This window comes from Triticum urartu, chromosome 6A (genome assembly GCF_056163025.1).
Source record: "Triticum urartu cultivar PI428250 chromosome 6A, HENAU_Tu73, whole genome shotgun sequence".
Taxonomy (NCBI): domain Eukaryota; kingdom Viridiplantae; phylum Streptophyta; class Magnoliopsida; order Poales; family Poaceae; genus Triticum; species Triticum urartu.
This window is the reverse complement of record NC_141878.1, coordinates 558,960,295-559,032,383: the sequence shown is the minus strand read 5'-3', so window position 1 is coordinate 559,032,383 and position 72,089 is coordinate 558,960,295. Positions and strand designations below refer to the sequence as shown.

General features: G+C 48.3%; 1 protein-coding gene and 2 pseudogenes across 1 annotated transcript; all 3 read right to left on the bottom strand.

Annotated features, from left to right (window-relative positions):
- Positions 1-23,340: 23,340 nt before the first annotated feature.
- Positions 23,341-24,501, bottom strand: LOC125512730 (senescence-specific cysteine protease SAG39-like; annotated as a pseudogene).
- A 4,507-nt stretch (positions 24,502-29,008) lies between these two features.
- Positions 29,009-30,112, bottom strand: LOC125516931 (senescence-specific cysteine protease SAG39-like; annotated as a pseudogene).
- Positions 30,113-36,026: 5,914 nt separating this feature from the next.
- LOC125512728 (pathogenesis-related protein PRMS) lies at positions 36,027-36,904 on the bottom strand. The gene has a single exon (XM_048677820.2). It carries the CDS (start codon positions 36,823-36,825, stop codon positions 36,286-36,288), a length of 540 nt encoding a protein of 179 aa, XP_048533777.1. The 5' UTR covers positions 36,826-36,904; the 3' UTR covers positions 36,027-36,285.
- Positions 36,905-72,089: the final 35,185 nt, after the last annotated feature.

Here is a 72,089-nt window from a genome sequence, read left to right as displayed (position 1 = left end):
TCTTACACCAATATAAATAAATAATGAGTTCACAAAAGTACCAAAAGTGGTGATTTTACTTCCTTATACTAACTGAGCTTACGAGTTTTCTGTTGAGTTTTGTGTTGTGAAGTTTTCAAGTTTTGGGTAAAGATTCGATGGACTATGGAATAAGGAGTGGCAAGAGCCTAAGCTTGGGGATGCCCAAGGCACCCCAAGGTAATATTCAAGGACAACCAAGATCCTAAGCATGGGGATGCCCCGGAAGGCATCCCCTCTTTCGTCTTTGTTCATCGGTAACCTTACTTGGAGCTATATTTTTATTCACCACATGATATGTGTTTTTCTTGGAGCATCAATTTATTTTATTCTGTTTTGCTTGCTGTTTGAATAATATCCCAAGATCTGAAATTCTTAAATGTTAGAGAGTCTTCATATAGTTACATAATTATTCAACTACTCATTGAGCTTCACTTATATCTTTTGAGCTAGATAATTTTGCTCTAGTGCTTCACTTATATCTTTTTAGAGCACGACGGTGGTTTTATTTTGAATAAATAGATGAAATCTCATGCTTCACTTATATTATTTTGAGAGTCTTTAGAACAGCATGGTAATTTACTTTGGTTATGAATTTAGTCCTAATATGATAGGCACCCAAGAGGGATATAATAAAAACTTTCATATAAAGTGCATTGAGTACTATGAGAAGTTTGATTCCTTATGATTGTTTTGAGATATGAAGATGGTGATATTAGAGTCATGCTAGTTGAGTAGTTGTGAATTTGAGAAATACTTGTGTTGAAGTTTGCAAGTCCTGCAACATGCACGTATGGTAACCGTTGTGTAACAAATTTGAAGCATGAGTTGTTTCTTTGATTATCTTCCTTATGAGTGGCGGTCGGGGACGAGCGATGGTCTTTTCCTACCAATCTATCCCCTAGGAGCATGCACGTAGTGCTTGGTTTTGATGACTTGTAGATTTTTGCAATAAGTATGTGAGTTCTTTATGACTACTGTTGAGTCCATGGATTATACGCACTCTCACCCTTCCACCATTGCTAGCCTCTCTAGTACCGCGCAACTTTTGCCGGTACCATAAACCCACATTTTACCTTCCTCAAAATAGCCACCATACCTACCTATTATGCCATTTCCATAGCCATTCCGAGATATATTGCCATGCAACTTTCCACCATTCTATTTATTATGACACGCTCCATCATTATCATATTGCTTTGCATGATCATGTAGTTGACATCGTATTTGTGGCAAAGCCACCATTCATAATATTTTCATACATGTCACTCTTGATTCATTGCACATCCCGGTACACCGCCGGAGGCATTCATATAGAGTCATATTTTGTTCTAAGTATTGAGTTGTAAGTAAATGAAAGTGTGATGATCTTCATTAGAGCATTGTCCCATGTGAGGAAATAAAAAAATAAAAAAAGAGAGAAAGGCCCAAAAAACAAAAAAAATGAGAGAAAAAGAGAGAAGGGGCAATGCTACTATCCTTTTGCCACACTTGTGCTTTAAAGTAGCACCCTGATCTTCATGATAGAGAGTCTCCTATGTTGTCACTTTCATATACTAGTGGGAATTTTTCATTATAGAACTTGGCTTGTATATTCCAATGATGGGCTTCCTCAAAGTGCCCTAGGTCTTCATGAGCAAGCAAGTTGGATGTACACCCACTTAGTTTCCTTTTGAGCTTTCATACACTTATAGCTCTAGTGCATCTGTTGCATGGCAATCCCTACTCACTCACGTTGATATCTATTGATGGGCATCTCCATAGCCCATTAATACGCCTAGTTGATGTGAGACCATCTTCCTCCTTTTTGTCTTCTCCACAGTCACCACTCTGTTCCACCTATAGTGCTATGTCCATGGCTCAGGCTCATGTATTGTGTGAAAGTTGAAAAGTTTGAGAATACTAAAGTATGGAACAATTGCTTGGCTTGTCATCGTGGTTGTCCATGATCTGAATATTTTGTGTGACAAAGATGGAGCATAGCCAAACTATATGATTTTTTAGGGATGAACTTTCTTTGGCCATGTTATTTTGAGAAGACATGATTACTTTGTTAGTATGCTTGAAGTATTATTATTTTTATGTCAATATTAAACGTTTGTCTTGAATCTTTCGGATCTGAATATTCTTGCCACAATAGAGAAGATTACATGGATAAATATGTTAGGTAGCATTCCACATCAAAAAATCTGTTTTTATCATTTACCTACTTGAGGACTAGCAGGAATTAAGCTTGGGGATGCTTGATATGTCTCCAACGTATCTATAATTTTTTATTGTTACATGCTATTATATTATCCATCTTGGATGTTTTATATGCATTTATATGCTATTTTATATGATTTTTGGGACTAACCTATTAACCTAGAGCTTAGTGCCAGTTTCTGCTTTTTCCTTGTTTTTGAGTTTTACAGAAAAGGAATACCAAACGGAGTCCAATTAACGTGCCAATTTTGGATGTGTTTTTATGGACCAAAAGAAGCCCCCGAAGTAAAAGAGTTGGGCTAGAAGTGTCCCGACGCATCCACGAGGGTGGAGGGCGCGCCCTACCCCCTGGGCTCGCCCCCAATCTCGTGGATGACTCGGAGACCCCCTGATTTGAGACCGACGCCAAAAATTCCTATAAATACAGAAACCCCCGAAAAGAAAACTAGATCGGGAGTTCCGCCACCGCAAGCCTCTGTAGCCACCAAAAACCAATTGGAACCCTATTTCGGCACCCTGTCGGAGGGGGGGATCCATCACCGGTGGCCATCTTCATCATCCTGGCGCTCTCCATGACGAGGAGGGAGTAGTTCTCCCTCGGGGCTGAGGGTATGTACCAGTAGCTATGTGTTTGATCTCTCTCTCTCTCTCTCGTGTTCTTGATTCGACACGATCTTGATGTATCGAGAGCTTTGCGATTATAGTTGGATCTTATGATGTTTCTCCCCCTCTACTCTCTTGTAATGGATTGAGTTTTCCCTTTGAAATTATCTTATCGGATTGAGTCTTCAAGGATTTGAGAACACTTGATGTATGTCTTGCATGTGCTTATCTGTGGTGACAATGGGATATTCACGTGATCCACTTGAAGTATGTTTTGGTGATCAACTTGCGAGTTCCGTGACCTTGTGAACTTATGCATAGGGGTTGGCACACCTTTTCGTCTTGACTCTCCGGTAGAAACTTTGGGGCACTCTTTGAAGTTCTTTGTGTTGGTTGAATAGATGAATCTGAGATTGTGTGGTGCATATCGTATAATCATACCCCACGGATACTTGAGGTGACATTGGAGTATCTAGATGACATTAAGGTTTTGGTTAATTTGTTTCTTAAGGTGTTATTCTAGTACGAACTCTAGGATAGATCAAACGGAAAGAATAGCTTTGCGTTATTTTACTATGGACTCTTGAATAGATCGATCAGAAAGGATAACTTTGAGGTGGTTTCGTACACTACAATAATCTCTTCGTTTGTTCTCCGCTATTAGTGACTTTGGAGTGACTCTTTGTTGCATGTTGAGGTATTGTTATATGATCTAATTATGTTATTATTGTTGAGAGAACTTGCACTAGTGAAAGTATGAACCCTAGGCCTTGTTACCTAGCATTGCAATACCGTTTGTGCTCACTTTTATCATTAGTTACCTTGCTGTTTTATATTTTTTAGATTACAAAAACCTATATCTACCATCCATATTGCACTTGTATCACCATCTCTTCGCCGAACTAGTGCACCTATACAATTTACCATTGTATTGGGTGTGTTGGGGACACAAGAGACTCATTGTTATTTGGTTGCAGGGTTGTTTGAGAGAGACCATCTTCATCCTACGCCTCCCACAGATTGATAAACCTTAGGTCATCCACTTGAGGGAAATTTGCTAGTGTCCTACAAACCTCTGCACTTGGAGGCCCAACAACATCTACAAGAAGAAGGTTGTGTAGTAGACATCACTTGGTGCCAGGGTATGATCGGACAGCTGACGTTCGGAGCTAGGGTTAGGCGAAACTCCGTGGGGTTTTGAGGGGTTTTGAGCTGGTCAACGGGGTTTCGAAGGCTTTGACTGAGCATAACTAATTGAAAAAATCAAAAAAAATATGAAAGCTTCGCCGTTCATCGTTTTATAAGACACAATAACGAGGAAAAATACTAAACTTGGTCTATGGTCATTTTCATGAAAAAACCCTAGCTGGCACGGTCGAGGTCAAATGAGCACCATTAATTTTAAAAAATCAAAAAATATATAAACATGCGCACAATGTTGTCTTATGTGACATGTTACCAACCAAAAATCATAAACTTGGTCTATGGTCATTTTCATGAGAAAACCTTCACACATATGATCTATCACGTACAAGATTTCATAGAGTTCAAGGAGAGGAGGTAGGGTTACCTTCTGTTTTTGAAAATTAAAAAAAAATCACCAAAGCTTTATTTCAAACTGAATAAGAAGGATCAGAACTTAGTTTTCCATTTTCATATTTTAAATGTGTTTTTAATAGTTTTTATATTGAATCATATTTTTTCAAAATAAAATGTAAAAATATGAAGATTAATTCAAAAAATAGTGAGACTTTGAATCTACACTATATAGATTGAATAGGTGTTAATAAAAAACATTTGGCTCATTTAGAGTAGGTTCGAAAAAACTTGATTACAAATGGGTTGTTTACCCTAGCCTGGGAGCTCATTTGGAGCACATTTCTCAAATTCAAATTTATTTGACCTCCTTTAAATCAGCTCAAATTTTGCACACTGATCTCCTACACAAACATAGATAGTTTGCCAAGGTTTTTTTTTGCATTTTCTTGAATTTATACTGCCGTGTCGAATGTCTGTTCAAAACATCAGATAATTGCAGCACCTAACATAGATAGTTTGCCAAGTTGTGATTATTGTATCACCTAAACTGGTGAGAAAAAGCAGCATCTCGATCATTGCGGCACCTAAACTTATAGTTCACAACATCTAAACATAACTAACCACACACCACAGGCAAATTTAAGGACGGACAAATATAGATAGCATAATACATTACTAGCATCACCATAGATTCAGTTCAACACACCATAAACAGCTAGATTCAGTTTACCAAAAGTAACCCAAAAGATAAAGATAAAGATTTAGTTCATCACAGCATCACATCATCACATCACGCCGGAGTCAGGGCCTTCGTGAGGGCAGCATGTTGCCCCTGATCATGTAGTCCTCAGCGCGAATCTCTACATCTTCGACATGAGAAAGAAGGTGATCGAAGCGACCATCCTTTGGCTTTGGCTTGGTGGTGCAGTAGGGGCAGTGCCACATCTTGATCTTACGGTTGCAAAAAGAAGCAACTCCCTTAGCCTTGATCTTCTCCACCTCCTTCGATGTGAAGGACACGGTGTTACCCTTGTACACATCATCTCCAGAATCATACTGCACACATGAATGAATTACATTAATACATTATAGATTCATGTACACCATGTCAAATGAACTAAATGAACAATCTAAATTTCAAGTAGGCTTACCTCATATTCTGAGTCGTCACTAAACTCTGGATCGTATGGGTCGTACTAGGCAAGCTTCCACTTTTTCCCCAACCGTCATCCTCCTGAATATACAATTACATCCATCACTAGTAAATACAGAAGCCAATTGAAAATTTAGATATGCACACATTGTCGGCGTTCCGGGAATGGGGGTCCCCAGACTTGCCTGCCTACGGCGTGGCTCAAGGAGGGGCCCAGCGCGACCCATCTTCATCAGCCCAAGCTCAAGACCCTCGCGAGGAGCCAAGCCTCGCGGGGCGGACGACGGGAAGCTTCCTCACAGCGGCCTCATCAGGCAGGCTCGCAAGGAGGCGGAGAGATCAATGCAAGGGTACCTCGCGGGGATCCCATGACACAAGCCATGACGATCAAGGCCAGGCGGGCGCCGGCCTGCGCAGGGTCCTTGTTTCCCCTTTCGTGCAAAGGGAGCAAGCACAGGCCAAGGTATCAGGCAAAGGTTGCCATTCCGGTGCAACAAGACCAAGACCAGCCGGACGGCCGTACGGAGGTCACCGTGGAGCCCAAGACGGCGTCATCACCAGTGCTTTTGGCAGCTGAAGACCACCTTTGGTCAGGATAACTTGTACTAGATGTTCCCCTTCAAAATGGCCAATTATTGGCGCCCTTCCCGCTCAATCATTCGAGGAGAGGCCCACGGCCTCTATAAATAGAGCTAGCCTCCACAAAGTAGAGGGGCAGGAAGGAGAGAAGGGGGAGAGACCTGGGAGAACCCTAGGAGAGCGAGAGAGAAAGAGGCGACGGAACTCACCCTAGCAGTTCATCGCACCAGCTGAAGAACACCTCTCGCGAGGCTGTTCTTCCCTTATACTGTTCATCATCAGCCCTAGAGGCAATCCACCACATCACACTGGAGTAGGGTATTACACCACAACGGTGGCCCGAACCAGTATAAACCTTGTGTCTCTTGTGTTGTTCATCATTTTCATCTTAGTTCGCACGAGAGGATCAGACGTAGATCGGTAGGGGAAAGATCTCCACGCGCACCCAAGTGTTCAAACCTCAAGGGTCTGGCGGAACCCGAAATCCGACATTTGGCGCGCCAGGTAGGGGTGCGCCGGAGTCCTCCCTCCTGACGACCCGCTCTCCCCCGACATCACATCCCGCCCTCATGGCGGACAACACGCCGCCCGCTCCAGCAACGGATGCTGACACTGGGGCAAGGGGGCTCCGGGCCTTGGCCCCCGCCTTGCGGCAAGTGCAGTGGCCGCGCAGGTTCAGGCCCAAGATGCCGCCGCGCTACGACGGCACGACGGACCTGATGATTTTCCTGCCGGCGTACGAGGAGGCCGTCCTCGGAGCCGGGGGCGACGATCGGGTGATGGCCAACTGGTTACCCATGGCCCTCACCGGCATCCCACGCGCGTGGCTCCTCCACCTGCCGACAGCCTCTGTCACCTCCTGGGAGGAGGTGCGCAACCTCTTCCTCGCCCGTTTCGCTGCGCCAGCGCCGCCCGTCGTCGCAGCTCTCCTGGGTGGCTCCCAGGCACCACCCTCGAGTCATCATGTCAAGCCATTCGCCTGCCAGATCAGCACCGCCTCCAAGCACCAAGAAGCCCCCCCCGGGCTGGGTGGCGCCCGAGGCCGATCTAACCTTCGACTCAGAGGACCACCCCTTCAACCCCATTGGTTCGGGCGTGCTCCCGATGCTCTGCACGCCCACCATCTGCCAGGTGGCCATCACCAGGACCCTCATCGACGGTGGTGCCGGCCTCAACGTGCTCTCGGTGGAGGCCTTCAGCCTACTCCATGTGCCGCTGGAGCGGCTCCAACCCAGCAGGCCTTTCTCGGGCGTCGGAGCCGGTTCCACCGCCTCCTTGGGACAGATCCGCCTCCCAGTGACCTTTGGCACCTGCGACAACTTCCGCACGGAGCTGATCGACTTCGACATCGCCCCCATCGGCCTCCCCTACAACGCCATCCTCGGCTATCCGGCCTTGGCTCGGTTTATGGCAGCAACTCACCCGGCGTACAACCTCATGAAGATGCCCGGGAGCAGCGGCGTCCTCACCGTGTCAGGAAACACAAGGGAGGCGCTGCAGGTGCTCCGGCTTGTTTTCAGGGCGGCCGCAGTGGCGCAGCCCACTGGCACCAACGCCCTTGAGCCCAAGGGGGCTGCGCCGGCTAAAAAAAGCAGTTGTTCACCCAATATAAGGCGGAAACCAAGCAGGTACCAGTGGACGAGGACGGGTCCACTGGCACCACCTTCACCATAGGGGCCAACCTTGAGCCCGAGCAGGAGAAGGCCCTGATCAGGTTCCTGCGTGCGAACAAGAAGGTGTTCGTGTGGGAACCAGATCAGTTAGCGGGGGTCCCAAGGGAAGTGATAGAGCATCACCTCAACGTGTGCCCCAATGTACGCCCCGTGAAGCAGAAGGCAAGGCGGCAGTCTACTGAGAAACAGGCTTTCATTGTTCAAGAGACCCAGAAGCTAGAGGCGGCAGGGGTTATCCGCGAGGTCCGCTACCCCGATTGGCTGGCTAATCCTGTTGTCGTGCCAAAGAAGGGGGAAAGAGCGCATGTGCATCGACTTCACCAACCTCAACAAGGCCTGCCCGCAGGATCCATTTCCGCTCCCCTGCATCGACCAGATAGTCGACTCTACCGCGGAGTGTGACCTATTGTGCTTCCTGGATGCCTTCTCGGGCTATCACCAGATCAAGATGGCGGTAGAAGACGTGGAGAAGACGGCTTTCCTGACCCCGTGTGGAGTGTACTGCTATACGTGCATGTCGTTTGGGCTGCGCAACGCGGGCGCGACCTTTCAGCAGCTGATGCACATCGCCTTAGGCCGGCAGCTCGGGAGGAACACTGAAGCTTACGTCGATGACATTGTGGTGAAGTCTCATGAGGCAAGAACCCTGATACAGGACCTGGGAGAAACCTTTGCCAGCCTCAACGAAGTGGACCTACGGCTCAACCCGGAGAAGTGCATATTTGGAGTCCCCTCGGGCAAGCTCCTGGGTTTCCTCGTATCCCACAGGGGCATCGAGGCGAACCCGGAGAAGGTCAAGGCAGTCGAACATATGAGCCCGCCGAGGACCCTCAAAGAAATGCAGAAACTCACTGGGCGTGTGACTGCGTTGGGGCGCTTCATCTCCAAGCTGGGGGAACGAGCCCTGCCCTTCTTCAAGCTAATGAAGAAAAAGGGCCCCTTCAATTGGACTGAAGAGGCCGACAAGGCATTCCAAGACCACAAGAGGTACCTTACCAGTCCGCCAGTGATGGTATCTCTGTGTCCTCGGGAGCCCCTGGTGCTCTACCTTGAGGCCACCCCCTACTCCGCCAGCGCAGCCCTGGTGGCGGTCAGGGAGGAGCGTTGTGCCAAGGCCGCATCGACCATCCGAACTGAAGCAAAGCAGAGCCAGGAGGGCCTCGCAAAGGCTGCAACCGCAGCCGGGAAGGAACAGCCGCAGCAGGAGAACACACCCGGAGAAGGAGAGGCCCCTTCAGGCGACCAAGCACTGGAAGCTCCGTCGTCTCAAGAGACGCCTCGACCTCTGGAGGACGCAAGCAGTGCCAGCACCCTCAACCTTGTCGAGCACCCCGTATATTTCGTCAGCACAGTGCTACGGGACGCGAGGGCGCGGTACCCCATGCCTCAAAAGCTCCTCCTACGCTACTAGTGGCCTCGCGCAAGCTGCACCACTACTTCCAAGGACATCTCATCAAGGTCGTCTCAGCATACCCCTTGGAAAGAGTGCTCAGGAGCCCCAACTCAGCTGGAAGGGTCGCCGAATGGAACATTAAGCTACAGGCATTTCAGCTAGAATTCAGCACGACCAGAGTTATCAAGGGAGCCGCACTTGCAGATTTCGTGGCAGAATGGGCAGAAGCGTCGGGTCTCGAGGCAGGCGAAGACCGATCACTTTTCCCGGGAAGTGAAGCACCGGATGGCTGGGTCATGTACTTCGATGGGGCGTTCTCCCGACACAGTGCAGGAGCTGGCGCAGTGTTGGAAATATGCCCTAGAGGCAATAATAAAAGCATTATTATTATATTTCCTTATTCATGATAATTGTCTTTATTCATGCTATAATTGTGTTATCCGGAAATCGTAATACATGTGTGAATAACAGACACCAACATGTCCCTAGTAAGCCTCTAGTTGACTAGCTCGTTGATCAACAGATAGTCATGGTTTCCTAACTATGGACATTGGATGTCATTGATAACGAGATCACATCATTAGGAGAATGATGTGATGGACAAGACCCAATCCTAAACATAGCACAAGATCGTATAGTTCGTTTGCTAGAGTTTTTCCAATGTCAAGTATCTTTTCCATAGACCATGAGATCATGTAACTCCCGGATACCGTAGGAGTGCTTTGGGTATACCAAACGTCACAACGTAATTGGGTGACTATAAAGGTAGACTACGGGTATCTCCAAAAGTGTCTGTTGGGTTGACATGGATCAAGACTGGGATTTGTCACTCCGTATGACGGAGAGGTATCACTGGGCCCACTCGGTAATGCATCATCATAATGAGCTCAAAGTGACCAAATGTCTGGTCACGGGATCATGCATTACGGTACGAGTAGAGTGACTTGCCGGTAACGAGATTGAACGAGGTATTGGGATACCGACGATCGAATCTCGGGCAAGTAACATATCGATTGACAAAGGGAATTGCATACGGGGTTGATTGAATCCTCGACATCATGGTTCATCCGATGAGATCATCGTGGAGCATGTGGGAGCCAACATGGGTATCCAGATCCCGCTGTTGGTTATTGACCGGAGAGTCGTCTCGGTCATGTCTGCTTGTCTCCCGAACCCGTAGGGTCTACACACTTAAGGTTCGGTGATGCTAGGGTTGTGAAGATATGTATATGCAGTAACCCGAATGTTGTTCGGAGTCCCGGATGAGATCCCGGACATCACGAGGAGTTCCGGAATGGTCCGGAGGTAAAGAATTATATATAGGAAGTGCTGTTTCGGCCATCGGCACAAGTTTCGGGGTTATCGGTATTGTACCGGGACCACCGGAGGGGTCCCGGGGGCCCACCGGGTGGGGCCACCTGTCCCGGGAGGCCACATGGGCTGTAGGGGGTGCGCCTTGGCCTAGATGGGCCAAGGTCAGCAGCCCCAAAAGCCCATGCGCCTAGGGTTCCACTTAAGGGAAGAGTCCCAATGGTGGAAGGCACCTCTAGGTGCCTTGGGGGGGAGGGAAACCTCCCCTTGGCTGCCGCACCTAGGAGATTGGATCTCCTAGGCTAGCGCACCACCCCCCTTGGCCCTCCTATATATAGTGGGGGAGAGGAGGGACTTGATACCCCAGCCCCTGGCGCCTCCCTCTCTCCCCGTTACGTCTCTCTCTCGTAGTATAGGCGAAGCCCTGCTACTGTGACGCCCTGCATCCACCACCACGCCGTCGTGCTGCTGGATCTTCATCAACCTCTCCTTCCCCCTTGCTGGATCAAGAAGGAGGAGACGTCTCCCGTCCCGTACGTGTGTTGAACGCGGAGGTGCCGTCCGTTCGTTGCTTGGTCATCGGTGATTTGGATCACGTCGTGTTCGACTACATCATCACCGTTCTTTGAACGCTTCCGCACGCGATCTACAAAGGTATGTAGATGCATCCGATGACTCGTTGCTAGATGAACTCCTAGATGGATCTTGGTGAAACGAGTAGGAAAATTTTTGTTTTCTGCAACGTTCCCCAACAGTGGCATCATGAGCTAGGTCTATGCGTAGTTCTTCTTGCGCGAGTAGAACACAATTTGTTGTGGGCGTAGATTTGTCAACTTTCTTGCCGCTACTAGTATTTTCTTGCTTCAGCGGCATTGTGGGATGAAGCGGCCCCGACCAACCTTACACGTACGCTTACGTGAGACCGGTTCCACCGACTAACATGCACTAGTTGCATAAGGTGGCTGGCGGGTGTCTGTCTCTCCCACTTTAGTTGGAGCGGATTCGATGAACAGGGTCCTTATGAAGGGTAAATAGAAGTTGACAAATCACGTTGTGGCTTTAACGTAGGTAATAAGTCGTTCTTGCTAGAACCCTAAATTCAGCCACGTAAAACTTGCAACATCAATTAGAGGACGTCTAACTTGTTTTTGCAGCAAGTGGTTTGTGATATGATATGGCCAAAGTTGTGATGAATGATGAATGATCTATATGTGATGTATGAGATGTTCATGCTATTGTAATAGAAATCACGACTTGCATGTCGATGAGTATGACAACCGGCAGGAGCCATAGGAGTTGTCTTTATTCTTTTATATGACCTGCGTGTCATTGAGAAACGCCATGTAAATTACTTTACATTATTGCTAAACGCGTTAGCCATAGTAGTAGAAGTAATAGTTGGCGAGCAACTTCATGGAGACACGATGATGGAGATCATGATGATGGAGATCATGGTGTCAAGCCGGTGACAAGATGATCATGGAGCCCCAAGATGGAGATCAAAGGAGCTATGTGATATTGGCCATATCATGTCACGTTCATTATTTGATTGCATGTGATGTTTATCATGTTTTGCATCTTGTTTACTTAGAACGACGGTAGTAAATAAGATGATCCCTCATAATAATTTCAAGAAGTGTTCCCCCTAACTGTGCACCGTTGCGACAGTTCGCTGTTTCAAAACACCATGTGATGATCGGGTGTTTTATTCAGACGTTCACATACAACGGGTGTAAGACAGATTTACACATGCAAACACTTAGGTTGACTTGACGAGCCTAGCATGTACAGACATGGCCTCGGAACACAGAAGACCGAAAGGTCGAGCATGAGTCGTATAGAAGATACGATCAACATGAAGATGTTCACCGATGTTGACTAGTCCGTCTCACGTGATGATCGGACACGGCCTACTTAACTCGGATCATGTAATACTTAGATGACTAGAGGGATGTCTGATCTAAGTGGGAGTTCATTAATTATTTGATTAGATGAACTTAATTATCATGAACTTAGTCTAAAATATTTTACAATATGTCTTGTAGATCAAATGGCCCACGTAGTCCTCAACTTCAATGCGTTCCTAGAGAAAACCAAGCTGAAAGACGATGGCAGCAACTATACGGACTGGGTCCGGAACCTGAGGATCATCCTCATAGCTGCCAAGAAAGATTATGTCCTACAAGCACCGCTAGGTGAAGCTCCCGTCCCACAGAACCAAGACGTTATGAACGCTTGGCAGACACGTGCTGATGACTACTCCCTCGTTCAGTGCGGCATGCTTTACAATTTAGAGCCGGGGCTCCAAAAGCGTTTTGAGAGACATGGAGCATATGAGATGTTCGAAGAGCTGAAAATGGTTTTTCAAGCTCATGCCCGGGTCGAGAGATATGAAGTCTCCGACAAATTCTTTAGCTGTAAGATGGAGGAAAACAGTTCTGTCAGTGAGCACATACTCACTATGTCTGGGTTACATAACCGCTTGACTCAGCTGGGAGTTAATCTCCTGGATGATGCGGTCATTGACAGAATCCTCCAGTCGCTTCCACCAAGCTACAAGAGCTTTCTGATGAACTTCAATATGCAGGGGATGGAAAAGACCATTCCTGAGGTATTTGCAATGCTGAAATCAGCAGAGGTAGAAGTCAAGAAGGAACATCAAGTGTTGATGGTCAATAAAACCACCAAGTTCAAGAAGGGCAAGGGTAAAAAGAACTTCAAGAAGAACGGCAAGGGAGTTGCCGCGCCCGGCAAGCAAGCTGCTGGGAAGAAGCCAAAGAATGGACCCAAGCCCGAGACTGAGTGCTTTTATTGCAAGGGAAGTGGTCACTGGAAGCGGAACTGCCCCAAATACTTAGCAGACAAGAAGGCCGGCAAAACAAAAGGTATATGTGATATACATGTAATTGATGTGTACCTTACTAGTGTCCGTAGTAGCTCCTGGGTATTTGATACCGGTGCAGTTGCTCACATTTGTAACTCAAAGCAGGGGCTGCGGAATAAGCGGAAACTGGCAAAGGACGAGGTGACGATGCGCGTCGGGAATGGTTCCAAGGTCAATGTGATCACCGTCGGCACGCTGCCTCTATATCTACCTTCGGGATTAGTTTTAAACCTTAATAATTGTTATTTAGTGCCAGCTTTGAGCATGAACATTGTATCGGGATCTCGTTTAATTCGAGATGGCTACTCATTTAAATCCGATAATAATGGTTGTTCTATTTATATGAGAGATATGTTTTATGGTCATGCTCCTATGGTGAATGGTTTATTCTTTATGAATCTCAAACGTAATACTACACATGTTCATAATGTGAGTACCAAAAGATGTAAGGTTGATAATGATAGTCCCACATACTTGTGGCACTGCCGCCTTGGTCACATAGGTGTCAAACGCATGAAGAAGCTCCATGCAGATGGACTTTTAGAGTCTCTTGATTATGAATCATTTGACACGTGCGAACCATGCCTCATGGGTAAGATGACCAAGACTCCGTTCTCAGGAACAATGGAGCGAGCAACCAACTTATTGGAAATCATACATACTGATGTGTGCGGTCCAATGAGTGTTGAGGCTCGCGGTGGCTATCGTTATGTTCTCACGCTCACTGATGATTTAAGTAGATATGGGTATATCTACTTGATGAAACACAAGTCTGAAACCTTTGAAAAGTTCAAAGAATTTCAGAGTGAGGTTGAAAATCAACGTGAAAGGAAAATCAAGTTTCTACGATCAGATCGTGGAGGAGAACACTTGAGTCACGAATTTGGCACACACTTAAGAAAATGTGGAATAGTTTCACAACTCACGCCGCCTGGAACACCTCAGCATAATGGTGTGTCCGAACGTCGTAATCGCACTCTATTAGATATGGTGCGATCTATGATGTCTCTTACCGATTTACCGCTATCTTTTTGGGGCTATGCTTTAGAGACTGCCGCATTCACTTTAAATAGGGACAATAATAAAAGCATTATTATTATATTTCCTTATTCATGATAATTGTCTTTATTCATGCTATAATTGTGTTATCCGGAAATCGTAATACATGTGTGAATAACAGACACCAACATGTCCCTAGTAAGCCTCTAGTTGACTAGCTCGTTGATCAACAGATAGTCATGGTTTCCTGACTATGGACATTGGATGTCATTGATAACGAGATCACATCATTAGGAGAATGATGTGATGGACAAGACCCAATCCTAAACATAGCACAAGATCGTATAGTTCGTTTGCTAGAGTTTTTCCAATGTCAAGTATCTTTTCCTTAGACCATGAGATCGTGTAACTCCCGGATACCGTAGGAGTGCTTTGGGTATACCAAACGTCACAACGTAATTGGGTGACTATAAAGGTAGACTACGGGTATCTCCGAAAGTGTCTGTTGGGTTGACATGGATCAAGACTGGGATTTGTCACTCCGTATGACGGAGAGGTATCACTGGGCCCACTCGGTAATGCATCATCATAATGAGCTCAAAGTGACCAAATTTCTGGTCACGGGATCATGCATTACGGTACAAGTAGAGTGACTTGCCAGTAACGAGATTGAACGAGGTATTGGGATACCGACGATCGAATCTCGGGCAAGTAACATATCGATTGACAAAGGGAATTGCATACGGGGTTGATTGAATCCTCGACATCGTGGTTCATCTGATGAGATCATCGTGGAGCATGTGGGAGCCAACATGGGTATCCAGATCCCGCTGTTGGTTATTGACCGGAGAGTCGTCTCGGTCATGTCTGCTTGTCTCCCGAACCCGTAGGGTCTACACACTTAAGGTTCGGTGATGCTAGGGTTGTGAAGATATGTATATGCAGTAACCCGAATGTTGTTCGGAGTCCCGGATGAGATCCCGGACGTCACGAGGAGTTCCAGAATGGTCCGGAGGTAAAGAATTATATATAGGAAGTGCTGTTTCGGCCATCGGGACAAGTTTCGGGGTTATCGGTATTGTACCGGGACCACCGGAGGGGTCCCGGGGGCCCACCGGGTGGGGCCACCTGTCCCGGGGGGCACATGGGCTGTAGGGGGTGCGCCTTGGCCTAGATGGGCCAAGGGCACCAGCCCCAAAAGCCCATGCGCCTAGGGTTCCACTTAAGGGAAGAGTCCCAATGGTGGAAGGCACCTCTAGGTGCCTTGGGGGGGAGGGAAACCTCCCCTTGGCTGCCGCACCTAGGAGATTGGAGCTCCTAGGCTGGCACACCACCCCCCTTGGCCCTCCTATATATAGTGGGGGAGAGGAGGGACTTGATACCCCAGCCCCTGGCGCCTCCCTCTCTCCCCGTTACGTCTCTCTCTCGTAGTATAGGAGAAGCCCTGCTACTGTGACGCCCTGCATCCACCACCACGCCGTCGTGCTGCTGGATCTTCATCAACCTCTCCTTCCCCCTTTCTGGATCAAGAAGGAGGAGACGTCTCCCGTCCCATACGTGTGTTGAACGCGGAGGTGCCGTCCGTTCGGCGCTTGGTCATCGGTGATTTGGATCATGTCGTGTTCGACTACATCATCACCGTTCTTTGAACGCTTCCGCACGCGATCTACAAAGGTATGTAGATGCATCCGATGACTCGTTGCTAGATGAACTCCTAGATGGATCTTGGTGAAACGAGTAGGAAAATTTTTGTTTTCTGCAACGTTCCCCAACACGCAATGCTTGTGTCTCCTACCCAGGACAAACTCTATTACGCCATGCAACTATGCTTCCAGCATGGAAAGAAAGTCTCCAACAACATAGCAGAGTACGAAGGCCTGATAGCAGGCTCGAAAGCCGCGATCGCCTTAGGGGTAAAGCGCCTCACCATCAAGGGCGATTCATAGCTCCTCGTCAACTTCTCCAACAAGACATACGAGCCGAAGGACGAGCACATGGAAGCTTACCTCGCTGAAGTCCGTAGCATGGAGAAACAGTTCTGGGGGCTGGAGCTGCAGCATGTGCCTCGCGGCACAAATCAGGAGGCTGACGACATTGCCAAGAGGGCGTCTAGGCGGCTGCCGCAGGAACCTGGCGTCTTCGAGGGGCGGCTCTTCAAGCCCTCCGCGGCGCCGTCGCTATCGGGCACGGCGCAACCAAGGGAGGAGCCTCCTCAGCCGCCTGCCTCGGGAGCTCCGGTCTGCGGCCCGGCCTCAGGGGCACGCCTGCTCCTGGCGTTGGAGCCTCAGGAGGGATGTTGGTTCCCAGAGCTCAAGGACTACCTGATGCAAGGGATTCTGCCGGATAACGAGGAGGAGGCGGAGCGTGTGGCATGGCAGGCCACGGCTTATTGCATCCAGGATGGCGAGCTCTACAGGAAGCGGCCAAATGAGGTGTCCCTATGTTGCATTTCCAAGGAGCAAGGAAAGGAACTGCTGGCGGACATACACGGCGGAGACTGCGGGCACCACTCGTCGTCACGAACCCTCGTCGGCAAGGCGTTCCGCAGCGGGTTCTACTGGCCCACTGCACTCAACGACGCCGTTGAGCTGGTGAAGGCTTGCGAGGCCTGCCAGTTTCACGCTAAACAGATCCATCAGCCTGCGGGGGGTCTGCAGACCATACCCCTCTCATGGCTGTTCACAGTTTGGGGGTTGGACATTCTGGGCCTGTTCCCTCGGGCGCCAGGGGGCTATCGCTACCTCTACGTCGCTGTGGACAAGTTCACCAAGTGGGCTGAGGTGGAAGTTGTCCACACAATCCCGGCAGGCTCGGCGGTCAAGTTCATCAAGGGCCTCGTGAGCCGGTTTGGGGTGCCTAACCGCGTCATCACTGACAACGGTTCGCAATTCACCAGTAATCTCTTCAAAACATACTGTGCTAACCTTGGAACGCAGATATGCTACGCTTCGGTAGCACACCCCCGGAGCAATGGCCAGGCTGAACGAGCCAATGCGGAGGTCCTGAGGGGCCTCAAGGACAGGACCTTCAAGAAGAAGCTGGAGGCCTGTGGTAGGGGCTGGCACGATGAGCTCCAGTCCGTGCTATGGTCAATCCGCACGACGGCGACCAAGCCGACCGGCGAGACCCCGTTCTTCCTCGTCTACGGAGCGGAGGCTGTCCTCCCTCACGAGGTCAGACGTCGCTCCGCACGGGTCCTGGCATTCGATGAGGCTCAGCAGGACGCCATGCGGGGGACGGACCTCGTGCTGGGGGAGGAACGCCGTCGGGAAGCCGCACTGCGAGCGGCAAGGTATCAACAGGCGCTACGACGATACCACAGCCGCAACATCCGCCCCAGGACCCTTGAGGTAGGGGATCTTGTGCTCAGAAGGGTTCTCTCCAGGGCGGGGCTGCACAAGCTCTCTCCCATGTGGGAGGGCCCGTTCAAGGTTGTTCATGTTTCCAGGCCTGGCTCCGCGCGCTTGGAGACTCTGGAGGGAGTACCCATCTAGAATGCATGGAACATTCTACCCCTGAGTGAGGCCTAGCGCCTGGGAAAGGCCCGGTGCCTGTGAAGAAGGCGAATGCATGTGAAGTCGTTGCGTTTTGGAGAAGGCCCAGTGCCTGTGAAGAAGGCGAATGCCTGTGAAGCCGCTGTGTTTTGGAAAAGGCCCGGTGCCTATGAAGAAGGCGAATGCATGTGAAGCCGCTGCATTTTGGAAAAGGCCCGGTGCCTGTGAAGAAGGCGAATGCCTGTGAAGCCGCTGCGTTTTGGAAAAGGCCCGGTGCCTGTGAAGAAGGCCAATGCCTGTGAAGCTATCGCGTTTTGGGAAAGGCCCGGTGCCTGTGAAGAAGGCCAATGCCTGTGAAGCTATCACGTTTTGGAAAAGGCCCGGTGCCTGTGAAGAAGGCAAACGCCTGTGAAGATCGCCGCCCGTGACATTCTCACGTAATAATGAGTGGGGCTGTACACGCCCCGGAGTCTCCGGAGCGCCGCCCTCGGGCCTCGGGGGCTCCCGCCCACGCCTAGTGGCAGCACTTAGCTCCGCGCTGGTGAGAAGACGTCGAAGACTAGAATAGGTGCCGGACACGGCTGTCCCATTTGCTTTCTGCAGTTGGCTTGTTTATTCCCATTTGAAATTTTATTGGAGTTCCTGACGTTCCTGGCTTGTGACTCTTTGTCTTTCCCACTCGCTTGCCTCGTTTTCTCTCGCACAAGTCTCGCGAGGGAGTCGCGGGCGCCCTCGCGAGTGTTTCCTGCCCCGATCGTTTGGAGCTTTCCTGTCCGAGTCCTCTGCGGGAGCACCCCTCCCAGTCTATGCCCCACGGGCATCGCGACACGAGCGTAGGACCTAGGCTGATCACCCCCACAACCAAGACCGTAAGCTACCCCTCTAACTAATCCTTGCAGGGCATGAAGCGCACGGCGATGCCTCAGCCTCCGGAGGTGAGGGCCGCGTCAAGCTCCACCAAGCTCAAATGACTCCCGCACATGGACATGCAGCACGGAAACATAGCGCAGAAATGGCAAAAGCAACGCGACACTTGACAGCTACAGTTCTAACACGCCCCCACGGGGCCCTGTACTACCTTCTTCTTACGCACGAAAGGAAGGAAACAAAATGGACATGACCTGTCCAACACCAACCAATGGCAAAAGCTCGAGCTGCTCCTGGGGTTCAGGCGGACGCCTCCTCCCGCTTCACCAGGGCGCGGCGGCTGGTGGACCCGCTGCCTTCACCCAGGCGGGCGCGACGGCACGGGAGCTGGTCGCGGCCACCGCTGGAGGAGCTGCTGCCTGAGGAAGAGTCGCCGAAACTTGGCGAACCCCGAGCACCGCCGCCTGTACGCCAGTCGCCATCTTCATCCTGGTCAGTGCCGGGGCTGGGCAGGCGGCCGCGGTCGTCGTCTTCAGGGTAGCACCCGGCACGGCGACCATCTTCCCCAAACACCCTCACGTAGAGGGTGGCGTCGCCATCGAACTTGAAGTACAGGGTACACCACCGGCCCAGGCCGCGCGCGCGGGCAAACGTTTGCCAGCCGTGCGTCAGGGCCCCGTTCCCAGAGACGGAGACCTCCAGCGAAGCCCAGGAGGCCCTGCTGCAGCAGCCGTCTGCCTGGAGCCAGAAGCCGCACCGAGCGCTGGCCGGCAGTTCATCTACGAAGAAGCGTGGGAGCTGGAGCCGGGTGCTGGATGGGTCCGCCGACCACACGATGAACTCCGGCAGCACCTCCGCAGAGCGGAAGCGTGGTCTAGGGGGGCGCACACCCACGGTGTGCCCCCCGTCGGCAACCGGGCGCTCACCACCGCGCTGGGAACCGCCTCCATGGTCGCGGGAGGCCACCACGGGGACCGTGGTATACTTGCGAGGGCGGCCTCGGCCGCGCTTGGCCCGGGGGGAGTCAGGCCCAGCCTGAGGGGCCTTTCCTTTCTCCGTGGCCGAGAATCTCTTTGGAGCCATGGGAGCGGCGAGTAATCGAGAAGAAGGAAAGGAGCATCAAGAAGGGACGGGCCGAAGGGGGTCGCCCAGCCCCGTACTTATAGCGGGAGAAGGCCAACCGCCGAGCACCACGATCGCAGGTAATCATGACCGGTTTCTCTGCATGCAGGGACTTATCAAGTTGTGCGGTCGCCGAGACGTCATGGGGAAGCACAGTCGCCCACGTCCAATCAATCGCCACGCGGCGCCCAAGGCCGCAGGCTGTTAGGGCCCGCGGCGCTTCACGCTTACCCTTTCGCTTTCTTGCTAGGCCAAGCCCGGGCGCGCCTTGGGCCCGGGGGCTACTGTCGGCGTTCCGGGAACGAGGGTCCCCAGACTTGCCTGCCTGCGGCGTGGCTCAAGCAGGGGCCCAGCGCGGCCCATCTTCATCAGCCCAAGCTCAAGACCCTCGCGAGGGGCCAAGCCTCGCGGGGCAGATGACAGGAAGCTTCCTCACAGCGGCCTCATCAGGCATGCTCGCGAGGAGGCAGAGAGATCAATGCAAGGGTACCTCGCGAGGATCCCATGACGCAAGCCATGACGATCAAGGCCAGGCGGGCGCCAGGCGGGCGCCGGCCTGCGCAGGGTCCTTGTTTCCCCTTTGATGCAAAGGGAGCAAGCACAGGCCAAGGTATCAGGCAAAGGTTGCCATTCCGGTGCAACGAGACCAAGACCAGCCGGACGGCCGGACGGAAGTCACCGTGGATCCCAAGACGGCGTCATCACCAGTGCTTTTGGCAGCCGAAGACCACCTTTGGTCAGGATAACTTGTACTAGATGTTCCCCTTCAAAATGGCCAATTATTGGCGCCCTTCCCGCTCAATCATTCGGGGAGAGGCCCAGGGCCTCTATAAATAGAGCTAGCCTCCACAAAGTAGAGGGGCAGGAAGGAGAGAAGGGGGAGAGACCTGGGAGAACCCTAGGAGAGCGAGAGAGAAAGAGGCGACGGAACTCACCCTAGCAGTTCATCGCACCAGCTCAAGAACACCTCTCGCGAGGCTGTTCTTCCCTTGTACTGTTCATCATCAGCCCAGAGGCAATCCACCACACCACACACTGGAGTAGGGTATTACACCACAACGGTGGCCCGAACCAGTATAAACCTCATGTCTCTTGTGTTGTTCATCATTTTCATCTTAGTTCGCACGAGAGGATCAGACGTAGATCGGTAGGGGAAAGATCTCCGCGCGCACCCCAGTGTTCGAACCTCAAGGGTCTGTCGGAACCCGAAATCCGACACACATGACACATTGATCATAGGGCTAATATACCCCCAATATACTATGATCCTATTTGCATTTCCATTGTCATGCACACACATTGAACAACAAAGCTAATATAACTACATATTGTGGAAAAATTTATATACTAATGAATCAAGGAACCCATGAATCAAATAACTTCTTAATCAATGGATTCCATTTGGGCATATGACATCAAAACCCCAATCCGAGTAGCATTCAAAAAATATCTAATAGGGACCCAATCTAATAAGCATACATGTCTGTAGGATTAAAAATACCCAATATGTGAGCATTAAAAACAAATCTAATACACATACATCTGTGTAGCATCGAAGAATAGAGATCCCTATCTCTCATACATATCTATTTAGCATTTTCCAACGAATTTATCCAACAAACCCTAGTACAAAAACCCCCATCCCCCCAATACAAAAAACCCCAGCCCATCCATCAAACCAACTACTCTAACCATCTATACTACCATATGAATCACAATCTAACCAATGCAACCAACTCTACAAGCAAATCATATATCTTAAATATTGCAACTAACAAGCAAGTGACCCAGTGCAAATACCTCCTGGTCCTCGCCGACTGAGCCGCTCGACGCCATCACCTTCTGCTCCGGCGGCGTTGAGGCGGAGCCTGCCACCTCCTTCTCCACATCTGCAGCGGTTGCGACTTTCCACGCACCACCGTGGACGCCGCCAACATCCGCGGTCACCGCACCCTGCAGCTTCACAACATCTCCGGCCACTGCGCTGGTGTCGCCATGAGCTTCAGTCATCGGTCAGATGGAGGCGATGAAGGTGAGGAAGAGGATGCGGTGGGGGAGAGCGAGACGATGCGGTGGAGGCAGTGGAGGAGAGCGACACGACGTCAGTGGGGGAGAGAAAGACGATGCGGCAGGAAGTGGATTTGGGAGAAAACCCTGGGGGAAATGGTAGGGGCGATGCGCCGCGAGGTGGTTCCCCCTCTTTATATGATGGGACGTATCGGGCATGTCCCATGGACACGTCCTACCCCACGACCGCGGTCAGTTGCATGCGCCCACGTACATGAATACCATTGTACGGTATACGTGTAAACGGACAAAGGTGGACTCGGCCCTACACGGCCCCACTGTTCAGAATTAACGGTCAAAGGGATTGACCCGACAACAACATCCGTTGTAACCTGTTCTGAGGGTTTCGGGCAAGGGAGTGGGGAAAAGTGAGAAAAAGTTAACAGAGTGGGAATGAATGAGTACAACTAACGAACCAGGGACACAGAAATAAAAATCCCATAAAAACCACAATGAAACTACAGAATAACTAATGAAAAAGATGCATAACACTCATCAAAGTACTAACAAAAACTAAATAAAATGAAACCTACAGTGAAACTAGCTGAAAAATTAAAGCTCACTCACCATCTCATCCATCTCTACATTTCATCTTCTCATTGAGCACTATACTGTCGTGGTTAATAAATCAAACCCATTCCGACCGTTTTGCAGGTGAGGTGAGCCCTTTGATTGAAGTTGTTTTCAATAGATGATTACCTTGGGACCAAATCAGTTTTTCCTTATTATGTGGTGAAGTTGTTTTATAGATTAGAAAGTGCAAAACGAAACAATAGTCACATCGATATATGTGGACCATCTCTTCCATGTGGGAAGGAGTTGTTAGCCTACCTGTTCATTACTAGCAGAAAGCTAGCTTGTTTTTTCTCCATTTATGTGCTCTACCATATTGAGGTATGGACCCCCACGATGCTAATCGTAATATTTTGATTACTAAATTAAGGTCCACTTTCTAATTGTGGATTATCCAGAGTAAAATTAAGGTTGGTGTTGCAGTTGGGGAGAGGAGGTTGTTGTCAAGCGTTGAGGGACCATGACGACAGGAATTGGTGGAGGGAAAAGTCCATCCTATTTCAATTCCTCGAGACATAAAAAACATTTTGTTCCATTCTCAGGCTGCAACATTTATTTGCAAATCAACTCCACCATTTTCACAATTTTATGGTTCTAAGATTATCGTGAAAATAAATACTACTCAAAGAGTTCATTCTACAAATATTAAGGAACAAGAGACAACACAGTTCGCTTACAAAACACAACGGGTACCAAATATCCGAATGATATAGATAACACAACTTCTTCATCAGTCTTAACATATGTGTCATAATTTACATTGTATTCACGAAATATAAAGTACAAACTATACTTTAGATACACATACAAATTCTACGTATTTAAAGTAGACACATGATATGTTGCATATGACGCTCATTCTATGCAGTGGGGTAAGAAGGCTCCATCGCAAGGCCACACATGCCTTTCTTGTCGGGAATTTCCTTCTCCATTCTTAAATATCCGTTCTCACCCCGTGTTGTTCCCCATGAATTCTTCAGCAACCAATACTTTGTGCCATCGCTGGTCTTGCCATAACCAATAGCCGCAATACCATGGTCGAGGTCTGTGCCACATGAGCCTGTCATCACTCCACCTTTGTAAAATTGGAAAGTCATATCTCCCCCATCTACAGCCACCGAGACGGGTTGACTTGCGACAGCTTGCATGAGAGCTCCCTCGTTGTTGGCTGGAACATCCTCATAGCTTTTGATACTTGCGGCACCGTTGGTTCCACTCTTGCACTTGTCATCTGCCGCGGTATATGGGTAGTTGGACTCGGTTGTGAGACCGCCATTCTTGATTATGAACTTGAAGGCATCATCCATAAGCCCACCTTCGCAACCTTGGTCTTCACCATGGACATCACAATCCACTAGTTCTTGCTCAGACAACGAGATAAGCTTGCCGGTTTTGAGCTTAACGACGCCCTCTGTAGCAGCGACAGCAGAAAAAGCCCAACAACAACCTGCAAATGTTTACATTTATGCAGATACTATAAGAGGACATTCTCATTAAAAAATTCAAACATATATGCAATATATTATTATCCTAAAAATACTTACCACATTGGCCCTGATCCTTGATGGGGGTGACTGCTCCTTTCGTTCTCCAGTCTACGTTTGCCGGAAGTGCATCGAAACTTACATTCTCATACCTGAATCTGGTAGGAATCCTCTCCATGCTCGGTTTGTACCCCTTGATAGCCTTCGTTGCCTTGAACTCCTCGTTCATTAGGTCGGCGAACTGATTGACGCCCAAATAGAACTTGAGGTTCTTGGCATTAAACGACTCGATGAACCCGACATTGGCCTTGAACACCCCGAATCGTTGCGCCTTCTCAGCATCGTCCTTGTACACATGGCCGTACTGCACCATCTAGCTCTCGTGCCTTGCCACCATCAACAAGTCATCGCTGAGCTCACGAGCTGCTAGGACCGAACTGCAGAAGCAAACGCATCCGAGCATGCCAAGGATCAAAGCTTTTGGGATGGCCATGTTATATTTGATGAATTGCTTGCTACTACTAGTGTGCAGTGTGTGCTCTGGTTTGGTTTTGTGAATGGTACTGGGTGTCTTATATAGTTGCATGGATGTATATATTTGAATATGGGGGATTGAGATGGTCTCCAACGTAGCGGTGAAGTACATCTGGTAGGCGGATAGTATAAAATAAATATGTGTGTGTATGGCGTATGCTTTCCTTAGCATATGAAAATAATAAACATGTTGTGCCGGAACTTTGGATGTTAGTACAAGAAAAATCAAGTAACCATGATTACGACATATTTTGATACTTCATACGGACTTAGTTCAATGTGATTGCATGGTGATGCTGACAGGCTTTTCTATCGATCATATTCCTATGGAGCTCTCCAAACGTGTTGGCATGAGTACCCAGGAACCAAAAATACATATAACTTTTTTACACCCTAAATTTTAAGCGTAACACTAAGTCTTAGCTTCTGTTGATTTACAAAACTATGAGTGCGTACAAAAAACATCGATAAAAATTCTTGTAGCCTTCCGGTGAAAAGTGATTAAATGTAACCGCTTGCAAAGACGAGTGTACCACGGAAACGGCAAGTTGATTAAGAAAACTTAACCTGTCAGATCATCAAATGTTAAGAGAACTATGATTAGTTAATTAACTAATGATAAGTAATTTAATCTTGAGTTAAAAAAATGCTTTGGTTCCCCTAGTATGTCAAGTCCAGGAATAAATATTAATACCGCCGGATATACTTCCAAGCCACGTAGATGGTTTTTTTACTCTCACAACTTCGTACATCATGTCTCACTACGCATCACATATGTCTAGTGGACATGTTTTGCACGAGGTCCCCTGCTTAATGTGGGTTGTAGGTGGCCGGGTAGTCCAGCGTTGCAACTCAAGGCTGAGTGATGGTATATAACACTTCACATAGCACACATATTGTGCAAAGCGCCAAGTGTTACATGCAACCAACGTGACCAACACTTATCCCCTCATCCCTTCAGACTTGTAGGCCTAGAAACATTTGGTATGCAAGAAACATATAAAGGACGCACACGGACAGGTGGGACAGGGCAAGATAAACGGCAACGGGCAGCCTGAGAGCCAAAGCGAACACACAGACACACACATATGCAGATGAGACCGGCGTTGGAGAGACGAGCAATGGCCAACTGCCAAGAAGGGACAATCGCACAAAACAATTCGGGGAGCTCACAACGCCCCATTTCTAGCAAATATAGTAATTGAAGATATAATTACAAAAGCAAAAAAATAAAATTGGTTTGTTAAATAATGAAATACGACAGTTGCATCAAAGATTGAATTGGTTTATAATTTGAAATTAGGTTTTAATAAATATGCTTTAAATCATAAGCAATGTGTGATGTCAATAAAGGGGAGGAAGCACGAAGTGAACTCATCGACAGCGAAAGTGTCGGCAAGATAGAAGACCTTGGTACGTTGAAAGATTCACGTGGTATGTTGTGAGATTTTTGGTTCTCTTTGATGAAAAGTTAGTCATTACCATCTGCAAAAGGATAAAATTACTACCTCCATCCGGGTTTACTAGTCCCCATCGTGTTTTTGGCAAACTTTGACAACTTATTTGACTAGCAAAATATGAATGCATGTCACCAAATTTTTATTTTTGAATTTGTATTTGAATGTAGTTTCTAATGATGTTATTTTTGCTACATATAGCTTATATTTTATTAGTTAAAGTTATGGTCAAATATGACCTGAAATACGAAGGGGATTAGTAAACCCAGACGGAGGTAGCATAACAGTACTCCATCCATTCCCTTATACAATGCCACTATCAAAAATACATTCTGCATCAATACAAGGCCACCAACAGTAATCGAGGCAAAAATTAATGATGTTTCCTCGTACTAGCAACTTTTTAATACTTACATGCATGTAGTCATAATGACACTCAGTCACTTCCTTTCCATTCATTCGTTGCATGCTTGTGGTGTATTAATGATCCCGGTTAACAAAAAGAAAAGTTGACTTGCAAATGAGTCATTAAATTTTATCTTGGTACCTGTAATATGAGTTTGTGGCCTTGTATAAGGGAATGGAGGGAGTATTTCCCAGTAATAATTGGAGTATGATCGCCTAAGAGTGGAGTGCCTTCAGTTTTGAAGTTGGTGTATTTCCTCTTTTGTGTCACTTTACGCATGAATCCCACATAATGCATACGTGGACCACCTCACATCCTACTCTAGATGAGCATATTGTGCGTGCAAGATTACCAGTGATCACAAAAAAGTGATTTCCAATATGAAGCCAATGATTACAGTTATTGGAGAAAACATGAATTTATGCAGTCAAAATACACATGGGTCGTAGTTTGAAACCGGAGAGTGCTACTTTGGCATCCGACTAAGATTTCATAAGTTAGAATGCAAGGTCAGAAAAATAAGACAACATTGAACATTGCTGACTATTCCCTCCTTATTTTGCTATATTTTTTCTGTAGTCCTCTTTTTCTAAGCCTTTAGATCAACATCGAACCACCCTCAACTCCATCTCAATCTACACCTGGGAGCTTAAGAGTAACATTTCCTGAGGTTGTACACTTCAAATTCTATAAATTTTAACTTGTTAAAGTGTAATTTATTGCAGTTGAGTTTTACAAAATATCAAAGAAATCGAGATTTAGCATAAAAGAGAAGTAGCTATGGAAGTGGTATCTGAGATTCAGAGAGTAAGACAGATTTCCTTCTCATGCCTTGCATAAAACACATGACGCCAAGATTAACTTCACCACTCTTACCATATCATAATCTAAATCAACTCGCAAGTCACAACTAACAAATTCAAATATAACTACTACCTCCATCTCGGTGAATAAGTCATTCGCGTAGTTCTAGGTCGACGATTTAACTATCTAAATATGTATTATATGTGACAAAAAATATATATTTAGAAACTACATCCATGCAGAAATCTTGTGATATACTTTTCATGACATATAACACATATTTAATTTCTCAAATCGATGACCTAAAACTACGCGAATGACTAATTCACCTAGACGGAGGTAGTAGATAGTAATAATCCACAACACACAACACGAGGCAGTCAGTTTGATGGACGATATCAATAGATCGGAAGGCCCTCTCGCCTTACACGAGGTGCAAAATAAAAACAATATGGAAGATGGAAGTAACTCCGGGCTTGATACACTGCCTGTGGCACTTGCTCTTGAAAATTTGATGAGATGAGACATGTTTAAGGTCATTCACTGGAATAGGTGATATATATATTGATAAACTTGGAGCCTGATAATTTTCTGTAGCTTACTGATATGATATGGATGTGATGGTTTTTACTAGACATGTGTACAGTTACGAGCATGTATCCATGTCCAGATGGTCACATTAGAGTATTGAGTAAGATATACATTTCAGTAATTAATGGGTGGTGATATTATGGGTTTATTTTATGTGCAAGGAATGTGTCAATGTGTATGAAATTTTATTTGGAACCACTTAAATTTTGAGCCACTATTTGAAAAGAACTGACAAAACTTGATTAGTCTTTTCCTTGTGCATGATTGATGTGTGCTGCTGAATTATTGTGTCTTTCTATGTGGTTCACTTTGTTTCGATAGAAAATTGTGAAACGAAACAATGGTCACATCCATATGCGTGGATAACGCTTCCCTTACTAGCAGAAAGCTAGTGTGATTGTTGTTGCGTTGAAATGCTCTACCATTCTGCTTAAGGATCCTAATCGAAATATTTTAACTAGTAATAAAAAAATCATAATTAAGACCCACTTCCTAAATGTAGATTAGTCAAAGTAAATAATTAATCCATCATGCACGTGATCATTACTCACAGTTAACGCCCACTTCCTAATTGTATATCAGCAAAATTAAGTAAAATCATAATGCACATGAACATCTTAATTAACAAGAGAATGTTGATTAATCATGTACCCATGCATGCATGATTAGTTGTGTATTTTTTTTAGCAGTGAGAACTATGACAGAAAAGAGACATTCTACCTGAACACCTTTTGAGCATCCCAAAAAAAGAAGCAATAGGTTAAATATATTGTTAATCTAAATTTTACTATCCGTTAGGGTGGGCAACTAGCGTTGTGGTTGGGATTAGAGGAGTTAAGGGTCAGTCCTAATTCACTATCTAAAAATCATTTTGTTCCAACCTTGATCTTTGACATTTATTTACGAATCAACTATACCCTTTTCACTTATTGTCTATATGGCTCCAAGGTTGCTGAGAAAATAAAAGGTACTCAAAGAGTTCAATATACAAACTTGAAGGCAGAAGAGACAGCACAATTCACTTACAAAACACTACATGTGACAAATATCCGAAGGATATAGCTAATACAAATTCTTCATCAATCTTTATGTATCTTGCATAATTTAAATCGTATTCATGGAATATAAAGTACGATACAATACATATGCTTGTACACAATTTATATACATATACAAAGTATAAATAATTAAAGTAGACGCATGCAATTAATTGATCGTGTGCATGCGAACATATGTGCCAGAGGACGCTCTTCTATGCAGTGGGGTAAGAAGGCTCCATCGCAAGCCACACATGCCTCTCTTGTCGGGAATATCCTTCTCTGTTCTTAAATATCTGTTCTCACCCCATGTTGTTCCTCATGAATTCTTCAACAAGCAATATTTTGTGTAATAGTTGGTCTTTCCATAACCAATAGCGGCAATACCATGATCCAGGTCTGTGCCACATGAGCCTGTCATCACTTTGCCTTTGTAAAATTGGAAAGTCATATCTCCTCCCTCTACGGCTACTGAGACAGGTTGGCTTGCGACAGCTTGAATGAGGGCACCTTCGTTGTTGGCCGGAACATCCTCATAACTTTTCATGGTTGCAACACCATTCGTTCCATTCTTGCACTTATCATATGTTGCGGTATATGGATAGTTGGACTCGGTGGTGAGACCACCATTCTTGATTATGAACTTAAATGCATCATCCATGAGCTCGCCTTCGCAACCCTGGTCTTCACCATGGACATCACAATCTACCTACTCTTGCTCCGAGAGTGAGATAAGCTTGCCAGTTTTGAGCTTAACGATACCCTTTGTAGCAGCACGGCAGAAAACGCCCAACAACAACCTACATATGGTTAAGTTTTTGGTAGCTACTATAAGGATACATTCAATAAATGATATATGCAATACATCATCATCATAAATATATTTACCACATTGGCCCTGATCCTTGATGGGAGTGACTGCACCTTTGGTCTCCAGTCTACTATTGTCGGAAGTGCATCGAAACTTACGTTCCCATACATGAATCCGGTAGGAACCCTCTCCAAGCTTGTTTTGTACCCCTTGTTAGCCGTTGTTGACTTGAACTCCTTGTTGGTGAGGTCGGTAAAAAGATTGATGCCCAAATAAAACTTGTGGTTCTCGGCGTTAAATGACTCGATGAACCCAATACTAGCCTTGAACACTTTGAATCGGTGTGCCTTCTCAGTGGTGTCCTTGTACGCACGGCCGTACTGCACCATCCAGCTCTCGTGGAGTGCCCCATTGAAAAGTCACCACTGAGCTCACGCGCTGCTAGGACCGAACTGCAAAAGGAGAGGCATCCAAGGATACCAAGGATGAGAGATTTTGAAATGCCCATGGTATGGTTGATGAATTGCTATCTACTACTAGTGTGCAGTGCGGCCTTGGTTCTAAGCATGGAATTGTGTGTGTTATATAGTTAGATGCATGTGCTTAAGTATAGGTTATGTTGATGATCTCCGGCGTGGCGGTGAAGTAGGGCTGGTGGGCAGATAGTATGAAAATTATCTGTTTGTACATGTTGTATGCTTTCCTTCACATATGAGAATAGCCCTTGTTGTGCTGAGGCTTTGGATTTTAGCACAAGGAAAATCAAGAAACCCTGATTACAACATATTTTAACAATTCAAAGGGATTTAGGTGTCAATCCGATTGCATGAGGTTGATAGATTTATCTATCGATCTTAAACTTATGGATCTCTTTAAAAAATTGGAGTGGGTATGTGGGAACCAAATATATTAGTTGGTTCTTGATATATACATGTGTAAATTTTCTATGGCCTGATTTTATTTGGATTGTAACACTAAGTTTTAACTTCTGTTGCTTTACAAAATTGTGGGTGCGTACATAAAATATTGTTAAGAATCAATTTATCCTATCTATACCTAATAATAAAGGATGAAATATTTCATAGTTCTTCATCCATCACCCTTTTGTATCTGGTGATTTTTTGTGTTAACATAAAGATTGACGGCTGTGATTTAATATTTAGAAGAAAAAAACTGTGCCGCAAGGATCCAAACACAGAAGCGGCCTAATAAACTCTCAGGCCCAAACCAGCTGGCCTCGCGTACGTCATTGCCAAACAAGGAAACATACTTTTAATATCTCATAATTTTTTCGCATGGTATTTCTGGTAATATGTTCATCCGTAACAGAAAAAAAAATCAAGGAATTGTTCTTCCCCTATAAGCCGTGGAACTGTTGGAACTCACCCCGGGTCTATATGTGGCTCGAGAATCAGTCATCGAATAGGATAAGTTCAACGTGCGTGACCTACGCGTTCTAATCACCGTCAGATCAAAAGAAAACAACAGACCAGCCTCCGCATGAGCACGCCATGCTAAAAAAAAGTCAGCTACATAAACCAGGACAAAACCAGTAGGGCCGACATGTCTCCTTTCCTCTCCCAGATTCAAGTTTCCCCTATCCCAAGCGGTCCTTCCCTGCACGATCTCGAGCAGATGCTACCAAAGCTGGATTGTCATCTCACGAGCCCCATCACTCCCTGTGGAATTCACGATTGTAGAGTCGCATGAGATACATCCGTCACCCATGCGTCCTCACCTCCAAGACTTGCGTCGTCACGGACAGCCCTGCCCATGCAACACGATCCGAGTTCACGAATTGTCCCATCGGTTACCATGATTGTAGCCAATGATTGTGTCTCCATTAATCCCCGTCTATGTGGTTGATTGTAAAGATTGTTAACGCATAGCAAGAAGTGCCCATCACAAGATGTTGACCTCTTCTTTGTCGCCTCGCCGTCGTACACAACTTCCTGATCGGTTTCAGTTTCAGTTCTTCTCCCGTCCACCAACGAGGTAAGAACCCTCCGCCCCCTCCTCCTCAATCACTACACTTATTGTATGCGCATTTCATGTCCTCATCTCGAGCCCCACTTACCCCTCAATGACAAATTGACAAGTCGGGGCTTCGATGCATGATCAGATGCGCCAGAGCCGTTGATAAGGGTGCAAGGGGTGTTGTACGTAGAAAGTACAGCATTGGGAGTGTCCAGACTATCACCGTGGGCAAGCAAACATGCAGTTGGATGGATAAATGGCTAAGCGCCTTCCGTCGGGAAGGAATCAATCGATCCAAAGGTAGCTTGTGATGGGGCAGAATCAATCAAAAACTATGCACCGAGGCGCAGCCTACCCCAACACAACCAATGAGCAAAATGACACAGGATCAAGCTCGATAGCACTAGTTGTCGGCGGAGGCCTCAGCGATGTTTGACTCCTTCAATCTCTGGAAGGTTGAGGCTGTGGTGGCAACCTTAATTAGAATCTAAATTGCAAGTACCATATCTTGAATCTGGATGTGTGGGAAGGCATCAGCCCTTTTCCATCACTAGGCTATGCCTTAGTCTGCAGACTTTTTTTATGTTGATGATAGTTATAGCAAAAAATATTATAAAGTGCATGGTATCTTCTATTACGGTTATATTGACCTTCTAGCAAAAATTATAGAATTTGACAGTCCATTTTGCGTGAATGCTCACAGGGTGAGATGTATTGCTCCCTGACTGACAGGGTACGCAACCACACAAGCTGATCGGATGCCGACGTGCACGACTATTGGGATCCCTATGTGGCCTCAGGAGTCACATAGATGGATTGCCGGCCCAATGTGAAGATGGTATTATTGGTCCCGAGCAATGTTTATTAAGCTAGCCAACTAAAGACATGAGAATTTTTTTTCTTCCGTTGCAACGCACAGACATGTTTGCTAGTCAATATAAAGCATTTCGATGTGACCGGCCGCTTGGAGAGACTAGGAGTGTAACACATACATAATAAGTTGATTACAACAACTTCACTCAGGATCATCATCTATTAAAAAAGAGTAGTTAGCATATCTTAAATAATTTAATCACAATTCCAAAACATGCATTGGTGCTCAGTCACCTTTTATATTCTATTCTATATAGATTATAGAGTGAGAACCAAACCGTACGTCAAGTGCAAGAATTTTATACCATTGGACGTCCTTCCCAGCCACTCAGATGCTCCTTTCCACGCACAGTATCATAGAAGTACCGTATCTCCCTACAGTGGCAGGGAACATAAAAATAAAGGTGGGGGGAAATACACGCACAGTGACATGCAACACAACCAACACACATTTCCAGACGCCGTGCCACTTTCAGGGGGTACTTTTTTTTAGCAAACTTTCGCGGGGGGAGGGGGTACTTGGATTAGAGGTACCACCATTATAAAATACTCCAGATATCTTATCAAACCAATAGTTTACACAATTAAAGTGCCACTAAAATCACAACATAAATTGCCAAGATATTCTCTTAAAATGCTATTAAATTAGAACATTATGCTCTTCCTTTTGTCTTTGCTATCCCCTTTCCTTCATGTCCTTCTTCTATATTTTTCCATCAACCGCAACACCGCACCATGCTCCATCAGCGCTTCCTATTCGGCGCGTAGGGTGCCGCCGAGCAACCGTGCGCGTACCCCCACCCCCCGCCTCGGGTGCTGGATGTCGTATGGGCTGGCCCATTTTACGTTTTATTCCTTTCATTTTTTTTCTACTTTTCTTTTTCTGTTTTTTATTTTCCCATTTTTTTAAAAAAATTCCATTTTCTGCTTTACATTTTTTTACTTTTTTCCCTTCTTTAAGTTTCCACTTTTTTGCGAATTTTATTTTCAAATTAGCGAACACTTTTTTGTTCATCCTATTCAAAAAAATGTTCGTCAATGTAAAAAAAATGTTCATCAATTCCAAAAAAATCAACAAATTCATTTTTGTTCATCGGGATTTAAAAAATGTTGATAAAATTCAACTTGTTAATCGAAATAGAAATGTTCATCAAATTCGAAATTTGTTCATTATTTTTAAAAAGTCATCAAATTCGAAATTTGTTCATCATTTAAAAAAACCATCAAATTCGAAATTTGTTCATCGATTTCAAAAAATGTTCATCAAACTCAAAATTTGTTCATCCATTTTTTCGAACAAAATGTTCATCTAACACAAAAAATGTTCATCGTATTCAAAACTTGTTTACCATAATTTTTTATAAGGTAAATCAAATTCAAAAAATGTTCATTAATTTTGAAAAAGTTCATCGATTTTGACAAAATGTTCTTGAATTGATAATTTGTTCATTTGATAAAAAATTGTCAGCAATATCCAGATTCGCGGACATTTTGTAAAATCATCGACATTTTTCAAATTCGTGAACATTATTCGAATTCAGGGATATTTTTGGCTCCATGACCTTTTTCAAATTCCCATTTTTTGAATTTTGGAACTATTTTCAAATCTTGAATTATTTAAATAAGAAAAATAAAAGGAAGAAAAAACAAAAAAGAAGAAACAAGGAAATAGGAAATAGGGGGCGCCCCGACGCCGCTCCTGGGCCGTCCCAAATGGGCGCGCGAGGGGTGCGCACTGCCCCTCTCTCCATCTCCCCCCCCCCCCCCCCCCCCCCCCCCCGCATTGACGTGTTGGATAGGAGCTCCCGGAAGCATCCTAGCGAAGCAAGCAAACTAGCCCATACTACCTGTTTGGTTTGTGGGAATTAGAGATGAGGAACATAGTTGAGGAGTGAGGATGTTAAAAGTGCACTTATTAGTTAGAGGGATTGGGAGTTGAAGGGGAAGAGAAATAGGAATTAAGGGAGTCAACTTTCATCGATTTCGTTTCGTGGGGGGCTGTTAATCCGTAAGACGATTTTCATCCCGAATTAATTCCCAACATGTATCAACGAAGAGGGAAAAGTTAAACTCTATTTTCCATGCTTAATCCCTTTGGAAACTTTCTGGTCTAAATTCCCATTCCCTGCCCAAAAGTTACCAAACTGATTGGTAGTATGGTGTGCTATTGTGCGTGAGTGTAGCTTACCCACAGCCAAAATAGCGTTGGCTGGATGGACTATGTCCTCAAATGACCCGCCCTTTTATCCTTTTTAGGTTTTTTTTCACCAAACATTACCCAGCTAGCCGTGGACTGATGTATGCACACATGCATATTTTTTTTGTATGAAATCAAGGTAGGGTGGCCACCCTACCTTGCCCTACGGGCAGCTCCACCCAAGGCTCACTATCCTTTCACATACTTGAGGCGGTCGTGGTCTGCGGGCGGTCCCCTATGCAACATGAGCTTCAGGCAGTTGGGTCGTGCGACGTTGCAACTCAAGGCTAACTAGTGGTATGTAACACCGTGGAGAGTAGAAACACAACACAAGCACCAAGCGACACACTTAACTAGCGTGGACAACACTTTTTCCCATCCTCCCCTTGATCTACGGGGCTACGTAAACAATACACAAGAAACGAGCACACTGACACACACACTCACACACACAGAGATGGCACTAGGAAGGAGAAAGGGGCGATGACTGACTAACAAGAGGGGACACCCACACAAAATAGTCTAAAGAACTTACCATACCCCATTTCTAGCGAGTATAGTAAGCAAGGAGACATAGTCATGAAAGCCGAAAAACAAATTGGTTAAATAATGAAATATGAGTATGTAAAAGTTGGTGGACCAAATGGATTAATTAGGATCATACACCTTGATGCCTCACACAACTTTCCTCATGGTTTGAATTGGTTGATGATTTGAAACATGATGTTAAAGAAATGGGATTATTTTAGAGAAATTGGATTTACATCATAAGCATTGTGTAATGTTAATAAAGGGGAGGAAGACTCGAAGATCATCAGCAGAAAGGGTGTTGGCAATATAGACAGCCTGAGCACGTTGAAAGATGCACGGTGGTGTGCTTTGCACCTCCTTTTCTCCTTTACCGAAGAAAGTTAGTTATTACCATATGTAAAAGGAGAAAAATTATGAAACTTAGTACTCCTAATCATACATAATTGGTAACTGATCGCGCGATGGTTGAACGTCTTCACTTTAGGACATGGTGTTTTTCCTCTTTGGTGCCGCTACGAGCACGAATCCCACATACTGCATATGTGTGGAGCACCTCCCATCTACTCCAAATGAGTATCGTGCATGCAAGATTACAAGTAATCACAAGAAAGAGATTTCCAATATGAATTCAACGATTTCAATTGTGGGACAAAGCATGAATTTGGGCAGTCGAAATGCACATCGATCATATTTAGAAACGGGAGATTATTACTTTTGCATGATACGTACTAAGATTTCGTATCTCGAAATGCACCATAACAATAGCAAAACAACATTAAACTTGTCACTTTGGAGTTTATTGTGACTGATTTACAAAAATTCAAAGTGGCCGAGAATTAGCAAATGTAAGAGATCTCCAAATGTCAAGTATAGCTTATGGTATAGTTTTTAGGTTGGAAGAGTATGACAGTTTACCAAATGTCATGCACAAAACCCATGACGCAAAGCATAACCTCTTTACTCTCACCATAACATGATCCAAATCAATGCGCACGTCGTAACTAAAATATAACTGGGTAATAAACAGCAAAACATGGCAAGGTGGCTCTACCAGAAACACACGCGGCACGAGACGGCCGGCTTGACGGGCGAGATCGACGGGATCAGAAGGGCCTCTCGCCAAAGACGTTGCCCAGCGGCGAGTAGTGGCAGGTCATGAGCGTGGTGCCGTCGGCGCACTTCACGGAGGCGCACCCGACGTCCGTGTTGCCCTTGGACATCACCTGCTTGAACTGCGCGCACAGCTTCCCGGCGGCGCAGGCGCCGGACGCCAAGTCGAAGTAGTTGGACTGCTCCGCCCACGCCGCCACCGCGTCGCTGGGCTGCCACGCCTTCCCGGCCTCGCCGAAGCCTCGGAACACGTTGACGCCGCCGGGCATCGCCGCCGACGCGGCCGCGCAGTTGCCCTTGAACCGCGCCGCCCAGCGCTCCGCCTGGTCCGCCAGCCCGCTGCTCCACTTGAGCGGGCGCTGCTCCTGGATCGCGCGCATGTGGTTCTGCGGCACCACGAACTGCTGCGCCAGGCTGATCTGGATCTGCAGCAGCTTCCGGCCGGCGGCTGCCGCCGGGGCCGGGGCGCACGAGAGCAGGACGATGGCGGCGAGCGCGCCCAGCCAGCGCCTTGTGGTGTACTCCATTGCCATGACTAGTGTCGTCGACCTAGCTTAGCTATACTGTCTGTCTAGTCTGCAAACTCGGCCACTGGTTAATTAACTGGAAGCTGCGAGCCTGGCCTCTATATATACACATCGACCGGGGCTAATTAACTGGAACCTACAGCTACAGGTCAATTACACGACGCAGTTGTCAGAGTGTAACAATTTTTTTTACATGCAGCTAGTAACAGCTCGACGACTTGGGAGATCTACTTACTGATCGCGCGGTGCCGTGGAGATCGATCGACCCATGGATGGAATCATTTCATGTGATGGGGCACGTACATTGAGGGGGGCATGCGGCTTCGGGGCGGGGCTTCTTGTTTGACTTGGGAATAGTTTAGCTTGGCAGCAGTGTACGTACTCACATTCGGGATTTATTTTGAGTTTTCAACAGGTCAGTACGTACATCTGAGGAATGAAATCGACCGACGGTGTCTGCAGGTCAAAGGATCATTCATTCACTCGGGAGGGAGATGGAGCTTGCCTGCCCCGGAAGTAAACGGCCGGCCACATCTAGGATCGAGGGATGCCACGAACTTTCTCAGTGGCACACATCACATGCCTTCATGTGGGTGCGCGTGCGAGGCCACTGTCTAGGATCGAGGAACTTGCTAGTAGATCCGTGCGCTCCAGCCATTCACCCAAGGGTTCGTTTGCTCTACTTCGGTATTATTAGAGCATATTGCTGGGCAGCAGCCCTAGTTTATGTTCATGTTGTCTTCGTAGAAATGATGTTATGTAGCAGGTTTAAAACACTGTGACTGTGGGATGCTTGATGGTTTCTATAATGGAAATTGGAGGGGAAACCCTCTTTTGCTCCATTTTTTTTATTAGAGCATCTACGGTGGGGCTTAGCAAATCCAACCCTTCAAACATCCGCAAACATGACCGGACGCGTCGGTGGACAGTGACCGGTCATATCTCAAATAATTGATTTCACAACTGGATAGCTTAAATTAGAAACGTCAAATTCATACTATTACATGCAGCGTAAACCTGATCTTAAGCAGAGCTGGTTCGGCTCTGACGTGCCCATGTCCAGCGCCTGACTGCGCCCCTCAGAGTGTTGGTCTGGTCGCCCGCGAGGTAGAGTAGGACATAGGACACGGCCCGGCTCACAGGACTCAAGGCGCCGCCGTCTCCCATGCCCTACTCTTCCTCGTTGGAGCCCAGAACCCTAGCGGTGCCGGTGGATATGAGATCGATGATGGATCCGTCCTGGTAGGAGCCGACGACAACCACCACGACACGGTTGCGGCGCCCGAAGTTGCAGGCCATCCGTCAAGGCGTCAGGGAATGCGACTCCACCTCTCCAACATCCACCGCTGCACGAGTTGCCGCCGTCTCCCGCGCCCGCTGCCTCGCACGGCAGGCAAGCCGCGCCATTCTCTTCGGACGACGCCCATGGGTTCACCTCTTGCTCAGCGCGCCAACGGAGGGGTCGCGCGTCCGCCACAGCGTTGGGACGCCAGACGGACCCTACGCCTCCGGTGAGGCAGCGGCGACACGCCTCCTGGTGGATCCATCACCATTAGGGCGGACACGATGAATTCCCGGCGCAAGGAGTCCGAGTGCTGTCATCGGGCGCCTCCTCCCTGGAACGGCGAGAAGCAAGCCGGACGGTCATCTCCTCCTCGGGGTTGCATGAGACGAGCTCGGGGTTGACATATCTGGAGGTATAGGACTTGGATTCGCTGCCCGCCATGCTAGAGATCGCCGGACGGGAGCTTGGGTGGAAAAGGGAGTGGAGGGAATTGGAGTGAAGTAGCTAGGGTTTGGTCCAGGGAGCGAATGAGGACGAATATATGTGGGGTCGGGTGGGCCGGCATGGGCCGGGTCTGACATGGAGGACGTGCCTGGTCACGCCCGGGCCTCCCCATATTCGCCCCATATTTGTGTTGGATGTGAGGGGTGTCGGTCTGCCCGGGCGTTTGAGGGGGGTTTGAGGCGCCCTGCTAGGTCGGTTTTTTCTGACCAGCCACTGACCAGGCCGTCAGCCCGGGCGTTTGAGGCGAGTTTGTGTGCCCGGTGATACGTCTCCAATGTATCTATAATTTTTTATTGTTCCATGCTATTATATTATCTGTTTTGGATGTTTTATATGCATTAATATGCTATTTTATATTATTTTTTAGACTAACTTATTAACCTAGAGCCCAGTGCCAGTTTTTGTTTTTTCCTTGTTTTTGAGCTTCGCGGAAAAGGAATACCAAAAGGGGTCCAAACGGAATAAAACCTTCACGATGATTTTTCTTGAAACAGAAGACACCCAGGAAACTTGGAGATCAAGTCGGAAGAGCCACGAGGCGGCCACAAGGGGGGAGGGCGCGCCCGCTACCTTCTGCCCCCCCCCCCCCCCCCCGCCCCGTGACTCCCATGACCTAATGCTTCGTCCTATATATTCACATATATTCCCAAACCATCAAAATTATCCACGAAAACACTTTTCCACCACCGCGACCTTCGGTTCCCGTGAGATCCCATCTTGGGGCCTTTTTCGGCATCCTGTCGGAGGGGGATTCGATCACGGAGGGCTTCTACATCAACTCTATTGCCCTTCCAATGAAGTGTGAGTAGTTTACCTCAGACCTACAGGTCCATAGCTAGTAACTAGATGGCTTCTTCTCTCTCTTTGATTCTCAATACCATGTTCTCCTCGATGTTCTTGGAGATCTATCCGATGTAATCTTCTTTGCGGTGTGTTTGTCAACATCCGATGAATTGTGGATTTATGATCAGCTTATCTATGAATATTGTTTAAATCTTCTCTGAATTCTTATATGCATGATTTGATATCTTTGTAATTCTCTTCGAACTATCGGTTTAGTTTGGCCAACTAGATGTTGGGGATCGTAGCAGAAATTCAAAAAAATTCCTACGTGTCACCAAGATCAATCTATGGAGTAATCTAGCAACGAGGGGAAGGGGAGTGCATCTACATACCCTTGTAGATCGCTAAGAGGAAGCGTTGCAAGAACGCGGTTGGTGGAGTCGTACACGCAACGATTTAGATCGCGGTCGATTCCGATCTAAGCGCCGAACAACGGCGCCTCCGCGTTCAACACACGTACAGCCCGGTGACGTCTCCCGCGCCTTCATCCAGCAAGGAGAGACGGAGAGGTTGGGGAAGACTCCGTCCAGCAGCAGCACGACGGCGTGGTGATGGTGGAGGAGCGCGGGACTCCAGCAGGGCTTCGCCAAGCACTACGAGAGACGAGGAGGGAGAGAGGTAGGGCTGTGCCAAGAGGGAGATCAAATCATATGTTGGGCAGCCCCCAATACCTCAAGTATATATAGGGGGAAGGGAGGGGCTGCGCCCCTTCTAGGGTTCCCTCCCTAGGGGGGCGGCAGCCCTAGATGCCATCTAGGGTGCGGCCAAGGGGGGAAGAGAGGGGGCGCCCTAGGGTGGGCCTTAAGGCCCATCTGGACCTAGGGTTTGCCCCCTTCCCACTCTCCACGCACCTTGGGCCTTGGTGGGGGGGCGCACCAGCCCACCTGGGGCTGGTCCCCTCCCACACTTGGCCCACGCAGCCTTCTGGGGCTGGTGGCCCCACCTGGTGGACCCCGGGACCCTCCCGGTGGTCCCGGTACGTTACCGATAGCACCCGAAACTTTTCCGGTGACCAAAACGGGACTTCCCATATATAAATCTTTACCTCCGGGCCATTCCGGAACTCCTCGTGACGTCCGGGATCTCATCCGGGACTCCGAACAACATTCGGTAACCGCGTACATACTTTCCCTATAACCCTAGCATCATCGAACCTTAAGTGTGTAGACCCTACGGGCTCGGGAGTCATGCAGACATGGCCGAGACAACTCTCCGGTCAATAACCAACAGCGGGATCTGGATACCCATGTTGGCTCCCACATGCTCCACGATGATCTCATCGGATGAACCATGATGTCAAGGATTCAATCAATCCCGTATACAATTCCCTTTGTCTATCGGTACGATACTTGCCCGAGATTCGATAGTCGGTATCCCGATACCTTGTTCAATATCGTTACTGGCAAGTCTCTTTACTCGTTCCGTAACACATCATCCCGTGATCAACTCCTTGGTCACATTGTGCACATTATGATGATGTCCTACCGAGTGGGCCCAGCGATACCTCTCCGTTACACGGAGTGACAAATCCCAGTCTCGATTCGTACCAACCCAACAGACACTTTCGGAGATACCCGCAGTGCACCTTTATGGCCACCCAGTTACGTTGTGACGTTTGGTACACCCAAAGCATTCCTACGGTATCCGGGAGTTGCACAATCTCATGGTCTAAGGAAATGATACTTGACATTAGAAAAGCTTTAGCATACAAACTACACGATCTTGTGCTAGGCTTAGGATTGGGTCTTGTCCATCACATCATTCTCCTAATGATATGATCCCGTTATCAACGACATCCAATGTCCATGGTCAGGAAACCGTAACCATCTATTGATCAACGAGCTAGTCAACTAGAGGCTTACTAGGGACATGGTGTTGTCTATGTATCCACACATGTATCTGAGTTTCCTATCAATACAATTCTAGCATGGATAATAAACGATTATCATGAACAAGGAAATATAATAATAACTAATTTATTATTGCCTCTAGGGCATATTTCCAACAGTCTCCCACTTGCACTAGAGTCAATAATCTAGTTCACATCACTATGTGATTGTAATGAATCCAACACCCATGGGGTTTGTTCATATCTCGCTTGCGAAAGAGGTTTATTAGTCAATGGGTCTGAACCTTTCAGATCCATGTGTGCTTTACAAATCTCTATGTCATCTTGTAGATGCAGCTACCACGCGCTACTTGGAGCTATTCCAAATAACTGCTCTACTATATGAATCCGGTTTACTACTCAGAGTCATCCGGATTAGTGTCAAAGTTTGCATCGACGTAACCCTTTACGACGAACTCTTTTACAACCTCCATAATCGAGAAAATTCCTTAGTCCACTAGTTACTAAGGATAAGTTCGACCGCTGTCATGTGATCCATTCCTGGATCACTCTTGTGCCCCTTGACTAACTCATGGCAAGGCACACTTCAGGTGCGGTACACAGCATAGCATATTGTAGAGCCTACGTCTAAAGCATAGGGGACGACCTTCGTCCTTTCTCCCTATTCTGCCATGGTCAGGTCTTGAGTCTTACTCAATACTCATACCTTATGACACAGCCAAGAACTCCTTCTTTGCCGATCTATTTTTGAACTCCTTCAAAATTTTGTCATGGTATGTGTTCATTTGAAAGTACTATTAAGCGTTTTAATCTATCCTTATAGATCTTGATGCTCAATGTTCAAGTAGCTTAATCCAGGTTTTCCATTGAAAAACACTTTTCAAATAACCTTGCATGCTTTCCAGAAATTCTACATCATTTTTTATCAACAATATGTCAACAACATATACTCATAAAAAAATCTATAGTGCTCACACTCACTTCTTTGGAAATACAAGTTTCTCATAAACTTTGTATAAACCCAAATCTTTGATCATCTCATCAAAGCGCACATTCCAATTCCGAGATGCTTACTCCAGTCCTTAGAAGGATTGCCGGAGCTTTTGCATACTTGTTAGCATCTTTCAGGATTGACAAAAACCTTCTGGTTGTATCACATACAACCTTTCCTCAAGAAAAATGTCGAGGAAACAATGTTTTGACATCCTATCTGCAAGATTTCATAAATAATGCAGTAACTACTAACATAATTCCAACAAACTCTTAGCATCGCTACGAGTGAGAAAGTCTCATCGTAGTCAACTCCTTGAACTTGTCGGGAAACATCTTAACGACAAGTCGAGCTTTCTTAATGGTGACACTTACCATCATTGTATGTCTTCCTTTTAAAATCCATCTGCACCCAATAGCCTTACGACCATCAAGTAGTTCTTTCAAAGTCTATACTTTGTTTCATACATGGATCCTCTCTCGGATTTTATGGCCTCGAGCCATTCGTCGGAATCCGGGCCCACCATCACTTCTCCACAGCTCGTAGGTTCATTGTTGTCTAGCAACATGACTTCCAAGACAGGATTACGTACCACTCTGAAGTAGTACACATCCTTGTTGACCCATGAGGTTTGGTAGTGACTTGATCCGAAGTTTCATGATCACTATCATAAGCTTCCACTTCAATTGGTGTAGGTGCCACAGGAACAACTTCATGTGCCTTGCTACACACTAGTTGAAGTGACGGTTCAATAACCTCATCAAGTCTCCACCATCCTCCCACTCAATTCTTTCGAGAGAAACTTTTCCTTGAGAAAGGACCCATTTCTAGAAACAATCACTTTTGCTTCCGGATCTGAAATAGGAGGTATACCCAACTATTTTTGGGTATTCTATGAAGATGCATTTATCCACTTTGGGTTTGAGCTTATCAGCCTGAAACTTTTTCACATAAGCATCGCAACCCCAAACTTTTAAGAAACGACAGCTTAGGTTTCTCTAAACCTATAGTTCATACGGTGTCGTCTCAACGGAATTGTGTGGTGCCCTATTTAAAGTGAATGCGGTTGTCTCTAATGCCTAACCCATAAACGATAGTGGTAATTCGATAAGAGACATCATGGTATGCACCATATCCAATAGGGTGCAGTTATGATGTTCGGACACACCATCACACTATGGTGGTCCAGGCGGTATTAGTCGTGAAACAATTTCCACAATGTCTTAATTGTGTGCCAAACTCGTAACTCAGATATTCATCTCTATGATCATATCATAGACATTTTATCATCTTGTCACGATGATCTTCAACTTCACTCTGAAATTACTTAAACCTTTCAATAATTCAGACTTGTGTTTCATCAGGTAAATATACTCAGCATCTACTCAAATCATTTGTGAAGTAAGAACATAACGATATCCACTACGTGCCTCAGCACTTATTGGACTGCACACATCAAAATGTATTACTTCCAACAAGTTGCTTTCTTGTTCCATCTTACTGAAATGAGGCCTTTCAGTCATCTTGCCCATGTGGTATGATTTGCATGTCTCAAGTGATTCAAAATCAAGTGAGTCCAAATGATCCATCTGCATGGAGTTTCTTCATGCATATCTACCAATAGACATGGTTCGCATGTCTCAATCTTTTCAAAACGAGTGAGTCCAAAGATCCATCAACATGGAGCTTCTTCATGCGTTTTATACCAATATGACTCAAATGGCGGTGCCACAAGTATGTGGTACTATCATTACTATCTTATATCTTTTGGCATGAACATGTGTATCACTACGATCGAGATTCGATGAACCAGTCATTTTAGGTGCAAGACCATTGAAGGTGTTATTCAAATAAACAGAGTAACCATTATTCTCCTTAAATGAATAACCGTATTGTGATAAACATAATCCAATCATGTCTATGCTCAACGCAAACACCAAATAACAATTATTTAGGTTTAACACCAATCTCGATGGTAGAGGGAGCATGCGATGCTTGATCATATCAACCTTGGAAACACATCCAACACATATCGTCATCTCACCTTCAGCTAGTCTCCGTTTATTCCGTAGCCTTTTATTTCGAGTTACTAACACTTAGCAACTGAACCAGTATTTTAATACTCTGGTGCTGCTAGGAGTACTAGTAAAGTACACATTAATATAACGTATATCCAAAATACTTCTATCGACCTTGCCAGCCTTCTCATCTACCAAGTATCTAGGGTAGTTCTGCTTCAGTGACCATTCCCCTCATTACAGAAGCACTTAGTCTCGGGTTTGGTTCAACCTTGGGTTTCTTCACTAGAGCAGCAACTGATTTGCCGTCTCATGAAGTATCCCTTCTTTCCCTTGCCCTTCTCGAAACTAGTGGTTTAACCATCAACAATTGATGCTCCTACTTGATTTCTACTTTCGCGGTGTCAAACATCGCGAGTTGCTCAAGGATCATCATGTTTATCCCTGATATGTTATAGTTCATCACGAAGCTCCAATAGCTTGGTGGCAGTGACTATGGAGAATCATCACTATCTCATCTGGAAGATTAACTCCCACTCGATTCAAGCGATTGCAGTACTCAGACAATCTGAGCACATGCTCAATGATTGACCTTTTCTCCCTTAGTTTGCAGGCTTAAGAAACTTGTCAGAGGTCTCATACCTCTTGACGTGGGCACTAGTCTGAAATTCCAATTTCAGTCTGTGGAACATCTCATATGTTCTGCGACGTTTCAAAACCGTCTTTGGTGCCACAATTCTAAACCGTTAGTATTACGCACTGAACTATCATGTAGTCATCAAAACGTGTATGTCAGATGTTCGCAACATCCACAACTGACGCTCGAGGTTCAGCTCACTGAGCGGTGCATTAAGGACATAATCCTTCTGTGCAGCAATGAGGACAATCCTCAGTTTACGGACCCAGTCCGCGTAATTGCTACAGTCAACTCTCAACTAAATTTTCTCTAGGAACATATCTAAAACAGTAGAACCAAAGCGTGAGCTACGACATAATTTGCAAAGACCTTTTGACTATGTTCATGATAATTAAGTTCATCTAATCAAATTATTCAATGAACTCCCACTTAGATAGACATCCCTCTAGTCATCTAAGTGATACATGATCCGAGTCAACTAGGCCGTGTCCGATCATCACGTGAGACGGACTAGTCATCATCGGTGAACATCTTCATGTTGATCGTATCCACTATACGACTCATGTTCGACCTTTCGGTCTCCTGTGTTCCGAGGCCATGTCTGTACATGCTAGGCTCATCAAGTTAACCTAAGTGTATTGCGTGTGTAAATCTGGCTTACACCCGTTGTATGCGAACGTTAGAACCTATCACACCCGATCATCACGTGGTGCTTCGGAACAACGGACCTTAGCAACGGTGCACAGTTAGGGGGAACACTTTCTTGAAATTATTGCGATGGATCATCTTATTTATGCTATCGTCGTTCTAAGCAAATAAGATGTAAAAACATGACAAACATCACATGCAAATCATAAAGTGACATGATATGGCCAATATCATCTTGCGTCTTTGATCTCCATCTTCGAGGCGCGGCATGAACACCATCGCCACCGGCATGACACCATGATCTCCATCATCATGATCTCCATCATCATGTCTTCATGAAGTTTCCTCGCCAACTATTACTTCTACTACTATGGCTAACGGTTAGCAATAAAGTAAAGTAATTACATGGCGTTTTCATTGACACGCGGGTCATAAATAAATTAAGACAACTCCTATGGCTCCTGCCGGTTGTCATACTCATCGACATGCAAGTCGTGATTCCTATTACAAGAACATGATCAATCTCATACATCACATATATCATTCATCACAACCTTTTGGCCATATCACATCTCATAGCATACCCTACAAAAACAAGTTAGACGTCCTCTAATTGTTGTTGCATGTTTTACGTGGCTGCTATGGGTTTCTAGCAAGAACGCTTCTTACCTACGCAAAACCACAACGGTGATATGCCAATTGCTATTTACCCTTCATAAGGACCCTTTTCATCGAATCTGGGAGAGACAGACACCCGCCAGCCACCTTATGCATCAAGTGCATGTCAGTCGGTGGAACCTGTCTCACGTAAGTGTACGTGTAAGGTCGGTCCGGGACGCTTCATCCCACAATGCCGCCGAATCAAGATAATACTAGTAACGGCAAGCAAATTGAACAAATCATCGCTCACAACTACTTTGTGTTCTACTCGTGTATAGAATCTATGCATAGACCTAGCTCATGATGCCACTGTTGGGGATCGTAGTAAAAATTCAAAAAATTTCCTACGTGTCACCAAGATCAATCTATGGAGTAATCTAGCAATGAGGGGAAGGGGAGTGCATCTACATACCCTTGTAGATCGCTAAGCGGAAGCGTTGCAAGAACGCGGTTGGTGGAGTCGTACACGCAGCGATTCAGATCGCGGTCGATTCCGATCTAAGCACCGAACAACGGCGCCTCCGCGTTCCACACACGTACAGCCCGGTGACGTCTCCCGCGCCTTGATCCAGCAAGGAGAGAGGGAGAGGTTGGGTAAGACTCCGTCCAGCAGCAGCACGATGGCATGGTGATGGTGGAGGAGCGCGGGACTCCAGCAGGGCTTCGCCCAGCACTACGAGAGACGAGGAGGGAGAGAGGTAGGGCTGCGCCAAGAGGGAGATCAAATCATATGTTGGGCAGGCCCCAATACCTCAAGTATATATAGGGGGAGGGGAGGGGTTGCGCCCCCTTCTAGGGTTCCCTCCCTAGGGGGGCGGCAGCCCTAGATGCCATCTAGGGTGCGGCCAAGGGGGGAAGAGAGGGGGCGCCCTAGGGTGGGCCTTAAGGCCCATCTGGACCTAGGGTTTGCCCCCTTCCCACTCTCCACGCGCCTTGGGCCTTGGTGGGGGGGGCGCACCAGCCCACCTGGGACTGGTCCCGTCCCACACTTGGCCCACGCAGCCTTCTAGGGCTGGTGGCCCCACCCGGTGGACCCCCGGGACCCTCCCGGTGGTCCCGGTACGTTACCGATAGCACCCGAAACTTTTCCGGTGACCAAAACAGGACTTCCCATATATAAATCTTTACCTCCGGACCATTCCGGAACTCCTCATGACGTCCGGGATCTCATCTGGGACTCCGAACAACATTCGGTAACCGCGTACATACTTTCTCTATAACCCTAGCGTCATCGAACCTTAAGTGTGTAGACCCTACGGGCTCGGGAGTCACGCAGACATGGCCGAGACAACTCTCCGGTCAATAACCAATAGCGGGATCTGGATACCCATGTTGGCTCCCACATGCTCCATGATGATCTCATCGGATGAACCATGATGTCAAGGATTCAATCAATCCCGTATACAATTCCCTTTGTCTATCGGTACGATACTTGCCCGAGATTCGATCGTCGGTATCCCGATACCTTGTTCAATCTCATTACCGGCAAGTCTCTTTACTCGTTCCGTAACACATCATCCCGTGATCAACTCCTTGGTCACATTGTGCACATTATGATGATGTCCTACCGAGTGGGCCCAGAGATACCTCTGCGTTACACGGAGTGACAAATCCCAGTCTCAATTCATGCCAACCCAATAGACACTTTCGGAGATACCCGCAGTGCACCTTTATGGCCACCCAGTTACGTTGTGACGTTTGGTACACCCAAAGCATTCCTACGGTATCCGGGAGTTGCACAATCTCATGGTCTAAGGAAATGATACTTGACATTAGAAAAGCTTTAGCATACGAACTACACGATCTTGTGCTAGGCTTAGGATTGGGTCTTGTCCATCACATCATTCTCCTAATGATGTGATCCCGTTATCAACGACATCCAATGTCCATGGTCAGGAAACCGTAACCATCTATTGATCAACGAGCTAGTCAACTAGAGGCTTACTAGGGACATGGTGTTGTCTATGTATCCACACATGTATCTGAGTTTCCTATCAATACAATTCTAGCATGGATAATAAACGATTATCATGAACAAGGAAATATAATAATAACTAATTTAGTATTGCCTCTAGGGCATATTTCCAACACTAGATTGGTTTTTCTTGTAATGGGAGAAGTGCTTAGCTTCGGGTTCAATCTTGCGGTGTCCTTTCCCAGTGATAGTACGGGCAGCAAGGCACGTATTGTATTGTTGCCATCGAGGATAAAAAGATGGGGTTTATATCATATTGATTGAGTTTATTCCTCTACATCATGTCATCTTACTTAATGCATTACTCTGTTCTTCATGAATTTAATACTCTAGATGCAGGCAGGAGTCGGTCTATGTTGGAGTAATAGTAGTAGATGTAGAATCGTTTCGGTCTACTTGACACAGACGTGATGCCTATATTTCATAATCATTGCCTTAGATATCGTCATAACTTTGCGCTTTTCTATCAATTGCTCGACAGTAATTTGTTCACCCTCCGTATTAATTGCTATCTTGCGAGAAGCCTCTAGTGAAACCTATGGCCCCCGGGTCTATTTTTCATCATATTAGTTTCCGATCTTCTATTTTCCATCATATAAGTTTGTGATCTACTATTTTGCAATCTTTTACTTTCTGATCTATAAACCAAAAAACCCAAAAATATTTACTTTATCGTTTGTTTAGTTGCATCTATCTCTATCAGATCTTACTTTTGCAAGTAACTGTGAAGGGATTGACAACCCCTTTATTGTGTTGGGTGCAAGTTGTTTGATAGTTTGTGCAGGTATTTGTGATTTGTGTGTTGTCTCCTACTAGATTGATACCTTGGTTTTCAAACTAAGGGAATTACTTATCTCTACTTTGCTGCATCACCCTTTCCTCTTCAAGGGAAAAACCAATGCAAACTCAAGAAGTAGCAGGAAGAATTTCTCCCGGCTGTAGATGCTCTTATGGCATCTCCAATTCTTACCCGCAAATCAGACATCGTAGCGTCCGTGAACCAGTGAAGACCAGCCACAGACACTGATGTGGGAGCCATCCATCCAACCATAGCCGCAAATGTCCGGAGACATTTCAAAGGAAATTTAACAGAAAGAAACAAATTTGATGCAAATTTACACAAATCGTACAATTTTCATTGAAACTTGAACAAATTTTACATAAACCCGGATGATTTACATCTACACAGGACCGTATGGATTACATTTTTGACACATTTGGACTAAACCCTATTCAAACATAGTCTAAATGACCGTCGACGCCCGTTCCTCATGTCCGGTAGCTCGTCGACCGGCCATAAGCCCCGAAAACTGAAGCTTCACCTCCGCGAAGCCTGCAAGCGGCTAATTGACCGACAATGATGAGCCCGCCAAGCTTAGCTTCACTGGAGGGAAGGAGTGGTGGCCTTCATGGGACCCGAGCGCCGATGACATCCTATTCACTACTCTCCCTCGCTATCGGCGGCGCCCGTGGACATGCCGGCTTCGTCGTCGTGGAAGTGGGGCACGGTCAATGGGGAGCTAGCGACGTCGTCCTCGTCCTTGGTGTAAACTTCATTCGCCGCCTCTCCGACCTCCTAGAAGGCGGCTTCTAACTCTGTTTGTTGTATGCAGCATCACCAACGGTCGCGGGTGGAGTGGTAGGATAGGAGCGGCTCCTCCTCATCCACGTTCACGTCTGGCTTGACGCCTGCGCTGGCGGCGAGTTGCTCCTCCGCATGATGATGCTCATCGAGGAGGCGGAAGTTGTAGGCCTGGTCAGCCTGTGCCTGCCGTAACGCAACCTCCCATTGTTCCAACACCATCTCGGCATAGTGAGCACGTGCTTGCTCCTGCAGGAGTTGTTGGGATTCCCCAAGTGTAAGGGTGAAGCAGAACGATAGCAAGTATTTTCGTCAGTTAGAAAAATCAAGGTTATCAATCCAGTAGGAGTCTCCCAAAGCTAACAAAGTAAGCAGCACATGCGCATGAAACACAAACACACTCATCCCCAACATGGCAAGAGGGTTGTCAATCCCCTTCGCTAGTTAGAAGATTAGTCAACAAGTGATGGAGATAGTTAGTAACAATGTAACACGGCAAAAATAAAAGTAGCAATAGTGTAGAAGAATTCAGTAATGAAGAATAGACCCAGGGACCATAGGTTCACTAGTGGCATCTCTCTCGAAAATAGGCTAATGTCATGGTAAACAAACTATAGTTGGGACTCCTCTAAAGCCCTTGGATCAAAGGGGAGAAGACACGTCCATGGAGGAGACCCGTGGAGGTCAGCTATATATACAACCATAACCCTAGTCGCCTCTATCTCCCGCGTGCCGTCACAGATCCATCTTCCGCCGCCACACCTCAATTGTTGCACCAAGATCATCTTCACCATAGAGAAAGGGCTAAGACAAGGAAGAAGGAAGAGGGAGTCTCCGCCAATGCCATGCACCAGCACAGGCGCTGCTATGCCTATCTCCTTCCCCCACATGATATCATCTTGTAACTTGACACTAACCTTTATATGCAGCATATACATGTTTGAGAAATTGCCCTGGTTCTCAGGAATATCGAGGAACTATAATATATTTTTATTGTTTGGATGCTAATGATATTCGTTCTATGAAATATGGTCGTGATGTCTTGCAAGTGCACATGGTTTAGTTGTATCCTCTCAAAGTAAGAGTATTAGTCCCACATGGACCTAGGAAATGGTGTTTATGCCTCTTAGTTTATTGAATTGTGCTTGGAAGTTAACTGTAAATCCAAGTAAAAGTGATGCGGAAGTGGAAAACATTGCAAGACTTGTTGTGACAGGAATTAAAGTTCGCAAGAGTAGAACTAAAGAATAAGAGAGTAATGAAATCTATGAACTCTGAAGTAGGACTAAGGCGTTCTCAAGGAGTCCAGATTCACCAGTAGTGTGTGTGTGTGTGTGTTACTTTATTGTGCAAATACACAATTTTGGGTTCAGATAAGCGAGCCACTTTTACATGTTTTATGTGTGGGCGGAGCCAAATGCAGATACTTGCATATTGGCACAACTCCATATCACACTTGCACCATTGTCCATCCCTTGCTAGATAGAGGCAACAATGATTAAGGTTCTCCTCATCGATGAGGCTAAGGCACTTTCCGTTATTCCCCTATCTAAATTCCACGTACAGAGGGTGGTAGTTTCCTTTCACAATAATACCCCCTCACCTTCACTTCCCTCAGATAGTTAAATCCTTCAAGTCCATAAAGGAAAATGTTGCGAGGTCGACTTCATTGAACATCATGAAGAATAATTAACACGACATATAAATAGAATCATGTATCTCATTGGTAGTTCGTCCATATCCCCGAGACCTAGGGGAGTTACTCAGACATAGACAAGACAGGCATCACAAAGGTGTTCATGGAAATAACAGATGAATGACTAATGTAACACCCACATGAATCCAGCCCAGGGTTGGGTATTAAAATGAGATGAATGATGAGATTGATGTTGAGGATGTGGATGAACATGATGATGAAGATGGATGTCGTAGTCTCCTTGATCGGGGTTATGGCGTGGCGGTGCCCTTCTGTCGATTCCCCCTTTGGCTCCCTTCCGGAGGTGAGGTATTGTGGTTTCGGCTTCTCTATTTTTCCTCTTCAAAATCCGATCACACGAGGTTTAGTCGACCAGGGGTGGCGGCGTTATATGGTACGACCATCCGTACGAACATCTATGCTCATACCTCATACCGTCTTTGCCTCTAGAAAGCCCTGCGCGACTGAGAATCGATCAAGGATATGTTAATGCAAAGAGGGGCGGATGCTTGTACCGAACGTCGATGACGGTAAAATTAGTACGTAGTTGAAAACAATTCTCTAAAGTATAAATGATGTAGTCATTAAACGATAATGCGTTGGTCTGGATTAGTCCTGGATAATTGAGGTAACCCTGTGAGATGGTAATGGCCTTGGTTGGACAATGGAACCATGGTGTGGCTGCATGTCAGTCATGGAGTTATTTGGACGCACCTCCCATAAACAACACATTGACTACATATATGTAATGATGTCTAGAGCCAAGTTGAATACTGAGATAGAATCCCAAGCGCAAGTATGCGGTTATAGGTAAAACCTTAAGCAATAGCCTTTTTTATTATTGTTGTTTCTTTTTTAAAACTATGTGTATTGGATACGCGAAACTGGAACTACTGGTTAATAAGTGCTTGCAGAAAACGCCTCATCTGCAGCAAAGCTTCTTGTGGATTTGATAGACCAGGGTCACCGCTAGGGAAAAAGGGAAACTATCTACATTTGAAACCAGACCAAAAGTAATCAGGCCTATAGCTCCTAGAGATTATGTCGCTCTTCCACCCCATGGGCAAGACGGTGCTTAATTATTTTCACCTTTGAGGAATCCTCGGGAGCCCGTCAAGATCTTGCCAAGTAGTCCGAGATGACGCACTAGGTTCTACTTCAATCTGGACGCAAGCCAAGGTCTTTTGAAGCTCAAGGGCTAATGGCAGTACCACATACCTGTTGGGGAACGTAGCAGAATTTTAAAATTTTCTACGCATCACCAAGATCAATCTATGGAGTCATCTAGCAACGAGGGAGAGAGGAGTGCATCTACATACCCTTGTAGATCGCGCGCGGAAGCGTTCAAGAGAACGGGGTTGATGGAGTCATACTCGACGTGATCCAAATCACCGATGACCTAGTGCCGAACGGACGGCACCTCCGCGTTCAACACACGTACGGTTGGGAAGACGTCTCCTCCAACTTGATCCGGCAAGGGGGAAGGAGAGGTTGATGAAGATCTAGCAGCACGACGGCGTGGTGGTGGATGCAGCAAGATCCCGGCAGGGCTTCGCCAAGCGCAAGCGGGGAGGAGAGGTGTTACGGAGGGAGAGGGAGGCGCCAAGAGCAAGGGGTGCGGCTGCCCTCCCTCGCCCCCTCTTTATATAGGGGCCTTGGGGGGCGCCGGCTGATGAAGCCATGTACCTAGGGTAGGGGCACGGGCCTGTCCAAAGAGCCCTACCCTGGGACATCCCTAGGAGAAGTCACCTTTCAATCGACTTGAAGGTATCCCACTCGACGGGTTCAAGACACTCGACCAAGAAGCCATCACTCGACCATGAAGCCAACCACTCGACTGCCAGGAGACCTAAAGTCACTCCGCAGGCAAACGGTCGGCTATTAAGTAGTCTTTATGGTCATTATCACACTTTATTAGGGGCGTTACCAGTAACGCCCAACCTTAAATGTACCTTAAACCCTACACTACTGAGGGCAGGAGGGGGCCGGCGAACTCTATATAAGCCACCCCCCTCCTCAGTATGAAGGGTTCGCACCCCTGTTATTCACACGCCAGTAATCCAATCGACCGCCTCCGGGCACCGAGACGTAGGGCTGTTACTTCCTCCGTGAAGGGCCTGAACTCGTACATCTTGGTGTGTTTACAACTTTCCAATAGCTGAGATCTAGCCTCTCCATACATACCCCCCCCTACATCACTGTCAGAGTTAGAACTACGACAGTTCGCGCCCACCGTGGGGCAGGAATCTTAGCGCCTGATTGGAGAAGTTGCGATTTTTCCGATCCCTTTGATCATGGTTTCGTGCGGAGTTTTGGTGGAGGGCCGCGAGATCCGCCTCGGCGCGCTCACGTTCATCACCGACGACTCCGCCTGGCTTCAGGAGGCGCCACTCGACATCGACGCGCTCCCCGTCCGCGGTGCGACGCATTTCCGCGCATGCGTTCGTGGCGTCCTCCTGCGGCAGCCGTCGACCCAGTATCGGTCGGCCCCCGTATCATCTCCCTGCTCTGTCTCCCACCGGCGCAAGCGCTCCGGTCGGTCGAGACTTCAGAGGTGGGTGAGGCATGCCGTGGCTCGCCAGTCGGCCGCCCCGCAAGTCGCGGCAATCGAGCCCGACGAATCCCTCTGCGGCCTGTTCGACTGGCTCCGCGGAGACCGCATCCGAGTGTGACAGCAGCGATCCAGCGGCTGTGGTTCTGGCGGTCGATGGAACGCACAGTCCTCCCGGTTTCCCTCGCGCTGATGGAGGCGCGGGTGGGGGCGACCCGTCGCATCCCCACGATGAGTATCTCCCCGAACCTCTCACGTCGTTACAGCGAGAGGAGCTTCGCCGCCGGAACATGGACGCACTCCGCACTCCTATCGTCGGAGAGACCCCCAAGGCCCGGACATTGGAGGACGTGCGCTTGGCTAATTTGGCCGAGCACACTCAACTGGAGAATCTCCAGCGAGCACTCGACGAGCAAGCGCGTCAGCGGGCTCCCGAGTCTAGTCGACGCCAGCTCTTCCCACCGACGCAGGTATTCCGAACCCCAGTTCAGAATTTGGCTGCCACGGCCCGTATAGCAGAATTGATTCAGCCCTCCCAGTCGGAGGCTGGCAGGGGCTTGTTGCAGATCAGAGCGTTGCTCCGGGCGGCGGGAAACCAGAATTCCGCTGTTTCTCAGTCACGGAATAGGATCCACAGTCGATCCGTTGCAACAGATACAGTCCAGTCGGCTCACAGCCCGAGGTCGCCCCCGAGGCGTGAGGGACGTGGTGACCGGCATGATCAGTACAGAAGGAATGAGCAGTATGATCACCGATCCGATCGTGATGATCGACGTCGAGTGCCAACCCCTCCCCCGAGGAGTGGGTCATATGCGCCTCAACATCGAGATGATAGGCGCCCTCATAGCGTTGGGCAGAGGATTCCAGTCGACCCTAGGGACCCAGGCTTTGACGCGAGATTTGTCCTCGTTCCAGGTTTGGTTGACAGGAACAGGGCTCATCGGGAAGGCCAGATCAGAGATGCGCCCGCCAGCAGCAGAGTACGTGTTTCAGGGCCAGAGTGTTTCAGTCGAGCCATCAGGACCGCAGTGATTCCTCCCAACTTTCGGTTGGCGACTGGAGTCAGCAAGTTCACCGGTGAGTCTAAGCCTGACACTTGGCTCGAAGATTACCGAGTGGCTGTATAGATTGGCGGTGGCAATGATGAGGTGGCTATGAAGCATTTGCCTCTTCTGTTAGAGGGCTCGGCCAGAGCGTGGCTGAATCAGTTAGCACCCAGCAGCATCTACACTTGGGAGGATCTCTCTCGAGTGTTTGTCACAACCTTTGAGGGAACATGCAAGCGACCCGCAGGCCTTACAGAATTGCGGTCTTGCATGCAAAAGCCGAGTGAAACTCTGAGGGATTACATCCAGAGATGGATCACTTTGCATCACACAGTTGAGAACGTACCGGATCACCAAGCAGTTTGTGCCTTTAAAGAAGGCGTCAAGAACAGAGAGTTGAACCTGAAGTTCGGTTGGACCAGAGAAATGTCCCTGAATCGGATGATGGAAATTGCCACCAAATATGCTAACGGAGAAGATGAAGATCGACTCCGGAGTGGCAAGCAGAAAGCAGTCGCCCAGGAAACCGGAGGCAATTCCAGTCAGAAGCAGAAGCGGAAGGCCGAGCCAGCCGCCCCTGGGGAGGCCCTGGCCGCAACCTAGGGAAATTTCAAGGGAAAACCCAAAGGCCCCTGGAAGCCCAAGAAAGTCAAGGATCAAGATGGAAATGATGTTTTGGATCTGCCATGTCACATCCACACCAAGAAAGATGAAGAGGGTAATTTCATTTACCCAAAGCATACCACTCGACAGTGCCGGCTCCTGATCCAGCAGTTTCAGGGCAAACAGCCCAAAGATAAGGAAAAAGAGTCGGATAGAGTCGAGGACAAGGAAGATAGCGACGACGGATACCCCCAAATCAATTCCACCCTGATGATTTTTGCTGATGTCGAAAGCAAAAGTCGACTGAAAGTCATTAACCGTGAGGTGAATATGGTTGCTCCGGCGACACCCAGTTATCTGAAGTGGTCTCAGACTGCCATCACATTCGACCAGTCCGATCACCCTACGCACATTGCCACCCATGGGAGGCAAGCTTTGGTGGTCGACCCAGTTGTCGAAGGCACTCGACTGACCAAAGTCCTGATGGATGGTGGCAGTGGCCTGAACATACTGTATGCTGAAACATTGAAAGGGATGGGCATTCCGATGTCCAGGCTCAGCGCCAGCAACATGAGCTTCCATGGAGTCATTCCTGGATAGAAAGCCGAGTCACTCGGCCAGATCGCTCTCGACGTGGTTTTCGGTGATTCAAAGAATTACCGCAAGGAAAATTTGACATTTGAGGTTGTGGACTTCCAAAGTGCTTATCATGCTATTCTGGCCGGCCAGCCTATGCACGCTTCATGGCTCGACCATGCTACGTGTATCTCAAGTTGAAGATGCCCGGCCCCAGAGGTGTGATCACCGTTACCGGCAATTGGAAGAAAGCAGAAGAGTGTTTTCAGAAAGGATCGAAGATTGCTGACGCTCAGATGGCAGTTGTTGAGCTACAAGAGTACCAGAAGACTGCTGATCCGAGTGAATTGCTACGAGCCAAGAAGCCTGCTTCAGAATCTACTTTTTAGTCGTCCGGTGAAACTAAGCCAGCTCACATTCACCTGACCGACCCCGACGCCGCTCCGACTCACATCTCGACGACGCTCGACTCCAAATAGGAAGAAGCGCTCATCTAGTTCCTCCGTGAGAACTGGGACGTCTTCGCATGGAAGCCTTCTGACATGCCTGGAGTTCCCAGGGGGCTGGCTGAGCACCGTCTACGAGTCGACCCGAAGTTCAAGCCTGTGAAAGAACATCTTTGACGGTCCGCCGTCCAGAAGAGGAAAGCTATTGGCGAGGAGGTGGCTCGGCTCTTAGCAGCGGAGTTCATCCGAGAGATTTACCACTCCTAGTGGCTCGCCAATGTTGTCATGGTCCCCAAGAAGGACAAGTCACTTCGCATGTGCATTGACTTTAAACACATCAATCGGGCCTGCCCGAAAGATCATTTCCCTCTCCCCCGCATCGACCAGGTAGTGGACTCGACCGCGGGGTGTGAGCGTTTGTCTTTTCTAGATGCTTATTCAGGGTACCATCAGATCCGTCTGTATGGACCCGACGAGATCAAAACGGCTTTCATCACCCCATTTGGGTGCTTCTGTTATGTCACCATGCCCTTCGGCCTCAAGAATGCTGGAGCCATGTTCATGAGGATAATTCAGAAGTGTTTACTCACTCAGATCAGTCGAAACGTAGAAGCATACATAGATGATATTGTGGTTAAGTCACGGAAAGGTTCCGACCTACTGACTGACCTTGCCGAAACCTTTGCTAACCTCAGGGGATACGATATCAAGCTCAATCCATCAAAGTGCACATTCGGAGTTCCAGGTGGAAAGTTACTCGGTTTTCTCGTTTCCAAACGAGGAATCGACGCCAATCCCGAGAAAGTTGGCACCATACTCCGAATGAAGCGCCCTGTGCGTGTACACGATGTCCAGAAGCTTATAGGTTGCTTAGCCACTCTAAGTCGATTCATTTCTCGTCTCGGTGAAAAGGCGTTGCCTCTTTACCGACTGATGAAGAAGTCTGACAAGTTCGAGTGGACTCCAGAAGCTGACGCAGCGTTGCAGAGCTCAAAGCTCTGCTCTCCACCCAGCCGGTGCTTGCTGCCCCAATCAGTAAAGAGCCTCTGCTGCTGTACATTGCGGCCACGGGACAAGTTGTCAGTACAGTACTCACGGTCGAGCGGGAAGAAGAAGGAAAGGCCTTCAGAGTTCAGCGCCTAGTATATTATGTGTCTGAAGTTTTGACCCCTTCGAAGCAAAGATATCCCCATTACCAGAAGCTTGTATATGGGATCTACATGACCACGAAGAAGGTTGCACACTACTTCTCTGACCATTCCATTACAGTCGTCAGCGACGCTCCACTGTCAGAGATCTTGCACAACAGAGATGCAACTGGTCGAGTGGCTAAGTGGGCGATTGAACTCCTCCCCCTAGATATCAAGTTTGAAGCAAAGAAGGCTATCAAGTCCCAAGCAATTGCAGATTTCGTCGCCGAGTGGATTGAACAGCAACTCCCTACTCAAGTTCACTCGGAGCACTGGACCATGTTCTTCGATGGATCTAAGATGCTGAACGGTTCCGGTGCTGGGGTAGTATTGGTCTCCCCCCGAGGAGATAAGCTCAGATACGTTCTCCAGATTCACTTCGATTCCTCCAACAATGAAGCAGAATATGAAGCACTCTTGTACGGGTTGCGCATGGCCATTTCACTCGGCGTCCGGCGCCTCATGGTCTACGGCGACTCAGATTTGGTGGTTAATCAGGTGATGAAGGAGTGGGACGTCAGAAGCCCAGCTATGACTGGCTATTGCAACGCAGTAAGAAAGCTAGAAAAGAAATTCGAGGGGTTAGAGCTTCATCACATCCCCCGACTGAAAAATCAAGCAGCAGATGATCTGGCAAAGATAGGCTCCAAGAGAGAAGCCATTCCCAGCAATGTGTTTTTGGAGCACATCCGCTCGCCGTCAGTCCAGGAGGATCCCTTCGCAGAAGAAGCCCCGCAACCGAAAAGTGCCACAGATCCGACTGAAGTCGAAATTCCTGCTGTGGTCGACCTAGTCATGGAGGTCTTGGCTATCACTCCCGACTGGACGGTACCATACATCGCGTATATCTTGAGGAAAGAACTCCCGGAGGACGAGGAAGAGGCTCAACAGATCGTCCGCCGATCCAAGGCCTTCACAGTCATAAAGGGACAGTTGTATAGGGAAAGCGCGGCTGGAATCGGTCAGAAATGCATAACACCAGAAGAGGGTCAGATGATCCTTAATGATATCCACTCGGGAACCTGTGGTCACCATGCGTCCTCTCGGACCATTGTGGCTAAAGCATACCGAGCAGGATTTTACTGGCCAAGAGCAAATGAGATGGCAAAAGAGATTGTCGACAAGTGTGGAGGTTGCCAGTTCTACTCCAACATGTCACACAAGCCTGCATTAGCCCTGAAGACCATTCCACTCGTCTGGCCCTTTGCTGTCTGGGGACTGGACATGGTCGGTCCACTGAGAACAGGCAGGAGCGGATTCACGCATGTGCTTGTGGCAGTCGACAAGTTCACCAAATGGATTGAAGCCAAGCCTATCAAGAATCTCGATGCTTGCACTGCTATCAGTTTCGTCAGAGGGCTAACGTTAAGATATGGGGTCCCGCATAGCATCATCACCGACAATGGGTCAAACTTCGATTCAGACAAGTTCAGAGCTTTTTGCGCCTCTCAAGGCATGCGAGTCGACTACGCGTCGGTCATGCATCCTCAGTCGAATGGACAAGCTGAAAGAGCAAATGGTCTGATTCTCAAAGGATTGAAGCCTTAATTGATGCGTGATCTCAAGCACGCAGCAGGCGCTTGGGTCGACGAACTTCCATCGGTTTTGTGGGGGCTGAGGACCACCCCGAACCGATCGACCGGAAGAACGCCATTTTTTCTGGTTTACGGAGCCGAAGCCGTCCTGCCGAATGATCTACTTCACAACGCCCCCAGAGTCGAGCTTTATAACAAAGACGAAGCAGAGAAAGCCCGGCAAGACGCAGTCGACCTCCTAGAGGAGGAGAGGGAAATAGCTATGATCAGATCGACCATCTATCAGCAAGACTTGCGTCGATTCCATGCCAGAAATGTGAAGAGCCGAGCCTTCCAGGAAGGAGATTTGGTCCTCCGAGTGGATCAACAGAAACCACACAAACTTGCTCCTACTTGGGAAGGCCCCTTCATCGTCACCAGAGTCCTCCACAATGGAGCATATCACCTCTACAATGTTGATCACCAGATCGACGAGCCACGAGCTTGGAATGCGGAACTACTCTGCCCCTTTTACACTTGAGTTCTCCCTTGGACGAGATGTAATAAGAAAAAAAATTCTGCAGTTCATTTTCACCAAAGACAAGAGCGTCCCAATAATTGCTGTCACTCTTGTTTGCATACGAAATCCCCCAGTGGGTGACTTAGCTGCGAATCCGTTTCGCCTAAGTTTGAAAAATCCTACCGAGTGGAGAGCAATCCTCCCACTCGGGGGCTTAGCTGCAGTCCAGTACTCGCCTAAGTTCTCCCACTTAGAGACTTAGCTGCAGTCAGGCACTCGCCTAAGTTTGAAAAAATCCTACCGAGTGGAGAGCAATCCTCCCACTCGGGGGCTTAGCTGCAGTCCAGTACTCACCTAAGTTCTCTCACTTAGAGGCTTAGCTGCAGTCAGGCACTCGCCTAAGTTTGAAAAAATCCTACCGAGTGGAGAGCAATCCTCCCACTCGGGGGCTTAGCTGCAGTCCAGTACTCGCCTAAGTTCTCTCACTTAGAGGCTTAGCTGCAGTCAGGCACTCGCCTAAGTTTGAAAAAATCCTACCGAGTGGAGAGCAATCCCCCCACTCGGGGGCTTAGCTGCAGCCCAGTGCTCGCCTAAGTGTTTAAAAATCCTACCGAGTGGAGAGCAAACCTCCCACTCGGGGGCTTAGCTGCAGCCCAGCGCTCGCCTAAGTTTGAAAAATCCTACCGAGTGGAGAGCAATCCTCCCACTCGGGGGCTTAGCTGCAGTCCAGTACTCGCCTAAGTTCTCTCACTTAGAGGCTTAGCTGCAGTCAGGCACTCGCCTAAGTTTGAAAAAATCCTACCGAGTGGAGAGCAATCCTCCCACTCGGGGGCTTAGCTGCAGTCCAGTACTCGCCTAAGTTCTCTCACTTAGAGGCTTAGCTGCAGTCAGGCACTCGCCTAAGTTTGAAAAAATCCTACCGAGTGGAGAGCAATCCTCCCACTCGGGGGCTTAGCTGCAGCCCAGTGCTCGCCTAAGTGTTTAAAAATCCTACCGAGTGGAGAGCAAACCTCCCACTCGGGGGCTTAGCTGCAGCCCAGCGCTCGCCTAAGTTTGAAAAAATCCTATCGAGTGGAGAGCAATCCTCCCACTCGGGGGCTTAGCTGCAGCCCAGTGCCCGCCTAAGTACAGGACACAACCCAATCTGCGAGTCGACTGCTACCTTCTCCTTCGGAGCTGCGCCGCAAATACAAGGTTATTCCGAGTGAAGATCAAGTTCCACTCGACGAATCAAACCATGAAGATATTCAACGAGAAATCAAGATCAGATAAAGCCTAAAAGGTCCCAGACCTCAGATCAAAGTACTCGAGCCCTCGGCTCGGCGGAGTTTAACGGTTACAAATCCACTCGGCATTCCGAGGCAAATTTAAAGTGAAGCATGAAAGTTTTTCATTCCTCGGGAGGAGGACTGGAAGGGGCGACGAACTCGTCCAAGTCGATCCTGTCTGCAATATGAGTGGCAGCAGCAATAAAGGTCTCCATGAAGTCCTGAAAGTTGTGCTTCCTGGTATTGGCAACTTGGAGGGCGGCCAGCTTTTCTTCTCGCGCCTCCTTGCAATGGACGCGGACCAGGGACAGGGCGACATCAGCACCACATCTAGCAGAAGATTTCTTCCATTCCGCCACTCGACCCGGGACTTCATTCAGTCGGACCATCAGGGACTCGAGGTCGTTCTGAAGCGTCGTTCCAGGCCAGAGTGATGTGTCGATCCGCGACATCGCAACCTTCAGCAGAGCAAGATAATCAACAACGCTGGTAACACGAGACTCCAGTCGGAGCACGTTCATAGCAGCCTCGTCCTTCACGAGAGAACTGGCGGGATCCAAGCCTGGCTCCACTTGACTGGTTTCCTCTTCGAAGCTCTGGCAGAATTCTACAAACACGATTCAAGAATAAGACAGTGGCCGTACGCGGGCTCGGCAACTACAAGACAGCCGGGTTGGAATAATTACCTTCAAGCATGACGAACAGCTTCTTGGCGAGTCCACCGAGATAAGCCTCCAGATCTTTTACCTTCGCCACCAGCTCACCCGCCTTGTCGTGCAGAGCCATCTTTTCTTTCTTTAGTCGACCGGCATCTCGATTAGCTGTCTCGAGAGCAGTTTTCAGTCTGGAGTTCTCCTGTTCAAGAGTTCCGACCGAAGCCAGTTTCTCTTCTGCGAGCTTCGTTTTGCTCGAGGCCTCCTTTTGTGCCTCTGCAAGATCTTGATCCTTCTTCTTCAGAGCTTCCTCCAGTTTATCTGCGGCGCGTCGAGTGGAATCAACATCAAGAATGGACAAGAAAAAAAGCCACCCGTTAAGAATGGAGAACCTCACCAGCCATACCTCTTGCTTCTTCTTGCGCCTTCTTCAAATTCTCCTGGGCAAGCTTCAAGTTAAGGTTGAGCTGGATCTGCTGATTCTCCAACTCAGTATAGCGAGCTACAAGTTCACAGGATTTCTGCAAAAAGAAAAATCAGTCGACAGACGTCCAAAATAAGTTGCTTCTGAGTAACTAAGAGGCAATGATGACGTTTCTAAGACTACAGCCGAATCAAGAACATTTGACAGTAGTCTCGGGGACTACACCCAGTGGGTGCACTCAGCGTGCCCCCACTGTGAAAAAAAAAGAAGTCGACTGCCCGCAGTCGACCGGATATAGTCCCATTCGACATGGCCTGACCAGACCGAGTGAAGAAATACAGCTACAGCAACACAATATAAAGACTACAGTCGACTGCCCGCAGTCCACCGTAGTCTCGGGGACTACACCCAGTGGGTGCACTTAGCGTGCCCCCACTCGTCCAAGAATTGGCAGACACACCCAGTGGGTGTACAGATACAAAGATCTTCGGAAAAGAGATTCTTCAAACAGCATATCATAACAGACCAAATGTTGAGTCAACTGACCTGGACGTTGCTCTGAAGAGCCGAGCTCGCGTCATAAGCTTCTTGGCTGGCCTCCCGAGCCAACTTCACTTGCTCCATCATGATCCCCGCCTGACGTATAGCCTCTTTTGCAGCAGCCGCTTGGTCCTCAGGGACGGGGTATGCGGCAAAAAGCGAAGACGGATCCGCAGTCGACGACGAGGGCCGCGCACTCGCCAGAGGAACGGCGAAGGTCACAGAAGCCCGAGTGGTGTCACCACCATCCCGAGCTACGGCCTCGGACGCCGGAGCAGATTGGGGGGTCTTGTCAGCCGACGCCCTCTTGTGCCTCCTCACTCTCAACGGACCGTTGTCGTCGTCATCCGGGAGGTCGATAACATGAGGAGGGGCTACAAAGGAAACGTTCAATCGACCAGGGTTGCAATAAATGTTTAGTCGACTCAAAGCGAAACGTCAGTAATCGTACCAGGGTTGGAGGTAACAGCATCCTCCATCTCTTGGTCGTCGTCCTTGGCGGAGATCTCAGAAGTAGCAGCACTGCAAGCCTCGAAAGTCAGTCGGTTGGCTCAATGGATCGACCAAGGATCCATCCACGGTCGACAAAGGAAAACAAGTTTTATTATTACCCAGAAATGGTGGGGACGGCCATCTTCATCTTGGGCAGAGCCTTGGGCGGCTTGGACGGCGCTGCGCGCAGGTGCTTGGGAGCCTTTCCAGTCGGCGTAGGAGAAGAGGTCCGAGGGCGTTTCAACGACTGCCCAACAGGAGCAGTCGCACTACCACGCTCCCGCGCTGGATCGTGTGTGAGCTTGGATCGCCCCTTCGGGCGGGGGGGTTCAACCTCCTCCTCCTCCTCTTCGCTGGAGTCGACGTCGTCGCCTCCCTCTCCTTCACCGTCGGACTCCCACTCGCCTTGATCGTCCCCGCTCTCACCTCCGCTCGCCTCCCCTTCCTCAGTTGGCCCCTGTGCCCCATTGGGCGTCGAGTACATCTCAGTAGTCGCCTGAAAAACAACAGACAAGACAAAGGTCAATCGACCAACTCAAAGAAGACCAATGAAGAAAAACAAGATCTCAGTCAGGAGCATAAAGACATACCTGGTCCACGTCGTACGAGTTGTCGAGCGGAATTACCCTCCTGGCTCCTCGGGGGTTGTCCTTGTTTCCTGTGATGCTCGACAGCCACCCCTCTAGCATCTCATCAGTGACCTCCTCCGGGTGGATCCGAGTGGTGTCGTCGAGACCCGAGTACAGCCACATCGGGTGGTCACGAGCCTGGAGCGGTTGGATGCGCCTCCGGAGGAAGACCTCCAGCAAATCCATGCCCGTCACGCCTTCACGGACAAGCTCAACCACTCGACCGGCCAGCACTTTGACTTGGGCCCTTTCCTCCGGCGCCACTTTCAGAGAAGCAGGTTTTTCAGCTCGGTCGAGTGAGAAAGGGGGGAGACCAGTCGACTGTCCTGGGGTCGCCTGGTCTTGACAGTAGAACCAGGTCGCCTGCCAGCCACGGACCGACTCCGGGAAAGTGATCGATGGAAAACAACTCTTTCCCCTCGTCTGGATCGCCAGGCCCCCGCACAGCTGGATCACCTGCGTCCTTTCATCACTCGACTTGGCCTTCTTGACCGATTGAGAACGGCAGGTAAAGATGTGCTTGAAGAGACCCCAATGGGGGCGGCAACCCAAGAAACCCTCACACATGGAAATGAAAGCAGCGAGGTATACGATGGAGTTGGGAGTGAAGTGGTGAAGCCGCACTCCGAAGAAGTTCAGGAAGCTCCGGAAAAAAGGATGGGGCGGCAGAGAAAACCCGCGGTCGACATGGGTGGCTAAGAGCACGCACTCACCGTCGCGGGGCTGAGGTTCGATCTCTCTCCCCAGGAGACGCGCGGCTTCGTGGGGAATGACCCCCCCCCCCTCGACCATGTCGTCGAGATCTTCTTGCCGGATCACCGACGGCATCCAATCGCCTTGGATCCAGCCTCGGGGCAGAGCAGACCTTGAGGAGGATCCGCCCCGAGCGGACCTCTTCCCTTTCCCCTGCGCCGCCGCCTTCTTCGCGCGCTCCAGGGCGGATGTCTTGTCCTTCGACATCGTCGCCGGCAAATCTTGCACGGACCCACGGCGCTAGGGTGAGAACGGAGGTGGCGGAGGAACTCGCGAAGGGAGAGAGGAAGAAGGAAGCGCACTGTTTGGAAACCCCGAGCCGGCAACTTATAAGGGGCCGCTTCCGAGTGGCTGACTGGTAGGCCCAGGCTATCCAGTCAAATCCTGCAACAGACGCACGCGCAGTACGTGGCAAAAAAGGTGATGCGAGGATCGAGGAGCTTCCACTTTATCGCTTCCGATTACTGCGGCCGCTCCCGTCCCGCGCGCTTCCCGAAATCCGAATCCCGCGACACCCGCGGGCCGCAGAACAACTTGCTAAAACAGAAGAGCCCGCTCGCGCCGACACTCGGTATGTCACACATAAAGAAATTCACTCGACGAAAGGCCTGGAATGAACCAAGGCGACTGAAAGAGGTTGATGATGTCATCCATGACGGTTGGCCCAAAATGAGGCGCTCGCGTAGCCCAAAGAACCGGTCAGAAAGATCTCCAACTCTTTCCCGACTCTAACCTCGATCCATTCGGGGGCTAATGATGAAGCCATGTACCTAGGGTAGGGGCACGGGCCTGTCCAAAGAGCCCTACCCTGGGACATCCCTAGGAGAAGTCACCTTTCAATCGACTTGAAGGTATCCCACTCGACGGGTTCAAGACACTCGACCAAGAAGCCATCCCTCGACCATGAAGCCAACCACTCGACTGCCAGGAGACCTAAAGTCACTCCGCAGGCAAACGGTCGGCTATTAAGTAGTCTTTATGGTCATTATCACACTTTATTAGGGGCGTTACCAGTAACGCCCAACCTTAAATGCACCTTAAACCCTACACTACTGAGGGCAGGAGGGGGCCGGTGAACTCTATATAAGCCACCCCCCTCCTCAGTATGAAGGGTTCGCACCCCTGTTATTCACACGCCAGTAATCCAATCGACTGCCTCCGGGCACCGAGACGTAGGGCTGTTACTTCCTCCGCGAAGGGCCTGAACTCGTACATCTTGGTGTGTTTACAACTTCCCAATAGATGAGATCTAGCCTCTCCATACATACCCCCCTACATCACTGTCAGAGTTAGAACTACGAAACCGGCCCTAGGAGATGAATCTCCAAGGGGGCGGCGGCCAAGGGGTGGCTTCCCCCCCAAGCCAACGGGGGGACGCCCCCACCGCTAGGGTTTGCCAACCCTAGGCGCAGGGGAGGCCCAAGGGGGGGCGCACCAGCCCACTAGGGGCTGGTTCCCCTCCCAATTCAGCCCATGGGGCCCTCCGGGATAGGTGGCCCCACCCGGTGGACCCCCGGGACCCTTCCGGTGGTCCCGGTACAATACCGGCGACCCCCGAAACCTTCCCGATCGCCGAAACTAGACTTCCTTGTTGGGGAACGTTGTGGAAAACAAAAATTTTCCTACGGTTTCACCAGGATCCATCTATGAGTTCATCTAGCAACGAGTGATCGGATTGCATCTACATACCTTTGTAGATCACGCGCGGAAGCGTTCAAAGAACGGGGATGAGGAAGTCGTACTCGACGTGATCCAAATCACCGGAGATCCTAGCGCCGAACGGACGGCACCTCCGCGTTCAACACACGTACGGTCAGCGTGACGTCTCCTCCTTCTTGATCCAGCAAGGGGGAAGGAGAGGTTGATGAAGATCCAGCAGCACGACGTCGTGGTGGTAGATGCAGGGGTCACCGCAGCAGGGCTTCGCCGTTCTACTACGAGAGGGAGAGGTGTTGCAGGGGAGAGGGAGGCGCCAAGACTCAAGGGTGTCGCCGCCCCCTCACTCCCTCCCCCCTTATATAGGCCCCCTAGGGGGTGCGCTGGCCCTAGGAGATGGGATCTCCTAGGGGGGCGGCGGCCAAGGGGTGGAGTGCCCACCAAGCCAGGTGGGGCGCCCCCCCACCCTAGGGTTCCCAACCCTAGGCGCATGGGGTGGGCCAAGGGGGGCGCACCAGCCCACTATGGGCTGGTTCCCCTCCCCACTTTGGCCCATGGGGCCCTCCGGGATGGGTGGCCCCACCCGGTGGACCCCCGGGACCCTTCCGGTGGTCCCGGTACAATACCGGTGACCCCCGAAACTCTCCCGATGGCCGAAACTGCACTTCCTATATATAATTCTTCACCTACGGACCATTCCGGAACTCCTCGTGACATCCAGGATATCATCCGGGACTCCGAACAACTTTCGGTTTACTGCATATTCATATCTCTACAACCCTAGCGTCACCGAACCTTAAGTGTGTAGACCCTACGGGTTCGGGAGACATGTAGACATGACCGAGATTGCTCTCCGGTCAATAACCAACAGCGGGATCTGGATACCCATGTTGGCTCCCACATGCTCCTCGATGATCTCATCGGATGAACCACGATGTCGAGGATTCAAGCAACCCTGTATACAATTCCCTTTGTCAATCGGTACGTTACTTGCCCGAGATTCGATCGTCGGTATCCCAATACCTCGTTCAATCTCGTTACCGGCAAGTCACTTTACTCGTACCGTAATGCATGATCCCGTGATCAGACACTTGGTCACTTTGAGCTCATTGTGATGATGCATTAACGAGTGGGCCCAGAGATACCTCTCCGTCATACGGAGTGACAAATCCCAGTCTTGATCCGTGTCAACCCAACAGACACTTTCGGAGATACCCGTAGTATACCTTTATAGTCACCCAGTTACGTTGTGACGTTTGGTACACCCAAAGCACTCCTACGGTATCCGGGAGTTACACGATCTCATGGCCTAAGGAAAAGATACTTGACATTGGAAAAACTCTAGCAAACGAACTATACGATCTTGTGCTATGTTTAGGATTGGGTCTTGTCCATCACATCATTCTCGTAATGATGTGATCCCGTTATCAATGACATCCCCATGTCCATAGCCAGGAAACCATGACTATCTTGTTGATCAACGAGCTAGTCAACTAGAGGCTTACTAGGGACACATTGTGGTCTATGTATTCACACATGTATTGCGATTTCCAGATAATACAATTAAAGCATGAATAATAGACAATTATCATGAACAAGGAAATATAATAATCATTTTATTATTGCCTCTAGGGCATATTTCCAACAGTCTCCCACTTGCACTAGAGTCAATCATCTAGTTACATTGTGATGAATCGAACACCCATGGAATTCTGGTGTTGATCATGTTTTGCTCTAGGGAGAGGTTTAGTCAACGGCTCTGCTACATTCAGGTCCGTATGTACTTTACAAATCTCTATGTCTCCATTTTGAACACTTTCACAAATGGAGTTGAAGAGACGCTTGATATGCCTGGTCTTCCTGTGAAACCTGGGCTCCTTGGCAAGGGCAATAGCTCCAGTGTTGTCACAGAAGAGAGTCATCGGGCCCGACGCATTGGGTATGACTCCTAGGTCGGTAGTGAACTCCTTCACCTAGACTGCTTCGTGTGCTGCCTCCGAGGCTGCCATGTACTCCGCTTCACATGTAGAGCCCGCCACAACGCTTTGCTTGCAACTGCACCAGCTTACTGCCCCACCATTCAAAATATACACGTATCCAGTTTGTGACGTAGAGTCATCCAGATCTGTGTCGAAGCTAGCGTCGACGTAACCCTTTACGACGAGCTCTTCGTCACCTCCATAAACGAGAAATATTTCCTTAGTCATTGTCAGGTACTTCAGGATATTCTTGACCGCTATCCAGTGTTCCTTGCCGGGATTACTTTGGTACCTACCTACCAAACTTACGGCAAGGTTTACATCAGGTCTGGTACACAGCATGGCATACAAATAGAACCTATGGCTGAGGCATAGGGGATGACACTCATCTCTTCTATATCTTCTGCCATGGTCGGACATTGAGCTGAGCTCAATTTCACACCTTGCAACACAGGCAAGAATCCCTTCTTAGACTGATCCATATTGAACTTCTTCAATATCTTATCAAGGTATGTGCTTTGTGAAAGACCTATGAGGCATCTTGATCTATCTCTATAGATCTTGATGCCTAATATATAAGCATCTTCTCCAAGGTCCTTCATTGAAAAACTCTTATTCAAGTAGGCCTTAATGCTGTCCAAAAGCTCTATATCATTTCCCATCAAAAGTATGTCATCTACATATAATATGAGAAATGCTACAGAGCTCCCACTCACTTTCTTGTAAACGCAGGTGTAACGCCCTCGATGCGGCTATAGCTCCCACGTGTCGAGGCACGACTTAGAGACATAACCACATTGAAAGCAATGTCGCAAGTCAGGCAATCATTACAACATCCCATGTAACATATAATAAAAGGGGGAGAGGGAAAAGTCAACCCTAGATATTTTGGATCTCAGATCTGGAACGGTGCACTGTTCATCGGGCGCGCGAACCGAGGTCGCTGGAGAAGATGGCCGGGGCGAGGCCGGCCGGTGGAGGAGGCAGGCGAGGCCGGCTTGGGCGGGGGCGGCCGGAGTGGCCGCGGCGCTCGCCGGCGTTGGCGGCGGCCGGAACGGGGCGGCGAGGCGGCGGTGGTGCGATGGGAGGCGTGCCGCGGCGGCGTGGCGGCGCCGGCCGGCGATGGCGGCGCGGTGGCTGACCGGGGGAAGACGGCGGTGCGGTCGGCGGAGCTGGGGACGAAGGGAGGCGGCGGCGGCGCTCCTCTGGCCCGGGAGAGCAGCGTCGGGGGCCGGCTCGGGCCTGGCGGGCCCTCGCGGTGGGCGGCGAAGCGGTCCCGCGTCGGGGACACGTGGCGGCAGCGGATAGGCGAGTGGCGCGGTGGACGTTGTCCGGCCGGGGGCGGACACGTCCGTCGGCGGAGGTTTCTGTTTTTTTAGGGTAGGGTTTGGACGGGGAAGACGAGATCCGAAAATGGAGGGGGTATAAATAGGCATAAGTAGAGCTAGGAGAGTCCAAATGAGGTGCGGTTTTCAGCCACGCGATCGTGATCGAACGCTCTAGGACATGGAGCAGAGTTTGGTGGGTTTTGGGCCAAATTTGAGGGGTGTTGGTCTGCAACACACACGAGGCCTTTTCGGTCCCTCGGTTAACCGTTGGAGTATCAAACGAAGTCCAAATGACACGAAACTTGACAGGCGGTCTACCGGTAGTAAACCAAGGCCGCTTGGCAAGTCTCGGTCCAATCCAGAAATGTTTAATCCCCACACACGAAAGAAAGCTAGAAATGACCACCGAAGGAGAACGAAGCGCCAGAATGCAAAACGGACAACGGGGAAAATGCTCGAATGCATGAGATGAACACGTATGCAAATGCAATGCACATGATGACATGATATGAGATGCATGAGAACGAAAACAACACACGGAGACAAAACCCGAACCCGAGGAAATAAATATAACTTAACGCCGGAAACGGCAAGAGTTGGAGTATAAATTGGGAAAGTTACATCCGGGGCGTTACAACACTCCACCACTACGAAAAGATCTCGTCCCGAGATCTAGGTCTGAAAGAACTCTGGGTACTCAGAATGGAGGTGATCCTCGCGTTCCCAGGTAGCTTCACGGTCGGAATGGTGAGACCACTTGACTTTGAGAAATTTGATTGACTTGTTGCGAGTCTTGCGTTCAGTCTCTTCAAGAATAGCAACTGGGTGCTCACGATAAGAGAGATCTTCTTGGAGCTCAATGTCCTCGAAGTTGATGGTGCGGTCAGGCGTCTTGAAGCACTTTCGAAGCTGAGAGACATGGAACACATCATGAACATTTGCAAAGTTTGAAGGAAGCTCGAGTTGATAGGCGAGGTCGCCTCTCTTGCTGACAATTTTGAAAGGTCCCACGTATCTAGGGGCAAGCTTCCCTTTGATACCGAAGCGACGAGTACCTTTCATAGGAGAGACACGGAGGTAAACATGATCTCCGATCTCGAAAGCCAAATCACGGTGCTTACTATCATAGTAGCTCTTCTGGCGGGATTGGGCTGCTTTGAGGTTATCATGAATGACTTTGCACATTTCTTCTGCTTCTGTGATTAAGTCATTACCAAGCAGCTGACGTTCACCGATTTCAGACCAGTTGAGAGGGGTACGGCACTTCCTGCCATACAGAATTTCGAATGGGGCCTTGCCCGAACTTGCTTGAAAACTATTGTTATAGGAGAATTCAGCATAAGGAAGACAATCCTCCCACTTCATGCCGAAGGAGATCACACAAGCCCTGAGCATATCTTCAAGAATCTGGTTGACACGCTCGACTTGACCGCTTGTTTGAGGATGGAAAGCAGTGCTGAAGCGGATGTTAGTGCCCATGGCCTTCTGAAAAGAATCCCAAAACTTCGAGGTAAAGATGCTGCCACGGTCTGAAGAGATCACTTGAGGAATACCGTGCAGAGACACAATTCGAGAGGTATAGAGTTCCGCCAATTGAGCTGCAGTGATCGACTCTTTGATAGGCAGAAAATGAGCCACTTTGGTGAGCTTGTAGATGACAACAAATATAGCATCATTGCCACGCTTGGACTTTGGAAACCCAGTCACGAAGTCCATTTCAATGTGGTCAAACTTCCATTCTGGAATGGCAAGAGGTTGGAGGAGACCAGCTGGCCTTTGGTGTTCTGCCTTCACTCTTCTGCAGACATCACATTCATTCATGAATTGAGCGATCTCGCGCTTCATTCGAGTCCACCAATAAGCTTGCTTGAGGTCCTGATACATCTTCGTACTCCCAGGGTGGATGGAGAGGAGAGAATTGTGAGCCTCGTTCATGATCACTTTACGAAGTTCACCTTTGGGCACAACAATACGATCCTCGAAGAAGAGAGTGTCCTTGTCATCAAGGCGGTAGCACTTGTACTTGGACTGACTCTTGGCAATCCCAATCTTCACCTTTTTCACCATAGCATCAAGAAGCTGGGCTTGGCGAATCTGGTCTTCTAAGGTAGGAGAGACTTGAAGGTTGGCGAGGAAACCTTGAGGAACAACTTGCAGATTAAGTTTGCGGAAAGCTTCACAAAGCTCGGGTTGATAAGGCTTGAGAATCAGACTGTTGCAGTAGGCCCTTCTGCTCAAAGCGTCAGCAATCACATTGGCCTTGCCTGGAGTATACTCAATACTCGGATTATACTCTTGAATCATTTCGACCCATCGAGTTTGCCTTAGGTTGAGATTAGGCTGAGTGAAGATGTACTTGAGACTCTTGTGATCAGTGAAAATATCCACTTTTCTTCCCAATAGAAGATGTCTCC

What these genes read in the sequence shown, in the direction of transcription:
- LOC125512728 (XM_048677820.2), bottom strand. Translation starts at nt 36,825, where the DNA reads ATGGCAATGGAGTACACCACAAGGCGCTGGCTGGGCGCGCTCGCCGCC.